This window comes from Mya arenaria, chromosome 12 (genome assembly GCF_026914265.1).
Source record: "Mya arenaria isolate MELC-2E11 chromosome 12, ASM2691426v1".
Taxonomy (NCBI): Eukaryota; Metazoa; Mollusca; class Bivalvia; order Myida; family Myidae; genus Mya; species Mya arenaria.
In genome coordinates, this window is record NC_069133.1 from 33617827 (window position 1) to 33689915 (window position 72089).

Genomic DNA, 72089 nt, shown 5'->3' on the forward strand with positions numbered 1-72089 from the left:
ATACTTGGTATAAGCGAATAATGGCACCCAAAGGCACCGTGTCCTGGCTTATTCGCTCAAAGTATTGGTTAAACATTTACCAGTTGAAACAATCGCATTTGTGCAAATGTGAAGAACTAGAAATGCCTCTTAAACTAGTTAGAAGATGGTTGTTATTAGTATGATAAAATATGGAGGAAACGCCATAATTGTAGTATATTATAACCTCCAGTACGCCTGGTGTGATTTTGACGTCCGTATAGGAAGTAATTATTAAACAGAGACCCCTTATGAGTACGCTCTGCTATATTTGGTTACCCACTTCGTTTTAGAAAATGTTAACATTGTTATGCGGACGATCTAATTTTATTTTATTTAAACAGCATTTTATAGCGCCTATAGTGGGTTCAATCTAAATAAGCTTGAAACATTTAAATGCAAATAAATAAAGATATATTTGAAGCGTTCATACATTGAAATTCTTATTATTAGGTTAATGATTAAGTCAAATGTATTAGACAAAGAATAGGGAAACCATATCTTTTATTCACCAGAAAAAGCAAAAAAAAATAATTCAAGTTATATTTCAAAATACATATACATTTATAAAGATACATATAACAGCAAATTCACTTTTATAAGCAAAAGAAAAAAAAATGATTTCGAATGCCATAAAGCATATAAAGTGAACTTGCATAATATAACTTTCATACTTATCTTCAGTGCATTTTTATGGTGATGTATATTGATTTATCGGTTAAGACTTTATACCTCTCGGGGTGTTTACATAGATTTCTTTATAAGAAGATGCATACCGCATTAGCGGATACGGTTGTTGATTAGTCAGTCCTGTTATCTCGACTCCACCTACCGTCTGGTGATCGGCATTTTCACAATCAGCTGGGTTTAATCGTTTATTGCTCAAATATTTCACATTGTTTATAATTGAAGCCTTGATGAAAGCATAACAGTTAGATGGCAGTATTTTGTATTGGTTAATTCATTTTTGATTGTGATCGTTTCTGACCGAAAAGGTTTGGGAAGTCAAATTTATATGATTTAAAGAAAAAATGCACTGCCTCTTCCTAACAAGATGTCACAGAGAACACTGACTATTATTAAAAAGAACAGAAAACATGAATGTACCAACAACCAGCCATAAAGCATAAGTCTAAGACGGAAAAATTACACAAACCTTCAAAGAATTGGCTGGCTCCAGTTGTTTTGCGCAGTCACATAAAATGTTCCTTAAAAATGTCGGGCAGCAAAAACAAAACAATGGTAGGGAAGGTGTGTGTTTTTATGAATATCTCATATTGAAATAAGAAATTGTCAGTAATATAATGAAATATAATGAAATAAATAAGACTTATGTGTGATACAGGGCAGTATTATTACGTTACTAAAATGCAGATTTTGCCTTGATGTATTTTTAGGCAACATGCAGAAACCCTCCCAAAGCAGGGAATGTAGTTAGTGAGAAGTATGCCACAAAACACGTTTTGCATATTTCTTTATAAGACTTATTGCTATGTTTCTTAAATGTTGTATGAAAAATGATTTTAGCAAGAGATAAATCAGAAGTGATCGTAAAGCTTTAACGTCACTAAAAGCCAGAACACAAGAAGAGACGCCACAAAAAAGGTGGAAATATATTGACACCTAAGACTACATATACATCGTAACCAAAATAAAATTGATGTTGTTTTAATCTTATACAGACTAAACGAATTATATCTGTATTTTTCATGTACTTTGAATAGCATTTTTGTAATATTTTGTTCGAAATTATCCTTTTTTATACGCCATAGCGTTTTTTTGTACGCATTTATACTGGACTTACTTGTACTGCTGTAATAAATAACTTGTTGATTAAAGTGTGATTTATCATTTTTAAAAGAATCATATGTCTATGGTGTTTAAGCTATTCAAGATCTTTGCATAAATAAACTTATTTCAGCACTTATGTACGTGATAAATAATAAAGACCTTTTATCTAATCGAGCTACTATTTTCTTTTTGTCTTATAATTATGTTAATGTGTTGAGATATATATTTCTTGTTAAACCAAAATAATTATCAGTCATCGCTATTTCTAGAAATGTTCATTATTATAAAGCTAAGACTATAATCTTGACACTCGTTATCCTCCTTGCATGTTCAACTTATAGTGTTAATAAGCCGAACGGACGCACTTACGCAAACACTGACGCACCCACGCACGTACGCATCTACACGGACCCGCCTGTTTGGTTTACTCATATCTTAGGCCAGATTTTTTTTATTTTTCGTTTTACGGGAGCGCCGTATCTAAATATTGCAAAACCCAAATAAGAAAAAGATTCAAATTCCTAACTTTATTTTTTTTTTCCGCCGCCCGTTTTTTGATCTCCGATAGAAAATAAAATTTAGTGTGTTTTTAACTTATTGCTAATTTCACAACAACAACAAATTATCGCGCACAATTTCCAAGATGGCGGAAGCCGGCGCTTCTTGCTTTTGATGTTAACTGAAATGTGTTTCATTGTTTTGTGATATCACATGCATATTATATGTGATGATGAAAATAAAACTTGAAACTTGCTTATTATCATCATCTAAGCGATTGCAAGGAAAGTGGCCACCTTTACGAAATTTTAATGTGGATTTAGTTTGAAGACTGTTGTTTATAAAATCAGTGCGTTTGTCATTTTGTAATATTTATACCAAAGCATAAGATCTCTAAAATATTTCTGTGTGTAGACCTGTTTACACGGGGATACACTGAGAATTGTAATTTGCTGTACATGTTCCGACTACAGAAAAAGACGAGAATGTGACATTGGATTTGGCTTGTTTGTCTAAAGACAATTAAGTTATACCGACATATCGCATACCATTTTAATGGGCATTGGCTCCTCTTTTCATGTCACTCATTTTAAAATGGTTTGTTTGTATGTTGATTAAGAAACTGAAATAAATGGACTCTACTGTGAAATCTGGAAAGTATGAGTTACATACCTTGTTTCTTTTCTTGTATATCAAAGACATTAAATTTGTTCAGGTGTGTTGTTTATCTCAATATACGATGTACCCACAATGATATTAATCAACATTTTAGACACAAACAATATGCCAGATGCCTTATGTTTTGCCGGTGCAGTTTCAGTGACTATAAAAAGCACGACAAAAGTATATATGCTCATATTAAAATCATTCATATATAATAATTTATGTGTAATTTTACTAATTTTTATTTAATAGTGCAGTGTTAAATACTGTGGAGTTACAGTTGAAGAATATTTTTACATGTGGTGTGAATCAGTTGCCTTGTGGCGTTTAGGGAGTAAAATGAATAACAAAATTAATGTTGAAATAAGTTCCTTAAACGTGCATTATGCACCAGGTTATGTACCAGTCAATTGTAACCACGGCCCCTAGGTCCGGGGGTATAAAGGAGATAACGAGAGAAACGAGCGGTTATTTACCTTCCAGGTGGCCCCGCAGTGCTGAGAGAATGCGGTTTTGATTTTGCGCCGAAAATAGTGGGGAATGGGCCTTACCTCAGGGTGCAGGGGAATTGGCGTGGATTTGACCAGTAGACTGTCGTCTGTCTCTACGCAGGACAGGGTTTTACCAAGGATTAGCTGGACTGAAAGTCAAAGTCTCCGCTATTCTCAAGACCTGGGTTGGGGGAGGGGCTGGTTACAATTCAATGGTGCATGATTGAGGCTACTGGTGAAAACGACTTCTTGTTTTGACATTATTATACAGATCTATTATTCATCAATCGATGCCTCTGTATATACCTTCTTTAATCATAAGTTTATGTTTAGAACACCTGAATCGTGGTAATGCTATTCTATACTTCATAATATTAATATGGTTAAGATTGGGTTCATATATATAACTTTTCCTCATAACTGCATACGATTTTAACTTTCTGCTATTATTAGCATCTTCAAACCAACATAATACGCATTGATCATGAGTACGTTGGATTAACATCTCCAATTCAACTTTCGTAACATTTGCATTATGCTACATATATGTATGTCAAACTCATCTAATAAGCGTTTTACTTGTATGGACAGGTATAAATCTGAAGGTATTTTGATAAGGCGTATTGATGATCAGATAAAAATATTTCGCTGAATGTTTCTCCAAATAAAAGAATTAATACAAATGTCAAATGGTGAGCAATCTCGAGAGTACTCGGTACAACCTAAGATATTCGTACTAAATTAGTATCAAGATTGCTTGTTTATTGTTTTCATCTGGATGGGTTTATACTTTTATTACGTGAATATTTTGCATGTATGAGAAACGAAATATCACCCACATGGCACTTTCAATCGCAGATGTAGAGCCACAGTAAGAAAATACTAAAAATGCTTGTAAATAGTGTCCAAAGTATTTGGTCAAATCCGACCTTTGGGTAACATCTTGCGACCTTTGGGAGACATTGAAAATTTTCACCAGAAGGTCATATCTTCTTTCGACCAATAGTCATTGTGCGTTATGTGTATGCTTATTCAAGATTACTTTACGTCGTAAGTTAATTATTGATTTGCAAAACATTTATTATCTGCACAGTTTCAAAGGTCAAGTGATAATTTCAATTTTTTTTTTATATAATTACGACTTAATGATTATCCGTAATTGTTAATATAACAAAACATAGCTCCCAATTTAGTAGTACTTGTAATTTGCAGTCAATCGTGAAATACAAATGGACTTCGTAGAAAACTTGGCGATACTAAATTTGTGAACATTATATGTGAATATGATATAGTAATTTTAACAGAGACATGCCTATCAGAAAAAACATACTATAAATTTAGACATAAGAAATTTTCATTATGAGCCTTTCTTTGGTACTAAATATAAAAATACAAGAAAATCGTTATAATGGGAGGTATCTCCAATTATTTTAAGGATAGTTTTAGAGAAAATATTACAATTATTGAAATACATAAAAATGTTGTTTTGTAGACTAAAATATGTTTAGGTGTCCTTTCAGCATTCGAAGATTTATATATATGCAGTCTATATTTACCACCAAGTAATTCCACTATTTTAAAACAATTTTTTGAATATATTTATTCGATCTTATTGAACAGGGAATCGAAATATATAGCACTGCTGGCATAGTTGCATTAAATGGCTATTTTAACGGCCGCATGGCGGATGAAATTTCTTAAATTGTGTTAATTATATAAACAACGAGCAATTTGAACAAATGTTGACAAATATTATTTTTACACCAATCGTGTATAACATGGAATAAACAAACTATTACATTCAATAAAGTGAATACAGTTTCGTGAAGTCAAACGGCATTATTCTTAAAAATATATACGAATACTTATGCCTATGGTTTCTTACTAAATGAAGCCGAATGTATTATAATTACAGGCAATCGCACATTAAGATCAACATAGTATAGAGATTCGGGATTTATTTAACATAATTTCGTATCATGATAGTAAGCACATAGTTATATTAGATTCAGTAGTCAGTACATCATTTCAAAGTTTTGTAGAAACCATTGGTTACCTGTAAGACATCTAGGATCTAGTCAACTATTATTATTATTATTATTATTATTATTATTATTATTATTATTATTCTTATTATTATACCTGATTTATATTGCACTCTTGTCATATGGCAATATACGTCCAAATGTGTTTTACAATACATATACACAAAATATGAAAACAAACAATTAGGCTACAAATTAAGTTAGCTAAGTCTAGCTAATGCAGAACTAGCTTTAAGACCGACCGCCCGGTAGTGTTCTTGATTTGTATATATGTTGGCTGAAATTTTATCATCAAAGGAATCAAAATAATGGTAAAAAACACAAAATGTTGCGTTTCTTAAAACATTGTTTTGAAATCCGTATATTTCAGTTCCAACGTGACACGCCTTCACTGTTTAATATATGCGTCTTACTTATTTTACAATGATTGCGAAAACTGTTAATTTACTTATCAGTAAACTTTACTTTCTTCACAATGGACCATTCAACACGGGTTCAGCAAAACGTCGAGGACTATAAGTTTTGGTATTTCAAGCTCCTTGAATATATCCTAAATATTGCACCAATTAAAGATAGTTTGACAAAATATACTTTAGTTTTCCATTGCAAAAAGACTGCAAACAGTTGCACACTTGGTGTTTTATTATTCGTTTTTCATTATCTCAATCAATATACATTTTTAAAGATTGATTTTTTGAAGTTTTACTATGATTTTAGGCTATTATTTCTGCTCAATATACAACATCCGTTCCTGAATGACAATACGTTTAGTATGAGGAACATTTTAATTAACTTATATTTAATTCAAAGCATCATCTGATACGAGTAGTATATATAAAATTGGTTCTGCCATAGTGAGCTCAACTTGTGCAGTTCTAAAAAATAGATATAACGTCACACTGATACTTGATTTTGTTGCATATGCAGTCCATTGTGACCGCAAAATCAGAATTATCAATACTATCGGTCAATAACGCAGCTTTCCCGGCTACTTCTAGCATCACATAACAAACAAACAAACGCAAGTCAATTAGTCCAATAAAACATTTTCAATTAAACAAATCAATCATTTATAAGAATTATGAATGCCCGCGTGTATCACACGCTCGCACACGCGCACATGCACACTCACAGATTACACCATTCTGTATCGATCCATCGATACCATCATGTTATCACATAAAATGTTTATAAACTATTTACAGTAAATTAAGGAACACATACAATGTATTTAAGACAGTATATTGATCAATTAAAACAACTATAATATCGTAAATACAATTAAAGGTTATCTGTTAATATGTATCTAACAGAATTTACACAAAAAATCCAATTTTTTATTTGCATCTGATGTTGTAAAGCAATTCTTACATGTTTTTAGATTTATGTTTATCTATTCGTAAAAGTTCTAAACGTTTATTCTACAAGCATGTGTTTCTTCTATTGTTTTGTATGCCTAAAATGAGCGATATCTTCTTCGTTTAGAGACAATGTCCTATGCTGCAGTATAAGATATAGTTATGATTTCTCAAAAATAGCTAGTGTGACGATTTAGTAAGGATTAATATTCAAATGCAGCTGTTTGATACTACCAATCGTTTATATATTGAATCCGTTTTATTTTTTCAAACAATTTTTATTCGCGTTTTAAAGCTGTTATTTCACAGATTTAACGTTGTGACGACTGTTTTAGAACGAGCCAAATTATGTGAAAATGCAGTGTAAACAAGGCATATAAGAATTCAGACAGAAATTGGTCCCAGATATTTTTTTATTTAAGTTCGAAATATGATGTTTTATGCATTTGTTGTAAACAGTTAGTAACACTTTTAGCTTAAATATAAATTTAAGAACGGAACTATGAAAATCTGCGGTCTTTTATCAGCAGTCTTTTATCGCTGGTTTGCAGATATTTAGTACTACGAAAAATTCTGCTCATTTCTGTACAAAAAATAAAAAAGGTTGTAAAAAACGTTAAATATGTGCTGCTAAGCAATATACTTGTTTGGAACCTGTTAGTTAAAGTCTATTATTTTCTTCACACGTGATAGCTTTTATTTCCGATACGCACCACTCTGATATGCTGTGCAAGAATAGTTATCTACGTACATTTATTTTTTGTGCATTTACTTTAATTATTTTGATAAGGTAAGACACAATCCATATACAAGACAATCAGATTTTGTATTTCAAAGGGAATGCCTATGATGTATATATATTTATATATATAAAACATGAGGTGTCCCAGAATGGACCCTTGGTCAACTAAAGAGTTTATAAATTTTCCTGAATATGAAATATCAATTTGATAAATGTCGTTCAAAAACAAAATCAATGTTTAAAGGGATTATAGCAAAAATTCTATAATTTTAATTGATGTTTATGAGTTTCGTGATTAAGAGTTTCAAGAGTTTATTGGCGAATCGGCATGTTTGCCTTTGACCATTTACAAACTATCTTATTATGGCCAAGACACAAAAGTATATTGATTTATAAAGCAATTATGTGATAACATTACATATATATTCAGTGATCAACAAAATCAATTTCTTGGCGTATGATATTTTTCCTGCGATAATTTGAATGGATTATCGGATTTGTTTTGGTCATGTAATTAGAAATTTGGGTTGCATTTATTCTCATCCATCAAAGGTTTAACAATTAATATCTTACGCATAAAACCATCACTCCGTTCTAATAGATAAGGTTGTTTTAAGCTTATTAAGAATGTTTCGTTCTCAAGGGGATACACGTGTTCTGCAAAGTAGATAAACAAATATCTGCTATTTATATATGCAGTGTAAACAGTAACTTCGCCATATCTCCTCAATCCTTAGATGCTGGTACAAATAAGTTTACATATAACATGTCGTTTACTGCTTCAAGTTCCCTGCCTATTTATAACTGACCAACATTTAAAATTTAAGAGAAGTCATCTATCATTAGTTGATAATGAATTTCAGATAATGATATAGAATTGTTTTAATGTTTTATTTGTATTGATTAACATATATATTGATGCATTGATTACATTTTAGAATAACATCAAAATGACGAATCCACTATGAGTTCATATATTAAAGTAAGGTACATGTTTTCCATAACAACAAGACGTTTTCTTCATGTCTAGATAAAAATGCTCTGGGTTACTACTAGATAAAAATTTCAGACGAAACACTTTATATAAAACATAACCCGAACAAACGTCTTGTAATCAATTATTCCGACATAAAAGCGGAACTCTGTTAAGCAAATATAATCTATTGTTCAAATGGACGGCAAAAATCATAAAATACGTCGAAATGTGTTATCATGTACTGATAAACCAAAATCAGTTCAGGGTTAAACCTCCTCACCAAAAACAAACATTTTAATCAGATGGTGTATGGTTTACAAGCGGCATATCTAACTAGTTTTCCCCAAATCCTCAAGATCAAATATTGTATCCCAAAATAATATTTTAACATGTAAATGTTCATTCGAAGACAATAAACGTAGTTACTCATACTTAATACCTAATACACGTACATGTGCAATAACCTGAGTCGACTATACTTAAAAAACAGTTATAATTAATATCTTCTTTCCATCGACTGAGTGCTTAGTTGCTAAATTCAAATTCATTCTGCGATATCAGTAATGACTAATGTGTATCGCATGACTGTGAGCATCTACAGAAACTTTTAAAAATGCAGTCAATTTATAAATCACTGTAACTGAGGTTCACTCCATGTGTGATTGACATGAACCTTATATAGGCTCTATTTTAACCAACCAAGGATAACGGATAAAAAATGAAAACAATAAATAACGCAGCTTAAAACAAATAACTATGCGGGTTACGTCGAAATATAACAAATATCCAAGGTATTAATAAATAATATTACCGTAACAGCAAATTAGGAAATATTTCATGAAGGCTGATGAATGGTGAATTACTTAACATTCGTTATTAATATAATATAATAGTATATGTTATGAATAATATGGTTCAAAATACTAGAACGATGTGGTTTGACTTTTTAAGACCGGATACTGGTACGAAGGGGACAACTTGAACTACCATCTTATATCAGCAAACAAGGGCCAGCTTAGAGAACCACGTATTTTTCTATTATAAGCCAGTTTGTTGACACTGGATGGGTTTCATGCTATTATAAAGACGCGATGTGGCACCCGAAGACCGGACAAAGGCACGTAGCGGAAATCTAGTGCTCAAACCTAATCCCAACTAATGAAGGCGCTTTGGGTAGATTTACTTTTTGAATAAAAATACATAAATGGTCTTGTACCGCAGATGTTTCTATACCAGTGTGGGGAATTTTGTTGGGAGCTTAAACTACTAGATAGAGGTGATGTTGACGCCCGTAAAACGTTAGCTGGATTTACCAGTCAGAGATTTTAGGGTTTGTGCATATGCTAACATGTATAAAAGCCTCTAACACTTAATATTGATGGCCACTATTATGATGAAATATAAAGAAAAGTACGTTATATTATATTATAACTTAAGTACACCGCGTAATTTTGACGTCTTATTAATACGCTCTGCTAACCTTGGTTCCCGTCTTTATTTTAGAAAACGTAAACATTGTATTGTAGACCACATTTTGTGAATTTGAGAATCATTTCAGTGCGCAAACTTTGTCATTTTTAAAGTGCTTAAGGACTAGTTTAAAAATGTTTATCATTATTAACCCATCCTGTGGTTCATGCGTTAATCGCACTGGTGTCACAGTAGGGGCCATTTTCTGTGTACTCGTGTATCGTGTTCAGAGCCATTTAGAGTAGACGCTTTGCTATTAGAAATTGGCATTGTCTTACTAACACATTTAAACAATGTGCTTAGCCAATGTATTTATAAATTAAACCACCTGGAAATAATAATTATTTTTAAATAGTTATATGACATGTATTTAAATCCATTTTGATTGAATGGTCACCATTGTTCTATCCAAATTGTGACGCATTCCGGTTAAATTGTATAAACGGACTATCTACATAATTATTTTCCTTATTTAAAGGCATTATGATACAATCACCATTTGAAAGCACTATAAACTAAAAGACAAGATGTATTGGTGCATTTCTATAGCTTCACAGCTCGCCACCTAGATCGGAGATAAAATAAGCTAAACAAGCGCCTTGGCAATAGTGCATGGTCAAGAGAAGTCATAATTAAGGTTTATATCACGGAATATCAATAGTCTTTCAATAACAAAAGTAATATAACAGCCTTTTAGACATTATTAATAAGTTTGATATCATTTTTTCAACAGACACATTGACTTCTAAACATACTTATATTTTTTATTTAAGCATTTAAATTGAAATAAGCGGTGGCATACCAATGTCTTTGTTATACTTCGTTTTTACCCTAAAACAACAACACAAAGGTGCAATACCAGACGAGTTGTTTATTAGATGATGACGTGAAGCCAGGTTGAGTAAGTATAAAACGAGCACATGTATTTATGTAGAGCACAACACAATGAAATTCACTGGCGAAGTCCTATGCAGTGCAACCGACCGGCCAGGCAAAACCAAAGACGGTTAACTCTGGAAACCTGTGTTTGTTTGCCAAGTGTCGATCCACAACGTATGAATGTCGAACCTCATTCATTTGTCTTGTTTCAAATATGGATATAAAACAGTGAAACAAAATCACTAAAAATATTGAAGTGAAAATTTAGGTTACGAAGTGAACTGAGTGAAGTCGACTGGTAGAATGACTCTTCACGCTAATATACCAATATAGCACGAAATCCTCGTGCAAGACTGACCACTACTGTATTCAAATACTATCATTTCGCCAAGACAAATATTTAACGCTATACTAACGAAACGCGTGAAATGAATATTATCATCACAAATCATTTAGCAAATATTTTGAAATTGCTGAGAAAAACCGATAAAGTGACTGTGAACTATTACGATATGATCAATTTGATTGTTTTCGGTTTTGAAAAGGATTACCAACTTAATAAATGTTTGGTTACAGCGGATCTTTATGGCAGTAGCTCTAAATCATAGATTACCTAACATTCGACGGGTAATCAGCTGTCTGATTGTGCTTACATTTCACCACGTGATTCAAAAGATTATGTGCTAGTTACACAAGTTAAACGCTTCATCGAGTTATGTCAATCCAAATTTGATATATTTTGTTAAAAGACGACTGCACACCGATCAGGTATGGGCGAATATACATTTTTTTAAAAGAATCAATCAGGCGTATTGGATTATTAAATACTTCAGCTTCAAAATATATTTTCTGTTTCAGACTTTCAAATACAAGATCCAAACGAATTTTCGAATCAATCATAAATTGTTTTCGCTTGTAATAAGCAGGTAGGAAAAAATAATGCCAAAAATAATAGTAAGTGTAATAATATCAATAATGATAATAAAATTAAATGGAATCCATCCAGAATTGATGAACTTAAAAGTAATTCGTCATTCAAATATAACCAATTGTCTTGATTTGTAGAAAATTAGATTCTATTTAAAAATTGATGGTTCAACGATTTCGTTCATACATATAATTCAATATTCGTCTTTGTGTCGGTCTGCCAAAAAAAAGAAACAACTTCTAGAAAATCGCTACCCAAAAAGCCGTGAGAGCCTGAGCAAATCAAACCCTAACGATATTTAGAAATAAAATAAAAACGAATATAAAAAGTCAACCAAAATCTGAGAATCAAAATGCGTCCGAGTTATATGATCATTACAAAACACTATATAGTACTTCTGATTATACTTACAACTCAAAATTAAGATAAACATTTGCGATGAGAATCTTGATAAAATGGTAATATTGGCAGATTAATGAAGCTGTAATGCTGAAATCTATAAAACCATATTCACAGATATATCACCGTTTCTATTGAAACTATTAAATCGTATCTTTACCACAGGAGAATATCCAAGATCCTTTTAGGGGGGATTATTAATACCTGCATTTAAAGGGGGAAATGAAGACGAGCCAAAGAAATATAGAGAAATAACTCTCATTGGTAATTTTCGAACTTTAATTCTCAAATATTTCTTAAAAGACTGATGTGGAGCAGTCTTAATAAAAATATTTAAAATCAATTTCAAAAAGGCAAGTCTACGATTTATTGATATTTTACATTCAATTATGATTGTGATCGAAATAATAACTAATAAGACAAAGAATAATTGACATATATGGAATGCAGATATTAATGAATCGAACAGACTAGAAACATATCGCTGGTGTAAAAATGAACTCAAGCATGAAAATATCTAGACAGTATGCACATGAATAAATATAGAACGGTCGTTACAACATTTCCTCACATGACCTTTTAATCGAAACAGGAAGGCATCATCTCTTTCCAAGAAAATATAGAATATGTAGCTATTGTAACATGAATGCAATCGAGATGAATATCATTTTGTATGTCAAAAACATCATAATCTACGAAATCATTTCTGTAAACCATATGTTTGCTTTTGGCCAACAAAACAAAATGTATTACCCTTTTCCTCAGACAGCGGAAAAAACTATGCCAAGTTAATAGTAAATATTTATAGTATGCATCTTTGTAACGATCGAGAACATTATTAAGTTAAGAATTTGATACTATGATGTATAGTATATTTCTCTATTGATAGAAAAAATCAGAACAGAAAGTTTATTTTTGACGTAAACATAAAAAGCTCATCGTCATTTTATATGAATAGAAAACAAGAATATAGAAAACACACATAAACAATCAAACTATATATAGTTTCATGTATAACACGTTTTAAATGATTTTTTTTATCATTGACAGAATTTTTAGAAATTACTCAGAAATCGAAAGAATAAAAGAGTAAAAGAATATATCAACCAAGTTACACACAATTCAGTGTGCATGATGGTTGAAATGATATCACGATGATTTGTTTCATATGTTTTTGCATTTTGTCTTTGAACGTTATATATCATTGAACAGAACAGAACATTTATTGTTATCTTTAACATTTACAGTTTATCGTTGTTACAATAACATAACACATAACATGGCAATAGTTGATAAATGCGAGATTGTATTAGATATATATACAAATATAAACTATCAATGATTTCAACATGTTAAAAGTAAAGCATTATCATTCAAAGCAGTATATCGTAGCTTAAAAGTATGTTTGCAATACAAAGCTAGTTTTCGTATAGACGTGCAGCATTTTCCGAGTTTAGTAATTGAATGAATTCAAACATGCTTGGTCTTGCATAGTAAAATTTAGTTATGTATTTTTTCCTATTGTCATTATATTTCGGACAAATCAAAACAAAGTGATATTCATCTTCGATATCATTATGAACACATTTACGTTGATTTCTTTCAATATTAACATATCAGCCTCTTTCAGAATTTAACACTATTGAACTTAATGAGTTTATATCATTTTTCCACTGTCCAATAAATGAGTCGATTAATCTTCTTCTAAAAAAGGAATAAAATAATCAATATTAATCGACTCCGGATATAACCATACTTCATTGAATCCTGCATTTTGTAATACAGTGCGTACATTAGAACACCAATTGTTTGAATTTGCGTTATTTTCCGCATCGTATCGAAGGCTTTGCAATGTATTGTATAAAATGCAATTGTCTGTTTTAAATTGATACAGTTATAGAACATATTTTACAATTCGTACAGGTCAAGTAACATACAGAGGGTGCCGTTCTAGTTCAACATATATTGCTACTGGTGCTTATTTTTACACTATTTAATGCTGAATAAATGTTATGTAAAAAAGGAACACAGGACAATTGAAAGAAAGATCAATACCCAGAAGTTATTCACACGAGTTTCGGGCCGGGGATCATTTATCACTAAAAGAAGGTTTGAAATAGGTCTTGAGACATTACAATGATATTAAATAACACATACTTGTTTTGTAGCGTTCATTAAATGAATGCCTCATTGGTAATGTTTTATGATTAAATCATATGTATAAGACCTACATTAACGGAAACCATATCAATTTTCAGAATCAAAAACAAAAACGTGTGCAGAAATGACTTTAATATCGTTTAAGGATTTTATTTTAAATTATGTCTATATTTATAAAAATACCATATGCCCTAAGTATCTAAAATATAACATCAAATTCACTTTAGCAATTGAAAAAAAAATCATACTAATAACTTGCTTATAATTCCTCTCCAAACGTATACGCAAATGCATTTGTAGTATGTGGTTGTGTATTTGTTTATCAGATAAGACCATTAATCCCCGTGGGTGTTTACAGAGGCCACGCGTCCAGTACATTTTTCGATACAGGGTGCTTATCTCTGTAGCGGATTCGGATCGTTGATTGGTCGGTCTTGTTAGTTCGACTCCGCCTACCGTCTTGTGATGGGTATTTTAAGTCAGCTTGGTTTAGGCGTTTATAATGGAAGGTTTGCAGTTTTTCAAGAGTGTTTTGATGTTTTCGTTAATAAAAAATGAATCTTATTGTTTTCTGACCGGAAACGTTTAGAAGTATAATTCAAATTATTAATTAAAAACGCACTGCAATGCATATGATTAAAACGAACAACATTAAATCAGTCTTATTTTTAATTTTTACATGTTTATCTGTTGCTGTTTTATCACAAACGGTGTATCTCCAATCTATATGTATCAGGTGCCTTTATATACGGAAATATTGCTTCTGTTTTCTTATTTCATTTTATCTATTTCTGTAATATTCAAGGTTCATGTGTTAAATGATATATTTCGAACATTCTAACTTTCATAGCAACCATCCTGCACACTGATTTGTGTGCAACGTGGTTGATGTTTTTCATTTTCTTTCCATTTTTGAGAAATTTCTAAAAAATCAGTTGTTGATACAAAAATCATTCAAAACGATGTCTAATGTAAATATATAAGTTTTGATTGCTTGTGTTGTGTGGCGGGGGTGTGCGCGCGTTTGTGCGTGTGTGCGTTCGTGCGTGAGTGTGTGTGTGTATGTGTGCGAGCGCGCGTGCGTGCTTGTTCTTGTGTGCGTGCGTACGTGCATGCGTGCGTTTTTTTTTTATATATTTTTGTTTTATATTTGTGTAATGTGACGATGACCCGTTATGCTTAAGTCACAAAAATCTGTTCTGTTCATAACTGTTCCAACAGCCAAAACATCTAGCTCTAAGACAGAAAATCACACAAACTTTCAAAACGTTTGACTGTCTCGTTTTATTTTTTTTCAAAACTTTACATCGGCACCAAAGTACTATTGATGCAAATTGAATCTTATACAGTCTGTATTCATTAAATCTTTATTGTGCATGTACTTTAAAGGTACTTTTGTTATAATATGTTCGTCATAATCTTGTTCTTCTTTCGCCATGGCTGTTATTAAACTCTATTGTTTTAATATTTGTATATAATTTAAATTATATTGATTTGCATATTAAATTTACCTGATATTTGTTTTCAGAAAAAACATTCACATCAAAAAAATCATAAATTAAAGAAAAACAGATGTACGTGAAGTTAGCGGCCTAGCGGCGTGAAGTTAGCGGCCTAGCGGCGTGAAGTTAGCGGCCTGGCGGCCTAGCGGCGTGAAGTTGGCGGCCTAGCGGCCTAGTGGCCTGGCGGCATAATTATTTTTTCTATTTCCAAGCAATTGTTAATGCGTTTTTTTTAAAACAATGATAAATCAAGGTTTTTTATTCATATAGTTACATAGCGGTCTTAAATTTTTATCTATGCAGAATATTTTTCTTTACCATTTTATTCTAAAACAATTTTAAATTAACTGTTTTATGCAAAAATTATCACTCTGAAGCGTTTTTTCAACTTTTTTTCAAAAAGGTCGATCGAGCACTTCAGCGGCCTAGCGGCCTAGCGGCGTGAAGTTAGCGGCCTGGCGGCCTAGCGGCCTGGCGGCTTAGCGGCCTAGCGGCCTAAAATGGTATCTTATTTCAAACCATGTATACATGCATTTTCTTCTAAAACAATGACATATTAACTGTTTGAATGCACAAGTTAACACTTTGAAGTTATTAGCGATAATCAACATACTTATTTTCAAAAAAGTCGATTGAGCAGTCAGCTATTTCAAAGCATTAAACATGGCTGATCTTCTAAAACAATGATGTATTTACTGTTTTTATGCACAAATTATCACTCTAAAGCGTTGTTTAATTTTTTTTCAAAAAAGTTGATCGAGCACTTCAGCGGCCTAGCGGCCTAGCGGTGTGAAGTTAGCGGCCTGGCGGCCTAGCGGCCTAGCGGCCTAAAATGGATTCCTATTTCAAACCATGTATACATGCATTTTCTTCTAAAACAATGACATATTAACTGTTTTTATGCACAAATTAACACTTTGAAGCTATTAGCGATTATCAACAGTTTTTTTTCAAAAGCGTCGATAAAGCAGTCAGCTATTTTAAAGCATTAAACATGCATGTTATTATGCACAAATTATCACTCTGAACCGTATTTCAACTTTTTAAAAAAAGTCGATCAAGCACTTCAGCGGCCTAGCGGCCTAGCGGCCTAAAATGCTATCCTATTTCAAAGCATGTATACATGCATTTTCTTCTAAAAAATGATATGTTAACTGTTTTATGCACAGACTATCACTCTGAGGCGATTATCAACATATTTTTGAGAAGGATTGGCATGTTCACATGCTTTGAAAAGCTGACTGCTTGTTCGACTTTCTGAAAAAAAGGTTGATAATCGCCTCAGAGTGATAGTGTGTGCTTAAAACAGTTAATATATCATTGTTTTAGAAAACAATGCATGTATACATGCTTTGAAATAGGATAGCATTTTAGGTCGCCAGGCCGCCAGGCCGCCAGGCCGCTAACTTCACGCCGCTAGGCCGCTGAAGTGCTCGATCGACTTTTTTGAAAAAAAAATAAAAAAAACGCTTCAGAGTGATAATTTGTGCATAAAACAGTAAATATATCATTGTTTAAGAAGATCAGGCACGTTTAATGCTTTGAAATAGCTGACTGCTTAATCGACGCTCTTAAAAAAAGACTGTTGATAATCGCTAATAGCTTCAAAGTGTTAATTTGTGCATAAAAACAGTTAATATGTCATTGTTTTAGAAGAAAATGCATGTATACATGGTTTGAAATAGGAAACCTTTTTAGGCCGCTAGGCCGCTAGGCCGCCAGGCCGCTAACTTCACGCCGCTAGGCCGTTATGCCGCTGAAGTGCTCGATCGACTTTTTTGAAAAAAAAAGTTGAAAAAACGCTTCAGAGTGATAATTTGTGCATATAAACAGTAAATATATCATTGATTAAGAAGATCAGGCATGTTTAATGCTTTGAAATAGCTGACTGCTTAATCGACTTTTTAGGAAAAAAATATGTTGATTATCGCTAATAGCTTCAAAGTGTTAATTTGTGCACTCAAACAGTTAATATGTCATTGTTTTAGAAGAAAATGCATGTATACATGGTTTGAAATAGGAAACCATTTTAGGCCGCTAGGCCGCTAGGCCGCTAGGCCGCCAGGCCGCTAACTTCATGCCGCTAGGCCGCTGAAGTGCTCCATCGACTTTTTTGAAAAAAGTTGAAAAACGCTTCAGAGTGATAATTTGTGCGCATAAACAGTAAATATATCATTGATTAAGAAGATCCGGCATGTTTAATGCTTTGAAATAGCTGACTGCTCAATCGACTTTTTTGGAAAAAAAAATGTTGATTATCGCTAATTGCTTCAAAGTGTTAATTTGTGCATTCAAACAGTTAATATGTCATTGTTTTAGAAGAAAATGCATGTATACATGCTTTGAAATAGGAAACCATTATAGGCCGCTAGGCCACTAGGCCGCCAGGCCGCTAACTTCACGCCGCTAGGCCGCTAGGCCGCTAGCCCGCTGAAGTGCTCGATCGACTATTTTGGAAAAAAATGAAAAACGCTTCAGAATGATAATTTGTGCATAAAAACAGTAAATACATCATTGTTTTAGATGAACAGGCATGTTTAATGCTTTGAATAGCTGACTGCTTTATCGACGTTTTTGGAAAAAAAAACTGTTGATAATCGCTTCAATGTGTTAATTCGTGCATAAAAACAGTTAAAATATCATTGTTTTAGAAGAAAATGCATGTATACATGCTTTGAAATAGGATTCAATTTAGGCCGCTAGGCTACTAGGCCGCTAATTCCACTGCCGCTATGCCGCTAGGTCGCTGAAGTGCTCGATCGACTTTTTGGAAAAAAAAAGTTGAAAAACGCTTCAGAATGATAATTTGTGCATAAAACCGTTAATTTAAAATTGTTTTAGAATAAGAGCCATTGTACAGTTTAAGTTTTTATACAATATATCAAATAGTTACTGAGATATTGACTTGTACAAGCTTACATGAAACACCTGACCTAAACATTTCTGAGTCGAATAAGAGGACCATAATTGGCATTTTTCAAAGTAGAACTATTTATTTGACTACGTAAGACAAAGGCAAAGCCAGAAGTTCAAAGTCAAATGATAATGGGCAATAATTTACATTATACAAAGATAAGAGTAATCTTACCTGAATGAATAAGTAGTTTGGATGTTTGAAAAACGTTTTATGAAGTTCCAATGTAATACGTCATGAAGTTGCTGAGATATTGACTTATTTGTGCTTATATGCAAAACCTAAACAAGAATTGCTCAGTCAAATAATAAAGGGCCATAGTTTTCATTATAGGAATGATAAATCTATCTTACTTGATCAATTCAGTAGGTGGGATGAATGGAATAATGGGTCTCAAGTTTCAATGCAATACCTGATTTATGTGGTGAGAAATTGACTCAAATGTGCTAACATGCATAACTTAACCAAGGTGTGAGGCCGCTGTCTGGGTGAGGAGTAAAGCTGCCATTTACTTAGAATAGTCAAGATATAAAGCTTGTTTTTAAACGACAACAGCTGTAGAATTGTGCTAATGCAGAGGCGACACCTTTTAACTAGAGTTCAGCATATTTGAGCTTAAATATTGTCAAAAAATATCATAAATAAGGTATGCAAATCCATATTGATGCTGACCTACCTTCTTGGACGTGTAATGGGTGAACGTGAAATCGTTCTAATTGATATCGATTTGGAAGCACCTTTAAATGTTAAATTTTTCCTTTCACATTGAAAGAAACCCCGGAACAAAAAACAACAATTAACGTTGTGTACTTGCTCGACAAGTTTTAAATTAAAGAAATATGTGTACCCGCCTAAACGCCAAACCTCCCATTTTCCTTAGAAAGTCTGAAATGAAAAGAGGTTCCTAAATTCGCAAACGTCCAACAAAAACCTGTTTAACTGACGGGTTTTATCTTGGTGACCCAAATGTTTACTGATCAAAATATGTTGTTGCATGTGTGGTCTGTCTGTCTGTGTTCTTGGTACATTGGGTAAAGCCAAGTCCAAGTGTATTTGTTACTCAGCTTGTCCCTGTATCTTTGCTAGAATATAAACACGGTTTCAACTGTAGATGGTTGTTGCTGTGATGTTTGTCTTTTAAATAAAAATGTAGACTAACATCTCAAATTTTGGATGTCCTCTCATAGAGAAATAACAAGATATAATTCCCCATAAAATAATGCTTTCCTGAGAAAATGTTGTAGAAGAGACTTATTCCAACTACAAAAGTTGTACCTAGAATTTGCGAGTTGATGATGGAAGCGCAATTTCTTTGAAATGAAAACTTTAAAACAAATATTAAGTATGAGTAGAACTGATATAACTATCACAAAAATGTTTCAAATTTGAACTTGATGACGTAATCTAAAATAGGTAATGTTGTATATGAAGTGATGGTCTTCTTTACAAGGTCAATAATTGGGAACTGCGATTACTTTATATAAGTGTAAGTTCATATACTAGTACGCGGACATCGACTCAATATTGTTCAGTTTAACTGAATAAACTATCAAATACATTGAAAAATAAAAAAAGAAACACAGCTCAGACTTTTGACACATACATGTAGATCAAATAAGTTGTTATTTTAATTCCTTTAATCATACAACTCTACATTTCTTTTTTCGTTAAGTTGAAATAAATTGCTGTCATAAATCTCTTATACTTTACCCACCTATATCGAAGTATTCATATTGCAGCAGGTCTGTCCAATCCAAATGGTCAACAATGTATTCAAACCAAGACTCAAGGTAGAAACCAATGGTGTTCTCCTGTTGACATTCCTCCCCCAGGGGCACTGGTCTTGTTGCTCCTTCAGAAATCAGTTTTGGTGTTTTGCTTACACTTTATTGGCATTGATGGACATGCAAATCCGATAGAAGTCTGCCTGTACACAGTCTGTAGCAATTTGGAATATGCTGTTATAACACATGGTCACGTCAATGTCATTATAGAAATAATTAATATATGCCAAAATGAAACATTGTTCCTATAACACCCATTACTTGCATTATGTGCAAAATAGAGTTGTCAGATTAATTAAGTATGATTGGTGGTTGAAAAACCCTTGCAAAAAGTTTCAATGCAACAGCAGCAACACATTAAGTTGTTGACGGGATATTGACTTATATGTGACTTTTTATTTATTATTTATATATTATTTTATTTATTGACTTAAATGCAAAATCTTAACCAGAATTTCTATGTCAAAAGTATAGGGGAAAATATGCATAATATGCAAGATAGAGTTTAAGTTTACTTGAATGTTAAAAGTTTCTGTGAAATAAACCAAGAAGCTGCTGAGTAAAAACTTGCAAAGCCTCAATATCCAATTTCTAAGTCAAATACTAAATAAAGGGAAAAAATGCATAACATGCAATATACAGTTATCTCATTGATTAATTAAGTAGGTTGTATTGTCGGGAGACCTTGTATAAAGTTTGAAAGCAATACTTCAAGTAATTGCTGAGATATAAACTTCATCCAGATGTTTTAAGTCGAACAATAAAGTGCCATAATTTACATTACAAACGAAATGTATTTATCTTACTTGATTAATTACATAGGTTGCATAGTTGGAAACACCTGTCAAAATTTTTAAAATTCAACATGTTATAGCTTAGTTATTGTGCAGTAAAAATGAAGATTCATATAGTGACCGAGGTTCTTATAAAATTGTGTAATCATTATAGTTTATTATACGTATCAGAGTACCCACACATTATTTGTTTCAATATCAAAGGTAAAAAATACACCGCAATGCACCATTTCAGACTAATGCCCATAAATGGCTGTCAGCGAATCACATGACGATTTTATGACTATGGCAGACTCGCGAGAGGGATAAATAAGCAATGACAAATAATAATAAGTATACCTGAACGCTCAATATTGTAGCTACTTTTAAGGCTGAAAATAAAGTTAAAATGTTCTTGAGTGAGGACACCGTAAACGTTTTACCTACATTTAAACCATAAATTTTGTTCTTAGGTACAAAGTTGTGCTCCTAAGCACACTTACCTGAGTTTTGGCCAGTCGAGCTTTCCAATTCAAGCGAAGCCTATGCAAGTCCTGGGTTCGCTACTGCTGCTGGTACCAGCGTAAATATTATTGTTTGTCTTATAATTACAACGTATACTTGACTATTTCTTTAGGATAATAATAAGAAATGGTATGCATGAGCAATATGACATTACCAAGTCTTCAATTTTCTAAAAACCAAACGACGTAAGGCCAATATAATTATAAATCATATAAAAGGAGGAAAAAATTTACTTCAGAAGTCAAAAGAAGAATAAAGTGCGGAACTAGAATTTTCAATGGAATGTACCATTTAAATAAAAAAAAATTAAAATAGATACCTGTTGCATGCATGTTATCTTCTATAAACATTGTTACGCTTAAATGAATTAAAATTGAAAGCATATTCAACGGTTTTTCAGGAATTTTGAAACGATCTACTTTCGTTTTCGGTTAGCGGTGCATTGTATTTTGTTTACTTGGTATATGTACAGAGGCCACGTTGCACTATTATATGGTATTCCCGTATTTTCCGGTCTCATCCGGTCTACTTATTCATAAGCAATGGCTTCAGGCAACGTATGTGTTTCCGATGTTTGGTTTACAAATTTTACAATCTCAATTGCTTTTAATATGTAACAAAAATGAATAAAATATAAGCTTTATGTCTTAATTTATGCAATTTGTTAAAGATTTAAACTAAGATGCGATGGCAATAAAAATGCTCCATCTGTTTTTGGTTTTGTTTTATAAAAAGATAGTTTAAACTTATTTATTTTACAACGATTGTGAAACAAGTTATTACAACAGTTTCTTTCATGCTTTTCGATGAAATATGGGGTTTTACCAGTGAAATAACAACAGTGAAAATATCAATTTGATATTTTCACTGCAAAATAAGGAGTAAAAATATCAACTTTCAGAACTACTTTGAATTCCTTTGTTGTTACATGTACTTGCCTTGATCAAAACAGAACACTGGACCTCAATAAATTATGTCAAAAATGTTTAAAAAAATATAAAAGAAATGTTTTATAAATTCAAACAAATAAATATATAATTGGAAATTAACAACTTACCGTTTATTACCGGTTATCCCGTTTATCAAACATTTTACTGATCTTTGAAGCTGAATGTTCGAACATTTGCTTTCATACCAAACAAATTACAGACAAAAACAACTGTTCGAACATAAATAAAATTTTATATCATCGTTCAAATGTATTTTGAACTTTTAACCATTGTAGTACGTAAAATGAGCTTCCTGGAGAATTCACACAACAATTTACAGATAGATCCGATATTTTTTACCCCACCCACACCTCAAAACGTGTCAACAAACTAGCGTGGCATTTACTCTTTTAATATCTGGAAAACAAACATTTTAAAGCGAAACAGACTGGTCTCTGACAGTAAGATGACTGAATATTAACTTACTATAAAAACACGCGTACATGCAGCCTTAAACTAAGAAAAATGGTTAAAATCCAATGAGTATCCACATTTGTTTTGCTAACACATTTGACCTTCCAAATTTTCATTCTTTAAATAGCGGCGTAGTAATTTGGTTATGATTCATGTCCATCTTAAAATAAAAAAGTGTTTCCATTATTTTTGGAACATATGTGCACTAATAATACTTCATTGTTTACTGTTCATAAAGCTTTGCAATAAAAAACGAGCGAATATCAAGCTATAAGAATGAATAGCAGAGAACTATTTCTCAGCAAACCGAAAGTAGAAAAGTTGACAGCTATAATTATGCATGAGGGGCGCCCCACGGGTAGCGGCGTAAAGCCCACCCTTTTCAAAAAAAGGGGGTAATTCAGAAATAAATAAAAAATAAATAAAACTCCGAAAATAAGCATAAAAGAAACAGAATTTTTTTTTATTTCAGTGTAAGATCGTATTTAATTTCACTCGTGATCATAAAAAAAATACATTTTCACTCGTGGCTTCGCCACTCGTGAAAATATGTTTTTCTATGACACTCGTGAAATAAAATATGATCTTACACTGAAATAAACAAATATCCTCTATATATTAATTAATCTCGTTTACACGATGTTACGCGAGAGTGTGGTCTTGTGTTGTTGGTGAACAACGGGAGGACACCCACTTGTCCGGCTTGGTGACCACATACCAAACTCACATGCGCCCAGGCCGGGAATCGAACCGTCGGTTAGAAGCGAGTGCGCTACCCATTGCGCTAACCGGACGACCGTGTGTTATAAAAGATTGAGAAAGGCAAGTGTAAGTAGTAAATGAAAATGCATATTTTAAAATATGTGTCAAAGTTCGTCTATTCTTCTTTCTCTTTTTTTCTTTTTTATTATATATATCTATTTCTCTGATAGAGAAAAATCAAAGAGCGCATTTTGACGTTACTCTGAGTTTGGTATTTATTCGGAATTAAAATGTGAAAAGCAATTAGGAATATCGCCTATTTATTCATCGAGTCTTGAATACACCCCTTGTTCTTCCCGGAGTCAAGAATATTTCTGACCATGAGTTTAAAAACATAAATGAATACATAAAAATGAAATATAAGTTTAATTTGTGTATTTTACGTGCATCCATCAGCACACAGTCTCCACGGTTCAATTTGTTAATTTATATATTTTAGGGAGCCAAGAGGCGTAGCGTAGCAAAACGTTCATGTTTTCGATAGGGGCAGGTGGAGACGGGGTTTGGGATTTGTTCTAGTAAATGGTGCGTTCCAATCTGAAAACCACGCCATTTTTCATCGAAAATTACATCGGGTGTATGCCGGCACAGTTACCTGTTATTTGGACTGCAGTTTTGGCCAGTCGAAGAAACCGAATCGAGCGAATCGGTCCCTATGTGGATCTCTAAGTGTCAGAATTATAAAAAAAATGTGTTCTTGTACTCTTTGATGCTCAAAGTAAACAAAAAATCTACTTTTATTATCATCTTATATAAAAATATACGAACAGAAGTGGAATATTTGTGCATCATAGAAATGTTTTTCACGAAATGAAGACGAAACATAAAGCACGCTTTAGATTTAAATGGAACATGTACTTCTGATTGTAATTAAAACTTCACCATCAATGCAAAACAAGAAATAAATTAATTATTTGCTAGAATTTTGCCAATTGAGTAATATTTTTTGCCAACAAATTTGTTTACAAACATGTGGAGTGATATATTTTCTCCAATAGAAATAGAGAAACGTTAAATTACGCATGTGTAATAAAGAAAAATAACTGATGGCAATATATTATGGCTAGCGCGCTTCATGGATTTGCAACATCGCGGCCGAGCGTTCACACTGCATGAACGCACGAAATCAAGAATCAATCCTTAAAAACTTCATATGTCACTGTTATATTTAACTATATGTCTTACAATCTAAGAAACAACATAACCGAGAGATATATAGATTGTGATGACATAAAATAGAAATTTAATTCAAGTATGACGAACACATGATACATCAGAAAACTAGGTATATGAAATCTTCTTCACGTTTTATAATCATGGATCATTGGGACGTGGTTGACAGGCCCAGGCAAAAGTGAAATAAAGCCCCACTTGTGTGAACATTTGCCTATTTGTCTCCAGAATCACAGGAGTATCTTGTAACACAAGATGTTATTATCTCTCATAAGCTCCTTAACAGCAATTTACAGAACACGCATCAAATAATGTGATTTAAATGTAAAGGAATATCAACGTATCTACTGGAATCAAACAGTACAAAGAAATGAATTTGATTTGGAAATTCGATGTCACCACTACGAGAAACTCCCAAGAACTAAATTCGAACATTAATTATGATTTATTAATTCACTCGACCATACAACAAAGAAATTTAATATAATGACCATTCGACTTATACTGACACACACTATGCTGAACTACGACAACATAAGTAAACGAAATAGGTCCACATGCCAACTTTGGGTTTAATGCTTCTAGAAGAATGAGGTATGAAGCCCGAAGACATGGAAGTGGTATGTAGGGGACATCTAGGGATAACACTAAGTACCAGCGAATAAGGTACAGGTTGGGGTCAGGTTGACCAAAATGACTCAAATGGTCAAGAACCACATATTTTGTAATTACATGCCAGTATGTGGACTTTTTGGTGGGAGCTATAAGGACGCAATGTGACACACGAAGAACAAGTGGGGGACATCTAGGGCTAACACCTGGTACCAGTGAATAAGAGCCAGCTTTGGGTCAGGTTGAAAAAAAATGACTACAGGGGTCAAGGACCGCATATTTTGCTATTATAAGCCATTGTGTGGACTTTAGGTGAGAGTTTATACTACAAGAAGGAGGTGATGTGATGCCCGAAGACCCGGGTACTAGTACTTAGGTGACATCTAGGGCTAACACCTGGTACAAGCGTAAAACGGCCAGCTTTGAGTCAGGTTAACCATAAATGACACCGTTTCTTCGCTTTGTATTGTTTAAACATTTACAAGTCAGAGTACATCGGGTTTGTGTTTACATGAATGTCTAGAAATGCCTCTAAATCTAATTCGAAGATGGTACGGTTTGGGATAAAAATAATAAGCGGAAACCATGTATTATAACCTCCAGTACGCCTTAGGAGATTTTGACGTCGGTACCGTAAGGGATAAGTGAGTATTAAATAGCGGTCTCTGTCTTATGAAAACACTCTGCTAAATTTGGTTAAGCACTTTATTTTTTGAAAAATGTAAACATTGTTCATATTATAGCGCCAATAATGTTTTATTTGTTTATTTAGTGTTTAACATTTTAACACAAAAAGAGTTCATAAAGTGAATTCCTCTAGTTGATTTTAATGTTTTATGTTTACTTAAATGTACTAGACGAACTTTAAAGGGAAATAATATCAATTTTCACAATCGAATAACAAAAACGTGTGCAAAAATAAAAGTACCGTTTAAAAACGTAATATTTCAAGATAACTTTATATTTATAAAGATTCGAAATACACTTAGTCTTTAAAATAGCCAAAATCTAACATCAAATTCACTTAAGCAAATGTCTTGTACACAAGTGGTCGAACTTTCTCTGATATATGGTGTTTGGAGTCGTGATGCACTAAATATTAGTGCAAATTGTTCGATTTTCTATATAATATATAGGAAATTTACTAAGTAGTCTCTAAACTTTTCTAAACTACATATTTTTATTTACAATTAAAGATAATTTACATAAAATCTAAGCATATTATGTATTGAATATTGCGTAATAAGGCACAAATTTTAATTGCATGCCGTAAACTTCCATCTTGGGTCCCGATTACCACCTGTAAAGAGGACCAAAAGTGTGTGGGATGGGGGCGGTTTCTCCCACATTTAAAGAAGTAACCATACTAATTTATTTTGTATTACGTGGCTATTACCAGTTATCAATTGAAACTGCTGTTTTCAAACTAATATATTTCCTTGGGACTTGCAGCCTCGTTCTGGGATTGACCTTTACTAAATATATTAACTGAAAAACGAACCAAAAGTGGAATTCGACGGATCTTTTGTACTGCAATGCAGGAAATATATCCTTAAACGCCATTATATACAGTTATAGTTCAAAACCCGAGCGGAATATGTCAAGTCAAGTCAAATTTTATTTCTAAAGAAAGGCCTCCGGTCACCAGTTCAACATACACAATGCAAAAACATAAAATCATGCGAATTGTGTTTTCTTATTGACAACTTTTATTATTTATCTTTTTCATTATTATAACATTAAGAAAGAAATCAATATTTTTCATTCTGTATTCGTTTAGTCTTTGCATACGCTTAATGAAGTTTTGGAAATTTTGTCTACCCGTGTACCAGGAATAAATATGTAACTGCTTTCTTGTGTAAATTTGTTACTTTGAAATTCATGAAATTCATCTTCTACATATGTATCAAATTCATATATCAAAATGAATAAAGTAATATGTACACAATCGATCTTCCCTGGCGATACCGCAATGTCGACCAGTTTCAATTAATATTTTTTTCTAGAACATCTAAATCTCGACTTCCTCACATAAAATTGTAAATTAATACATATATTTTTTTCTGGATTTAACAAAGTTTTATAATTCTATTATATGTATCATATTACTTAGTCATACAAACCCAAAGCCATATCTGTATAACAAATTCTTTACAGATGTAACCCAATTATTTCTTCCATTGTCATCATGCCGTTTTAGCATTAAATGACAGTTTCTTGGATAACGTTCATTAGACATACATAGCAGTTTGCACCAGAACTTTATTCATTTTACATGATGATCAATACATAAAGGAAACCTTCCGCATTCTATCAGTGCAACACAGTCATCAACATAATTATTTACTTAAAGAAAATCTTGACAATATTGAAATTGGAATTGTTCAAGAATATCAGACACTTCCGTTTCGTATATTTTAGCTCCATAAGTAAGTATAGGCTTAACCATAAAATCAAATATTTTAAAATATTCAGTATGGAAAGTGTCCAAATGCCCTCTGGTAAGCTTTTTTGCCACAAATTGTCTTCCGGGTCTGTGCAGCAGGTTTTAATTCTGCCTTTGTCCAAGATAATGTAGGCTTGAATATAATTCCCATGTACTTATATACTGATGTAACATTTACCAGGACGTCATTATAAGACCAATGTTCGTATGACCCCAGAGGTCTATCATTTCTTAACACGATTATTTCTGTTTTCCTCGTGTTAATAGTCATACCACTATTAACACAGAATTCCGAAATATAATTTAAGTGTAATTGTAATTCAATTGCGGTATCCGCGCAATTTACCACGCCATTTGCAAAAAAGTATGCACACTATCTGGGATCAATAACAATCCTTCTTCCAGATAGTATGTTCGTGAACTGCTCTGTAATGAATATACTCGCTTGTCCCTTTGATCGTAGGAAGGAGGATAACTCATTGATATATTAATTAAAAATTATTGTACTGCTTACGTCCCCTTGTCTCTAACCAACGTTACAAAGGAAGGTTTGTGCAACTTGTGTCGTCGCCTACCTTTACGTACCCGCGTAGATTGGAGTACATAGACGTCAATACCCGGAAGTTTTCCCTGAACTCCTGTGTTATTCAAACTAGCAAACAATTTATGGCGAACAAATCCATCAAACGTTGTTGTTGTTGTTGTTTTAAATCGACATTATTTTTTTATAATACATCATATATATCTCCAGGCTTACTGGTGTATTTTTCATCCATGCTTTGCAAAGTAAATATCTGTTGTCGAATAGCCAGTCCGAAGACCAGCTTATGCTTAAAAATATTTTATACATCAGTAACATAACGCTAAAAATAAGAGAAATACCCGCATACTTTAGAGGCCGACTTGTGCACTGGGACAATACAATTATCCCTCCAAATATCAGTAAATATACCAGTATTCAAAACCCCATTAAATAAGTGACACAAACCTGGAGTGATGGCTTGCTTCGTATGCTACTAAATTCAGCCCCGAATCTATCAGGCCCCTAAGATTTCCTTTTTTTCAAGTTTGAAATGCTTTTAATAATCTCCCTGTAAGTAAAATCAGAATTTAACAGGCGATTGTATTATATATATTCCTACCAAAAGCGATATCATTCGATTTGGTTGCTCATTATTAAACAATAATCCTCCAAAATAGTTCCGCCATCTACAAGGGTCCCCGCGCGGAGGTTCTATTCTCTTTTCGGGCCAGATTACAGCTAGACAATACTAGCCCATTTCTTTTAATGTGCTGGTACAGTTGTCTTTTAATGGAACACGTTATTTTAAAATTTCTAGGGCAATTTCAAATAATCAACCCTGATGTGACCGGGAATGTGATGTTGCCAAACAGTTAAAGTACGCTGCATTTCGAAGATTTCGCTGGACATGCGGTTTGCTAGATTTCCCAAACTATATTTCACTAATCGCTATGAAGTTTTTCTCAAAACCCATTTACATTAATATCAAATCCTTTTTTTAGAGAAAAGATATGAAAATATTTCTTAGCCTATAAAAGACTATGCTATTATCTGCCTCTAGAAGTGTAAAATATTTAAGGTTTGCTTGTATTTAAACTTTGAACTCGATGGAATTTCGTAGAACGATGCAACGCTGTGTGCGCCGTGAGTCTTTGTTTTATATTTCTTAGTAATATTTAAGATGTCAGACATGTGTTAAAAGTTATTTCTTACATTAATCGAATTGTTCTCAAAATGTCTTTTAGTTCTTTTAATGAATATCGATACTTCAGGAAATGCTGTTGTCAACGTGAACTTTATATATGTTGTTGTTAACGTGAATTCCTTTCACCTAAATATAGCAAGTTATATTTAATCTGTAGACTTTACAAATTTATCATTAGAGGCTTATCTTATTCTACTTAATAGTTTAAATTACTCTCTCAACTGAGACGATAATGCATTCGACATTGAACTAGTAGTCTAAATGATCTTTCTCTCATGAAATTAATTTATGTTCTAGGTAGGCCGCCATGGGTATAAGTCCAAATTATTGATTGTCGCTCTGTAAGAGATGGAGTCGGTCTACTTATGTTTCAACAAATTTTAACATAATGTGGATAAATTTGATTGGTGGAGTGATGAATAGAATGTACATTCAAATGGAAGACAAGATATACTCCAGCCAACCCCGTTTTATGTGCATCCCCCAGTAAAAGAAATTCAACAGTCAAGAAATAAATGATTGAACATGCACTCGTCCAAACATTTAATTTGAATAACGTTGATGTTAATTTACGTGTTGCTGGTGGGGTCCATTTTATTTGTTTGTGACGTCATTTTAAACTTTTTTTCTTTGGAGTCAAAACCTTTTCGTGAAATAATTCAAAACTTCGTGCTCGCAATGTAAAATTTCAGCCTTTTACGTTATCGATGTAGTGGATGCAATAACAAATTCTTTGATATATTTTATGATTGCGTTATACATTAGTGCAGTAATGATGTTGTTTACATATATATAATCACACTCCCTGTCGTTTTGCATGGCCATGTACATTCAATTTTGAATACATAATACATTGGAAATTTGTATTCAAATGAAAAACCAATCTGGATTTTTTATAAAATAGCCGTAATTAATAAAGTATGTTTAAGCGTTTAAAGCGTGCTTGAAGTAAATAACATTTTTTTTTCATTTTTTGTTAGTGTTCTCTTTCAAATGAGATATGTATTTTAGGGCAGTCTATATATAAATTTAATAGAATCTGAAATTGAGATACAAAATGGACTGTTGTTGATAAAACATTTCTGTTATAGATAGAAACTTAGTACAAATGTAAATAAATCAAAGGTAATGCTTTTTAAAAAAAGGCGGAAACATAAGCAAAATTTAAAGTGACGCTCTTATTCAAAATCAATACATACACATCTGTAACAAACATAAATTTTGAGTGATAAACCGTTAACTACTTACTAAATAATGCATTTATGGAAAATATTAATTACTGATAACAAAATTGTAACCGTATATCAAATAGCAAAAAGCGCAAAAATATTAAATGATTGGTGAGTGCTAAAAGATTTAATGTGGCCTTTTATAGTCTCATAAGGTAAAAATACCGTGTTTATGCTCATTTTGTCATTTCTTTAAAATTAAACTCGGTATCGATCATTAGAACCATTGTTTTTAACATTTATTCATCCTTTTTGGAATACTAAAACAATATTATTAATTGTAGTAAATCTTATCTGGGAGTAAGAGTGCATCTTAAATATTTTTATATCAAGGGCATGAGTTGGAAATAGTGAATTAATTTACTTATCTAATAATATTCTTTACCACTGGTGGTTCATTTAGCACAACGTTCGACACTTTGTCAGGACAAGCTACGAAGGCTTTGTACAAGCTTAATTCAGACCTAGTAAAATTTCCTGGTATATCAACCAGCCATTATAATTTATCTTTGTTTGATTAACTAATATATCCCGTTTTAAACTATGGCTGTAAAGTATGGGTTCTACAGGATTAAGCATTAAGTATGAAATATTTCATTTTAAATTATGTAAAGAAATACTGGGTGTAAAAACCCAAACTCAGAACAAGTTTGTTAATGGAGAACTTGGTAGAACACCATTACATGCTAAACAATTGTAAATGTGATTAAGTATTGACTAAAAACATTATTATGTGATGTTATTACATTTAAAGCTGATTTTAGAATATTGTATAGAGATTTAGAAAGATTGCCAATTTGTAAGACATCATCAAAAACGATTAGAGAAATATTACAATCTCTATGATTTTATGATGCATGGTTATTTCAAAGTGTCGCTGATTTTAATATAATTATTTATATGTGAACTAAAACAGAGATTGAAAGATGTATATAAACAAAAATGGTTTACAAAACTTAATTCATCTAGAGCCAAAACGTATGTTCGCAGACTTGAAGTAACAACCATATTTGTGTGATGTTAATGAAGTTAAATTTAGGAAAGCACTGACGAGACTTAGACTTTCGTCACACAGGTTAGAAACTGAGGCCGGTAGATGGCACAAACCTACTCCTATATATGTTAATCAAAGGAAATGTCAAGTTTGCCATATGAATTTTATTTCTTGTTTGAATACACTTTATAAATTGATTTAAGAAGACTATACATACATAAATTCTTATAGAATATACCAGATATACCCAAATTTGTTGTACATACGGGCAGTTCTGTTAAAGCTGCTGGGCTTGTCTCTGTGATATTTAGCTGCCTTATTGTACTCTTTGAAGGCTGATGTGCAATAACTATTATTCGCAAAGTACATAGAATTTCCAGAGCCTGTTTGTATACACATTATACATGCATGAATTTTCTTCAATGGTTGCTTGGTCATTAAGTATAGTTTATAATATTGAAAAATCGTTCATTGTTGTTTTCGAAACCGTGTTTCGTTTCTTTTTCAAAATTGGTTTTAGCAAAGACGGGTTTCATTGAAAGTAGGTGCGCATTGCATTTTAACGGATGTTTGGATTTCCCAATGACCAGTTAAAGAGAAACAGGGCTAAAAGAAGAAACTAACCATTAATATTTTAAGGGCACGACATTGCCACCGCGTTTGTCCGACATTGTAAGAATTGACCCACGGAAACGGAAAACGCAGGACACAAGCTGAATACGTCACCGTCGACATTCCAGAGGTAGGTCCTTAATGCTTCTTAAACCTAGGTCTAAGTGTCATTGGTCCATGTAACCTATTTACGGTATAAGTAATAGTTACTGCACTTCCAACTAGGTTATTGAAACTGTATTAATTCAAGCATAAAGGAAGTGGGTGAATTGTAATTATTTTTATTTATTTTTTTAACTTCGAATGAGCTATTTTTTTAGTAAATGTCTTGAAACCATTGATACAAGACTGGTGGCAAAAGATTCGAATCAGTTTTTCATATTTACAATCAAAAATTGATGTTTCATGGCTAAGGGCGTTACTACCGCTTTAATAAAAATAAAAAAGCTGCAAATATGGTATGTTCTATTGCGAGTTATTTTATATGACGGTATTGAAGGCATTAATACAAATATTTAATGACTTTTGTGATGAAATAAAATCAGACTGATAATGTTCGCATTTTATTTGCCGTTTTGCGAGACGTTCGTGTTACATACAAGTGTATCTGTAAGGTACTTTTGCACGTCAAGGAAGTTCTTATTGGGTAACAGATTGGCTTTTGTTTAAAAAAATCAACATGTTTTACAGCTCGGGTCTTTAACACAATTATATCAACGCACGCTTATTCTGATTCTTCATCGAACAAACACGGCATAAAACTTCCACGCAAGACATAAAAGATGTCTAAACATACTAATATCGGCCATGTAGTGCCATTGTTAAGTGCACATGCCCTCGAAAAGAAAAGAGAAGAAACAAACTCAATACATAATAGCTAAAATATGTACAAAAATGGTACACTTTCAAGTCACGCAATTTTCTACTTTTACTTTGTAAACAAGCAATCGTTCAGCTTATTATAAAGTTTCAATAACTTTTTTATTAAGGCCTCTAGAAACATAGGTTTTAAAATGAGAAAAACTAACACGTCTGGCCTCCGAGTAGGCGTATTTATATTGCGATAAAATGAATATAAACTCACTTAGCAGGTCAAAATATCCTTCAAAAACACCAAACTACTTTCACAAACTGCCATTTTTTCCGCATATAACATTTCCCTCACTTAAATTTCCGCACAGACAAATAACGCTGGAGACCCTGAATATAATGGTTGGCATACTACGAGTGTTTTAATGCTTACCATCCAAATATCTTAGCCCAAACGAGTCATACTCGTCTATATGAGCGCGTGTTATACACTACCGTCTATGAAATGTTTGATGAAATGTAAAACAAGTTCCATCATTCTTGCTCTTTCTGCCAACTGTGTTATTGGCGGTGTTTGTTACAGGGAGGGAGTGAACAGAAACGGTGGCCGCTGCAGACATGCCAAGCTGATGCCAACAATAAACAATGGACTCAGAGTGAAGGTATTGACATTACTTTGACGCTTCGGCAATTCATTGTTCAATTTAGACCAAACGTATTCAAAGCCGTTATATTTGTCATAACATTGATCACAAATCGCACTAGTCTGCAGGTGAAATAGTTTATCAGCTTTAGGGCGCAAGTGACTTTAAATTTCCTAGTATATGTATTGACTCAGACATGGAAGGAATTTGGTATATGCTCTTCGGCCCCGGATTTTTTTTAAATGTATTTAAACAAATGATAGGCATGTTCATACAAACATATCGTACATTAAGGTATTCATGATACCACTGATTTTTTTTCAAATACCTCGTAAGAGTTAAAGCAGATGCATGTATTGGAATTGGTTCTTATGCTGACTTATTTTTGACCGCGTAACATCATGCGTATGAGACATTAGATGCGCTTACGAGAAATTCAAAAACATAACACATGGATTTGTTCTAGTGTTCAAAACTAGTATCTTGACCAGAGTTTTTATTCTTAAGTAATTGAAGAATAGGGAAGGATAGCAAGCACTTATATATCCTTACACACATTTAACTGTGACACAGTCGAGCAGCAAGATGGAATCGTATCCCTTTCACGCCTCTAAAGTTTTGGAGGTACGTTTGTGATAAACATTCAAGAGTTCTTAGGAAAAAATGCTTTATCGAAATATTGTTTAAAAAATTGAGTGTTCACAAGCGATAAGCTGATTACGTTATGAAATTTGGACCTCTTCCTTCTTGTAAACCTACCCGGAGTAGATTTAGCTAAGGTTTGTTATTCGGTTCCCCGCTTGTAATGTATACGCTGCAATACAGCAGGGGTACAAAACAAATCGATTAGCTTACGTGAGCGACTGTTAACGTTAACTGAACTCAGGGCAGATGAATGCCTTTATGTGAGCGGTGAAACAGTAGTGGTATGCCATGCATATTCCACAGGGCATAAACAAAAATTTACTCAAATTTTGGCTACTTGATAATAATGAATTTCATTTTACAGCTTATGGATTTAGTGACCAGAGATTAGTTAGTCAATATTTTGTTATTTTTTTCCTAATAAATCAACCATAAAACAGATTTGTTTATGTTTTATTTCTAACAAATATAAAGCGCTCAATTTAAATACTCAAATCATAAGTTTGATCAATAAAACAAAACAATTATTAAACATAATATTCTGCTAATGAAAATTACTTAAAAAATCAAAACAAATATATAATACTTGTATTGTATTTATAACAACAATATTTATCATCATGCATCGTTGTTAGTAACAGCTGAAACCAGAACGTGCATCAGGAATATAAACACAACGCCAAACATAATAAATCAAAATGGAAATACGAGATTACAAATAATTTGAATTACATGTGATTGAAATGATAAAGAAGCACAAAGTTCAAGACTAGACGTGAATTGTTATGACGGTATGGCTAGAGACAAGGAGAAGCAAGGCCGTGGAACTACAACAGGCAGAAATGTGTTTTATAGTAAATATGAAGTTCTTACTGAAATTAGAACAACGTTGTCCTGTCCATTGTAATATGTCTGCAAGGACACGGGAACATTAATGGTCATTTATCTTTCAGTTGTTATTAATCGTATTTAATGTGATGCACAAAGTGATTAATGATCAATAACTAAACAAAAATAAATACTATTTGACATCATATTACACAATAAAAATAAATATTCATCTTTTAATAATGATTGGATTTCATTTACTAATATACACATATTATTTCTAGGTTTTCAAAAGAAAAACTTCTGCACTTGGTATCACAAACAAGCATGCTTTTTTAAATACTAACATGATGTTTCAAAAACAAACATGATGTTTCCTTTACTAACATTTCAAAAACTAACATGATGTTTCAAATCAAACTCCACGTACAAAAGAAGTGGCACAACATGACACTAACACAAACACAGGTAGTTGGTGTTTCAAGATTCTACAAATCCCCTGTTGCTCCACGAGCTTCCAATATTTCCTTGAAATCCTCATTACTTAACTTTTCAACTACAAAAGGAGCACCCTTCCATTTCTTGCACGTGTTTTGCCTGCCATTTCTATCAACGACCAGAAAGTTCTCAATTTTTGGAACTGGAAATTCCAAATTGCGGTATATGCAAATGACTCCAAGATTTCCACCGCAACTTTTGCAAATGACTTTCCCACTGAATTGGATACTATCGTCCGCAAATCTCGTTGCCCCTCCTTTAACGAAATCCACTCGATCCGGCAACGTCTCATCGACAACAACGTGATGTGCCTCCTTTACTTTCTTAACGTTATCGGACATGCAAATGAAACTGTCACATCTCAAGCATTTCAATTCAAACTGGCCAATTCCGCTCATTCCCAGTTTTCGTCTTGTCCCTAACGTCTTCAACTTCCGGTCTAAATTGGCTTCTTCTTGGAACCTCTTCAATTCACTGTGAAAACGTTCAGGGAAGCGTTGAATATAGTCCTGGAATTTAGTAGACAAACTGATTTAATATTAACTCCAATTGTCACACGCACTGAAAAGTCTTTACAAAGGAGAATATAAAAAAGCGTTATGCCGTATGTATCATATATCATAATTTGAAAAATAAATAACATTGAGTGACGACTAAGGCCATACCATTCTCATAGATTTAGCGTCGTTTAAATATGGAACCTACGTACTAGACAGGAACAATAATGTCAAAAAATAATCAAAGGATATTTTACTGAACCTTTTTTCCGGTTACTCTTTTTATAGGTTATACTATACTTCTAAAACAACTAATTTCTTTTGCACGTTTTACATGCATGGAAGTATGTTCTCCTTTAGGGTGTAAAGCCTGGACGTCTACCGACCAGATGACATTGAAATTGAATGAATTTGGTTTTGACTCAAGTTTTGTGTTTGTGCAAATGCTGGTCCGTAAAACAAAGTAAACACACATGTTACATCTTGTTTAGTGGTTAATGGTTTGTTTTAAGCAATATTTTTACAACACACATTTTAATGATCTCTGTTGAAGTATTACAGTAATACACCGGTGTTGACGTCATTCCCCACCAACCACTTGAGTATTCGTACAAACTTGTATCAATGTTACCAGTAAATTTCTCCTTTTATTATTTGAAACGTCACGACCACAGATGCCGACTGTATATGTACATGTTACTCCTATTCTATGACATACCTGCAATGAGATAATGGCTTTCCTCATCATGACCTCCCTGATCATATTTAGTTCCTCTTTTTCTGCCATTCCCGTGCTTTCTTCCGCAATCAACACATACTTGCTATCTGCTGCTCTACCGCGACCTGAATGGATAAGGCATATTTATTTTATAAAGGGATTTTCAAAGCGGAAATGTGTAAAGTGGAGCCGAATCAGAATATTTTTCTTCCAGCCCTCGATATCATGATAATCTTAAAATGAGAATAATTTACCCTTTTGATTGACGAGTAACTGCAAAATCAGATAAAACAAGAGATGTTTGTCAAACATTATGCCCCCCATGAGCGCCATGTTGTCAGGATTATATGGACAATTGAATGAAATATGCATGGACCGAAATGACAGCTGATTTGTCGCTAACATTGTATGACGTTGAGGCAGATTTAAGATTATGACCATTCAAAGTTTGAGGATAGAGTGTGTTATGACCATGACCTTTGACTCTATGAACTCAAAATCCATAATAGTCATCAGCTGGTCACCAAAAATCTAAATGTTAAGTTTGAGGGCCATGGGTGCAGGCATTGACAAGTTATCACACAGACAAGCATTTTTCGTTCAAGGTCACTGTAAACTTGACCTTTGATCCAATGACCCCTTAAATCATAAGGGGTCATCTACAGGTCAGACACAACTCCAAGTCAAGTTTGAGGGCCATGGATGCAGGCATTGTCCAATTATCACTTGAAACATTTTCGCATTCAAGGTCACTGTGAACCTGACCCAATGACTCCTAAAATCAATAAGGGTCATCTCCTGGTCAGGCCCAACTTACATGTCAAGTTTGATGATCATAGATTCAGGCATTGTTGAGATATCACTGGGAGATTCAAGATTTGCTAACTTTTTTGCGTTAAAGGTTACAGACACCTTGACCTTGGCCTGATGACCCCCAAAGTCAAGAGGGGTCATCTACTGGTCAGGCCCAACCTTCATGTCAAGTTTGATGACCATAGGTCCAGGAATTGTCGAGTTTGCTTTCAAGGTCACTGTGACCTTGACCTCTGACCCCTTAAATCAATAGGGGTCATCTACTGGTCAGGCCCAACCTCCAAGTCAAGTTTGAGGGCCATGGGCGCAGGCATTGTTGAGTTATCACTCAGGCAACCTTTTATCGTTCAAAGTCACTGTTACCTTGACCTTTGGCCCAATGACCCCTAAAATCAATAGGGGTCATCTACTGGTCAGGCACAACCTCCAATTCAAGTTTGATGGCCGTGGGTGCAGGCATTGTCGTGTTATCACTCAGACAACCTTTTACCATTCAAGGTCACTGTGACCTTGACCTTTGGCCCGATGACCCCCAAAAATATTAGGGGTCATCTTCTCGTCAGGCCCAACCTCCAAGTCAAGTTTGAGGGCCATAGGTGAAGGCATTGTCGAGTAATGACACGGACAACCTTTTACTATTCAAGGTCACTGTGACCTTGACCTTTGGCCCGATGACCCCCAAAAACAGTAGGGGTCATCAACTGGTCAGGCCCAACCTCCAAGTAAAGTTTGAGGGCCATGAATGTAGGCATTGTCGAGTTATCACATGGACAAATTTTTACCATTCAAGGTCACTGTGACCTTGACCTTTGGCCCAATGACCTCAAAAAACAATAGGGTTCATCTACTGGTCAGGCCCAACCTCCAAGTCAATTATGAGGGTCATGGGTGCAGGCATTGTCGAGTTATCACTCGGACATCCTTTTACCATTCAAGGTAACTGTGACCTTGACCTTTGGCCCGATGACCCCCAAAACAATAGGGGTCATCTTATTGTCAGGCCCAACTTCCATATCAAGTTTGATGACCATAGGTCTAGGCATTGTTGAGTTATCACTCGGACAAGCTTTAAAATTATTTTACCATTAAAGGTCACTATGACCTTGACCTTTGACCCGATGAGCCCTAAAATCAATAGGGGTCATCTACTGGCCAGGCCCAACCTTCATGTCAAGTTTGATGACCATACGTCCAGGAATTATTGAGTTATCACTCGGACAAGCTTTGGTCTACCGACGGACCGACCGACCGACATACCGACATGCCTGTGCAAAGCAATATACCCCTCTTCTTCGAAGGGGGGCAAAAAAGATTATATTATACGCGAGATTGGGTGAACTTGCCATCAATTCAATATCACGAGTACCTACTCTGGTTTTAAAATTTTAAATTCGGACTTCACGGTTCATTTGATTTGAATTGTAATGACTTGCTTAAACCAGCCTTTATCACATATAAACATATGCCTCATTTACTTAACAATGTAAACCAGCCTATATCACATATAAACATATGCCTCATTTACTTAACAATGTAAAACTGTCTAGAGCCGCTTACCTCTCGACTGCACCTTGGAGATCTCGTTGGTAACATGGTCATATCGTATGACGAGGTTACATTTGGTTATATCCAAGCCCTCTTCCGCAACGGAAGTAGCTACAATGATCTTGTGTCTCCCTTCCCGAAAATACTTGAGAGCTTCGTCCTGCTCGACCTTTGTCATACCTTGTGATGTAAATGGAAAGTACTTTAAACGATATTTCGTCAATCAATCAGATCGAGATTGTTCAATCGAAAGGGACCACGGGAACATAAAACGACAAACCTATATTCACTACAGAAAGTAGTTCTTAAAGCTGCACTCTCACAGATTAACCACTTTTACAACTTTTTTTTTTGTCTTGGAAAGAGCAATTTTTGCGTAAATATCAGCAAACGAATTATATGATATAGCTGACAAAAAATCAGGTATCAGATTTTTATATTTCCGTTCGAAAATTAATGTTTTATGGCTCAAACCGTTACAAACGGTTTAAAAAATAGGCATAAAACATCAATTTTTGAACTTTATATATGAAAATATGCGTTCGAATTTTTTGTCAACAGTATTATATAACTGGCTTCCATGGATTTTCGCAAAAATTGGCTCGTTCCAAGACAAAAAATAAAAAAAAGTTGTCAAAACATTTAATCTGTGAGAGTGCAGCTTTAAGAATAAAAATACTTCATTAGTTTTGTACTCTTTTGAGATTTAATCCTTTATGTTAACAATGAAATGCCTAGAATTTAATAAATGATTCTACATATATATATACACTAACATTAAACAATAAATTACATGTGTAAGTGTGTAAATCCTGTCTTCTGATTTCAAGTATATTTACATACATTTTTAGATGTATTTGTTTAAAATAATTTCAATATCACAATCAGAAGATTTTGTACATTTTTCATTCAAGTCTATTATGTTATAATAAAGACTAACCTCCTTTGTCTGCGCTCATATTTTGACCAACAAACTGTATTGGGCCCAGCTCTCGTAAACCTGGCGTGTCTTTCATCCAGCTTACAATAGCTCGAGCAAGTTCCCGCGTTTTAACAAAAATTATACCCCTCGAGTCAGCACCCCTTTCGCCTTCGTAAGACTTAAGGATCATTTCTCGTAACTTGTCGAGTTTTGGGTTTTCACTGCATTTTACTCTGAAGTCGCATGATATGAGCTCTGAAAAAAATGAAAACTTCGATGATAAGAATGTGCAAACATTTATCTAAAATAAATTACATTGATTAGAAGTATTTTGAATCAGAATACACTAAGTGTGTTATATTCAAGCAGAGACTCGAGTAATTAAGTTTAGCACTAACAAATATTGAAAAAGCTTTAAACGTTAAATGACCTATATTCAACAAATACTGATTCTCAAATTTCATTCGCCTATGTCTTTATTTGTTCAACAATCGTTATTCTATTAACTCACTTTTGTAAGCCCTGTATATTAGCTTCTCGTTTTCATCCATGATAGCATTTTCTTTCCATTTTGTCATTTCTCCATCAAGGTAACGTAATGCGTCATCTACCCTCGCGTCGTTGTATATTATGAGGGCGTTATTGTAGCACTGAAAATGATATTGTGAGTATTCATTATCGCAAGAATATCAATTCTTGTTATTCGCAAAACAGCTTATTTTTGTCATTGTAGTTTCAATGTTCGTGTAAATTTATATCAGGGATATAGCCACAAGTAATTCTTAGATGACACCTGTCCTCGAATTTTCTAAGAGTAAACAACATACGTGATATTAGCGAGTTATCATTGGATATTATACATTACCTCAAGATGAGCTCTGATAGGATGAAGAAACTTTCTCGCCCTTGAGTCTTTCAACTTTGCCGTTTCTTGCCACAACTTGCTGACCCACTGAGTGTAAGCTGCATTTCCCTTTGTTGCCGGTGCCTTCAGAGCACCTTCAAATTTCTCTGCCTCGGACATTTCTTTCACCACTAAACATAAGTTGAATGAATACACACACCAACAAGTTTTTTATAACTTTACAAACATTAAACTTCACGAATCATTAATAAGGTACAAATGTATTACTAAATGAAAACCAAAGATACAGAAATTGATGCACAAGCAAGTCGATACAGTTGAAATGATAAAACGTTAAAATCAAAATACTGTATAAATGTATTTACATCCCCGAGTGTATTTGTATACGAAAAAACTGACATACATTTCTAGCTTATGGTAATCTTGACATCATAGCATCAATGAATTACAATATTGTAAGGTTACATACTGCATGAAGCTAAAGGAAAACGTAATAGATCCTGAGGAGATTAAATAAACATTACTTCTTCAATCAGTTATGAATTATATGTTCTCAACTTACACGAAGACGTTGCCATTCGCTGTTCTAGAGTTGACATCAATTTATCAACGGCAATTCCAAAGAAGTCTTTTTCCCTTTTTTGGACAGTCTTTATTTCTAAAACAAAGAAAAGGCATTATCATAATTATTCATACAACTTCGCCATATCATTCCGCTCTCGTCATGTTGTATACATAGAATGTAGTCACATTTGCACATAACAAGCCAGATCAATATAAAACTCATTGTCATGTACACCAAGGCAAACACAAGCAGCTGCATCGTACCGTATCACAGTTTAACAATTAATAATAAAAACAATCATCAAATCAGTCAGATATAGTAATTATGTTTTGTTTTGTATATTTGTAAGTAAGAAGGTCTCAAAGACAGTTTTCACCCCATGCTCAATAAATCTACAATGTTCTGGTATTTTAACAACAAATGGACACATACCCACATTATCGTTGAATAGCTTGGATTTACAAGCTCTTTCTTACCTTCATCTGGTAGACTAACATGTTCCCGAAGTTCGCCGATATTTCTCTCAACAGTGCAAATGACTTCAGCGTCCAAATTTGCCATCAAGTGTTTTATATGGTCAACGGCTTTTTCAGTGTCCCTTGATTTTCCAACACCGACTGAAGCTGTCAAGCCAACGATCTGTTGTTAAGAGGAAATATAAAAACATGTATCACCAAAGCACACATTTAGATTTAAAGGACCAACACAAAGAAGGTTCAAAGTGTTATTTTACTATAGAAATTATCTGACCTGAGGTAAGTTAACAACTTCTTTTTTGAACTTCATATCCAGATACAACCACATTATCTGGTTGAAGGTATGGTTGGACTGGGTATGGTGACACTCATCAAATATGATGAGCGAGAATCTGCATATATTCTCAATCTCCTTTCTAACCAAAGAATCCAGTAGAACTTGGGCAGTGACGATCAATATATCTCTCCTGCAAAAGAAAGAAATATTGTTGTAATAGACGACGTGTGTCTACAATGAAACCATACTATCTTGATTAAATACACACAGTACTCCAAATGCTCATCTGGGGGGGGGGGGAGTCTCTCAGTGATTATGGATTTTTTAGAAGTTGTGATGAGACTATAAAGCCTAATGTCACAGTTGACATGTGCAAAAACATTAAATTGTAAACATTATATCCAGGTACATAAATGAACACGACCAGTTGGTTTAGAAAATCACCAATGGTCATGTTTCACCAGAAACCAGAATCAAGGTCAATCAAACACTAACAAGGTTGATATTTAATTTTGATTAAAGCTATGCTAAAGAATTTTGCAACGGCAACACGGCCGCCGTCGACGACAGCAATGCTTTGACATTACCTTGACCTTTGCTTGGAGGAAAATACTATATAATTTATACTTATACAATTGTATCTACTTGTCTATGAAGTCCTTCAGAAACTCGTTTTTGGATCTCTGTGAATCGCCGGTGATCGTATGGGTTTTGTACTTGGGGAGAAGCTTTTTACATTCGGATCCCTGTTGATTTGCCAGAGCAACTTGATTAACAAGGAAAATAACTTTCGGAATACCATGACCAAGTTGTCGACGAATATGCTCCTGAAATATCAATCACTGGATGTGTTCTTTGTGTAATGCACAAATTAATTCTCTATATATGTAGTAAATACTGCTTTTTTCTTTAAATAAAATAAATTTGTATCGTTAAGATAAATCAAGACTATACAAACAACGTTGCAAGATGAGAAATATATATCTTTTTGCTCTTCATTTTGTCCATTGTTTAAGTACCATATTTCATTCAGTCAAATAACTTGTTGATACACAAACAGAGTTTTCAACATGATTAATTTCAAAATATCTTTAAAAGTTTCAAAACTAAAAAGCTGAAAATAACACAATTTATACTCAAACAAAAAACAGACAGCTACACTTAATCTCGTTATAAGAAACTTATATTACTTCAAGAACTTGGGGCCAAAATCATACTGATAAGAATTTAAAAATAATGTGTTATCAAATGCAGGTATAGAAAATGTCACAATGATTAAAACAATCTACTTCCTTCATGTTTTAATTGTCTGCCTTTTATACAATTAATCACCTGTATGATCTTGAAGGCAACTCTGGTTTTCCCCGAACCAGTTGGAGCAACAATGACGACATTTTTGCCTTCAATTGCTGGTGCAGCAAGTTCATTCTGGTAACCCCTTAGTTCAATGTCTTTATCCTCGACTAAATCGGTCTCAATGGAAAGATCATCAGGCGTATCTCCTGTAATAGACATCATGGTGCAGTCATATTCAACATATGCTTAATTTAAGATGCATGCACAAATTTGTCAAAGACCATGCCTTTTTTTCCAAATGTATTTTCAATTTAAGAGCGAATGAATTGGTTTATATATACTTAAATAACATTATTGTCTTATAAGCAACCAACATCTATATAATTTAGAATCAACAACAGACACTTGTATATAGCTTTGATAATGTGTCCGCAAGTTATCTCTTGGTCAGTTTGCACAATGAAATAATTTGATGTGTTTAATAGCAACTATTGGCAAAATATTGGCCAATCTGAATAGAAAGTCTTGCTAACTTTGACCGAAGAAATAACCAGTTTTATACGATTGGTTGCATGTTTTTATATACAGCATATAACAATTCTCGAAATGAAACAACCATATTGAACAAATTGGTAATGTCTTCTTCAAATAATTAACACAAGGACATACCAATTATAACGATGGTTCAATGTTTACCTGTGATATTCAAACCTTCGGGGGATCGCCGATAAAGTTCCCTCGTCTCGTTAATATTTTTCTCTGGTGGACTCCGAGACTTCTCACGAACCTTGTGTAGTTCAGCACATTTTTCACCAACTTCATTGTATTTTGGTTGTGTTAGTTTTTGATACGGTGATAAATCAATCTAAATAAAACGATGGAAACTACAGGAAAAGGCACAAAAGCCTCAACTAAACCAAAGTCATGTTTAAAGGCACTGTTAATGCTCAAGTCCAAGCAAACACTACACAAGAGAATCTGCGCTACACGTCAAATAACACTAAACAAAATACGTGATTAGTAAAACTCGGGGTAACCGCCTTAGCACGGTCAGTGACAAGTTATCAATAGGCCGATTGTTCAGATTTGTTTTAAAAGTAACACAGTTGTTAATGCAATTAGGTGTTTTTTTTAAAGCGTTACTACACCGGAAGTTTAATGAATGCACTTGTGATCTGCAGTATTTCCAACAAGAGTTCAGACAATTGTTTCAGGTGCATTTGTTTTATGCAAATATATGAGGATATCCTAAAACTTTCTGAACAATTGGCAAATTATTTACCATACATACATTTGTTTGTGTGTTCAAAACAAAATATATCATTTTTGAAAATTTCATATTTGACATTGACTAAACGAAATTGTATTTCGAACCTCCCCACAGCAATCTTTGTCTTTCATACTCTTTTCTGCTGAAACATTTGTTCTCTGAAAACAAGTATAATATTGTCTATAAGATCTATAAATGTAGGGGACGGTTCTACATTCCCATTACTTTGTAGACAATGGTTCATTGTAAATCTTTTATAATCAAATGGCCATAGGCAATGATTGAATACTCTGTGAAACTAACAGATTACATGGTTAACATAACCGCAAGAAATAATTCGGGTTCGTAACGTCCGTTAAGAAAATCGAACTACTTCCATTTAATTCAAGGGGCATTCTGCTTTGAAAGACGCAAACATGGTTGTGATCGACGCAGATCTGAGATTATGCTACTGACGAGCAAAGACATTGTAGGAGTCTGGCGTCACGACTTAGTTTCATCTTTGCTTCGGTAATGGAATTTTCTCTTCTATTGATCATAAATGTTCCAGAAGAAAGCACGATGCAATGTACTCCGATATCGGGATGCTTCAAACGGTCGCCCGAGTTTCTTGATGGATTATACGTGATATTTACATACTAATTAATCCAATTTGTCGATGACAAATCGATTTGGCGGTACATACGACGTTCGTGATTATAATTACCAGTTTGTATAGTCGTCTTGGTAACATATGTCGCATCTCAAACAAAGTCCGATGGCATGATCGTCATGAAACATGCACGACACAACACTACTAAATCCCGACCCTTCTAAGTTCCTACCCCCGGTATGAATTGTTTAAGCCGCTCGTATTTACTGGACCTCAAACACGACCTCTTCCTACATGCAAAACCTCCTCAATCGGTTTCCAATGCTGTCTTATATCTACGCACGAGTTACCGTCTTTCACGGTACAAACTACATTCCCATCCAAATGAGTCCTGTAACCGGTTCCGTTATTAACAGCTTCGTCTACCTTTTCTATATTGTCGAGCAAACACCTCCACCTCCTAAGCGTTCAAGATATTCTTTTTTCATAGCTGTATTATCAATCCACTCTCTTTGGTGCACGCGTTTCTCTAACCATCCAGTCACTTACCTTCGCGTATCTCTGATTGCCTTAAGAAAACCCCATGTCGTTCTCCATGAGGCTCTAGTGTAAGAATAGTGTAAAATTTTTTAGACTCCTATATACGAACTCATATGAATAGATCCTAGACTTTAGGTCATTTATTAACTAATGTTCTGTATGCGAAGGTCACACGTCAGGACAAATATCCACCGTGAATATTTATTTACTCTATTTACTCTATAAGGTACAGAGCTGTCAACTATTGACTTGGACCATTTCAGTATGACTCATTGGCTAAGAACCGTTGACTTCAAAGTAACGGGAATGTAGTGACGGTTTATAACATATAACAACCTTTATGTCCTTGCTTTAAATTTAGAGTAAAAAGAAGTAAAACCCGTTTTAACAATTCGTTAACTGGCACTTATTTTGCAAATAAATGAGTATATCTGCAACTAAAAACGCAATGAAATTACCTTGCCATCTTTGATCGCGTCAAATGAAAAACTCTTCTGAGTGTTTAGGTGAGATTTTTCGGGAACTTTCAGGTCATTAAGAGCGTTGTCTAGAGCTTCCTCACCGGATGAAGAATCTAAATGATCCCTTGCACGACCGCTGGTCTCTTGTGATCCAGACTCGCTAGTATTTTCTGTGTCAATCAGCAACGAGGAAAACGACAGGTCCATCGACTGCACGGACGAGTTGTCTTCTTGTTTCGTCAGTATACTTTTCTCTTCAGCTTCAAACTTTGCTGGGCTAAGGTTATTCTGCGATGGTTCACCAGAATCTAAAATATCAAATTAAGTTTGCATGAGGCATGTTTCATGCTTTTCGGTTGCACATTTAAAAAAAATAAGGTTGGTTAGAACTTGTTACATGAAAGCCACGCGTGAAATACAACTGTCGGTGCTCACTCATTGAAATATATATATTTCTTTCTATCTATTGAACGATATAGATATCTTCGAAATAATACAAAATTTAATAACAATTAAGGAAATGTACTTGTTTTGGCACACATCAGAATATAAACAATAGTCAGGTGGTCTATTACAGTATATGATATTGTTTTATCTAAATGTTACCAAAGGAAACTTGAAGGTCGTGCATCCTGGGTTCGGGAGCCTCTGTCGAACCGTTGGCGTGATCAGATGGAGGACATTGTCTCTGTTTTCCATCTTTAATACAGGAAAATCAACATATCATCGATAACCTAATGTATTGGAATTAATGCAAGCAGAATATCAGTCATCATTAATGCAGCATTCCTGGCAAATGGAAAATGTCAATAGTCAGGTGATCTATAGTATTACATGTTTAAGTTATTGTTTTATTTAAATGTTTCAATCTTATATTACCAAAGGAAACATGAAGCTCGTGCATCCTGGGTTCGGGCGCCTCTCCCGTGCCATCGGCGTGATTAGATGGAGGACATTGTCTACGTTTTCCATCTTAAATACAAGGAAATCAACATATAATCGATAACCTAATGAATTTGAAATAATGCCATATAAGTCACCTATAATGCAGCATTAATGGCGATTTGAAAATGACAATGAAGTAAGGTAATTGCTGAAGTTTGTGTTATGAAAAAACTAATTAATTATTTTCAGAAATACATTTAATATATCCTTACAGAAATCTAAATTACAAAGAAAGCCCGCATGAAAAGTTACCTTCTTCTCGAAATGAAAAAACAGAACTAAGTGAAGCCAGGCAAACTTCTCCTTTATACTTTAAGAAGTCCTTCCATTCAGGCTTGGGTTCTTTTAGTTTCAAATACTCGTCGGCAACTGCAAAACATATGTGAAAGAAAATGCAATTGACTGACGAAAACAAAAACATTATCAGCAGCATGTTTTAACTTCAATATCTTAAGAAACAAAATGAAATGATATAATGGTCAGCCATGTGTTTCTTCAAATTATGACTATCTGCACTTAATACAGACCACGAATAACCAGTACATAACCTTATTCGATCATATACAATCGTAAAGGGAAACCTAAGCATCAATTAACACAAATGACTAAAAACAAGGCAAATTCCTTATGTGGCTAAAAATAAATGTAAAACCATGCCCTTATTTCTAGAAACATCTCGCGTTTGGCAGGATTAAGCATGGCTCGCTATTTTAGTTGGTAAAATTGTAATTTTTACCTAATTAATATATTGGGTTCAAAAGGAAATAAACATGATGATAATCTAGATAAACTAAGTTTTATTTAGTAAACCCAAGATTAAGTAAGAACTATGACATAATAAAATGAACTACATAATCGGTTACGCTAAAGAACATTCGAGAAGTTAAGCCCATAGTATAACATACCTAGAACAAGATCATGGCTTATTGCATTAGCTATAGATCGATGATTATCCGCGTGGTCACTTTCAATCAAAGCCAGAATAAATGTCGCCAGCCAGGAATCATGTCTGTTGGGAATCATAAGCGAAAGATCAAAAGCTGCCAGCGCTCTGCCACCAAGTTGAATTTGACCTAAAGCTTCTTCACACTCCCGTTGTGAAATAACACCGTGTGCACGGAGACAAGGTAGAATATCAACAACGTTGAGATTGTCCATGATCTTTTTAATATATTTGCCTATAATCTTATCTCCTTTGTTGGCGTTCTGTGGAATCGCCTGAGCCGTTAAGATTTTCAGTATTTTGGGGTTCTCTGAAAGGAAAAGAAATGTTTAAGTATAATTTGTATCACAGTTTGTGTTTTTAATTGTTTAGATTTCAAACAGGGGTTCTCACAGCTGATGCTTGAAAATCCTGAAATATAGCCGGGTATCTATTTATGTATGAGATATCCATGGCCAAAACAGGATTTAGGGGCTATGACTTTATAAACTGTCTCCAAATTCATTTATATTCATTTCAAGATACCTCCGACTGTTTTTGATACATATGTTCTAACAGTAGTTCAAATCCAAAAAGAACACTCTGTTGCATGAACCCAATAAAGGTAACAATACTTAAATAGGTGCATATTTGTGCTTCATTTTAGTACCTTATAAATATCTAGGATGTGTTTCATAATAAAGTTTTTGAAGATATCTCAAATATGCAACACACTGGTAAATTAATTTTAATAACAAGAGCTGTAACAGAGACTGTGAGCGAGCTCCACTATTTCACAGCTTTCATATTACTTGATAAGTTTGGTAGGATTAATGGTTGTCAGCCCTTGTATAAAGTTCCAATGCAATACGTCAAAAAGTTGCTGAGATACAGAAAATCTTAACCAGAATTTCTAAATCGAATAATAAAGGGCCATAGCTTACATTACATTCAAGATAGTTATTTTACTTGATCAATTTAGAAGGAAGGATGGTGAAAAAATCCTTAATAAAGTTTTAGTGCAATATTTCAAGAAATTGCCAAGACATTAACTTATGTGTGCTTACATGCAAAACCTTAATGTTTAATAATAAAGGTCCATCATTTGCACAATGGAAAAACCTGTCTTAAGTTTCATCGCAAAACATGAATTAATTCAATTTGTTTGCCAAAATTTAATTTAAAAGTCCCTAAATGCAAAGCCTTAACCAGAATTTCCAAGTTGAATACAAAAGAGCCATAATGAGCAGTATATGCAAAATAAAAAAAATAAAAAGAATTATCATATTTGAATAATTATATAGGTTTCATGGCTGAAAAAACCTTGTATAAAGTTCAAATGTAATATTTCAAGAAGATGCTGAGATATTGAATTATGTAAGCACAGGCAAAATACATGCATGGACCGAAATGACAGCGAATTTGTCATTGACATTGGATGCCTTTGAGGCAGTTTTAAGGTAATGACCATTTAAAGTGTGAGGATAGTAAGTACAGTTTTTAATCATGTTTAGATGATGACTGATATTTGCAGTTAAACGTGTATCCTCAAGCAGCCAGGAGTAAGTAAATATAACGTAATTTTTAATGACCAATATGTGTTGTGGCCTTGACCCTTGACCTCAAAATACATAGGGTTCATGTACTGCAGACAATGCGAATGTCCGTCGGACAGTCGGACATGTCCGGTATATTTCCATTTTGACCGACGAAACAAAAGTTTTGGTCGGTCACAATGTCCGGTGAAAAACTAAAGTCAACACCGTTTAATTTTCGGAAAATTAACTTTCAGTTTCTAAATAAATGTTCAGAGTTATTTTTAACTATTATATCATGATTATTCAGCGTGTTAATCCGTGTATCACTATTTGTAAACCCCGTTTCGACATGTTTCCGTAAAAGCCGATAAAACGCGTAAGGTTCCGATTTCAGCTCGTACTCTAATACTTTTATTTTACGGAAATGATCGGAAATTACAAAATTCCGTATGTATTTATTTTCGGCGAAGTGGTTCCCGGCAATCGTGTTAATTTAAATATGATGAATAATATACCGAGCTGACTTTCTTGCCGCTCTGTTTAACATTACCAATAACAAGAACTCTACTTTCGTTTTTGCATAAATGTTGTGCCTGAGTTTGACTTGTAGTCCAATCGTTACATTTTATAACCGTACTGTACTGTATCTTTAATTTAAAGATGAATTAACAGAGTAAGATCTAGCTGTTCCATGGGTAGACAAACCAGATATGAGTTCTTTTTGGGAGGCAAGGGAAGAAAAAAATTATGACATTTATAAGATCCGAATATTGATTTTTTTACAAGATGTTTGGCTTTTTTGTAATTTATTATAGTACTGTAGGACAAATCTAACCAAAAAGATCTAAACCGGTTATAATGGGGAATTACAAAACTTAGTTAAAAAAGAGGCTTAAAATCAAGGTTTAGGCTGATGTAACTGAATACTGTTTGTACATTGCGACAGGTTAAAATTTGGTGCGACAGGTAAACTTTCAGTGTTTACCTGTCGCAATGTCCTGTGAAGAAGAAAAAGTTTTCGCGTTGTCTGAGTACTGGTCAACCCAAACCTAAAGGTCAAGTTTGTGGACCATGGATGCAAGCATTGTCAAGTTATCACACAGAAAAGCTTTTTGTGTCCAAGGTCACTGTGACCTTGACCTTTAACCCGATGCCCCTAAAATCTATAGGTCTCATCTGCTGGTAAGGCCAAACCTCAAGTCAAGTTTGAGGTCTATTGGTGCAGGCATTGTCGAGTGCAACCTTTTCGCATTCAATGTCACTGTGACCTTGACCTTTGATCCGATGACCCCTAAATCCAAAAGGGGTCATCTACTGGTCATGCCCAGCCTCCATGTAAGGTTTGGTGACCATAGGTCCAGGCATTGTTGAGATATCACTTGGAGAAGCTTTGTCAACCTTTTCGCGTTAAAGGTCACAGTTACCTTGACCTTTGACCTGATTACCCCTAAAATCAATAGGGTTCATCTACTTGTCAGACCCAACCTTCATGTCAAGTTTGATGAACAAAGGTCCAGGAATGGTCGCGATTGCGTTCAAGGTCACTGTGGCCTTGACCTTTGATCCGATGACCCCTAAAATCAATAGCGGTCGTCTACTGGTAAGGCCTAACCTCCAAGTCAAGTTTGAGGGCCATGGGTGCAGGCATTGTTATCACTCGGACAACCTTTTAGCATTCAAGGTCACTAAAATCAACAGGGGTCATCTACTGGCCAGGCCCAGCCTCCATGTTTAGTAAGATGACCATAGGCCAGGCATAGTAGAGTTATCATCGGACAAGCTTTAACATCGTTTCCCGTTAAAGGCCACTGTGACCTTGACGTTTGACGCGATGACCCCTAAAACCCTACCGACCTACCGATCGACCGACCAACATGTGCAAAGCAAGGGAGTATAAAACATTTACCCGAATTTTTAAGTCGAGTAATAAAGGGCCATTATTTGCACTTTATGCAAAATAGAGTTATCTAACTTCATTCATTATTAAAAAAGTTTTTTTATAACTATTATATATCAAGATTCAATGCAAAACGTCAAGAAGTTGCTGAGATACTGACTTATTTGTGCTAACATGCAAAGCCTGAACAATAATTTACAAGTTGAATAACAAAGTGCCATCATTTAGTAGGTTTGATAGTTCTAAACACCTGTCTTAAGTCCCAACGTAATTCATAATGTATATGCTGAGATATTAACTTAAATGTGCTTACATGCAAAACCTTAACCAGAATGTCAAAGGTGAATAGTAAAGGACCACAATTTGCATTATAAGTAAAAAAGAGTTATCTTACTTCATTAAATAAGTAAAAAGGAACACATGTCTAATGTATCAATGCAATACATGATGAATTTCCTGAGATAATGAATTAGGTGCTAACATGCAAAATTTAACAAAGATGTAACGCCGATGTTAGGTTGAGTAGTATAGCTCTCCATAATCTTCAAATAGTATTCTATTGCTCATTGAAAAACTAGAGAAATCCATATGGATGCTGACTTACTTAGTTATGGATGAATGTTAAAACTTTGTATTTGACATGGATAAGGAAGCACTTTTAAGTGTTTCGTTTTAACTCTGTGAAAATTTTAATCAATGAAAATCTGGAAAGAAATACCTAAATATACAATAAGATTGAGATGATGTGTACTTTTGCTCAATTAAATATTAAATATCTGTACCCGCTTCTGTCCCCATCTTACCTGCTTCTTCAACAACCTCCAACAGCTTCGAAAATTTGTCAGGATGATTCATCTCAATAATAGTTTCCAACGAAAACTGGGTAACATCTCTTGGGTTGGAAGCTTTTTTCGACATACCTCTTATTTTCATTCTATCATCTGAAATAAAAAGACGTTCATAAACTAAATGTTTATTTATATATTAAAATTTAAATGATATTTCTACTTTTTGTCTGTTTTATATCAGCATGTATAGGTATGTTTTAATGCAATCTAAGGCTATTAAAATGCTTTAACCCCAGGAGCTTCAGGGGGCTTAAATGCCCCCTCTGAACTCCCACAAGGGCACTGCCCTAGAATCGTAAGGGGCCTATCGCCGCCCCTTAACCCCCGGGGGGAAGTGGCAACAAGGTTTCACAACCCAGAGGAAACCCTAACAAGTTCATAGTACGCAAAATCAAGTCAATATTGCTCAATTCAATTGAATGAATTAACAATTAAATTTTAAAAATGAAAAGAAACATTATATAAGCTCAGACTAAATTAATGTAGATCAAATAAATTGTATTACTACTTAAAATTAACATTTCTTCCTTGGTGAAATAGAGTTGAAATAAATTGTTGTTAAATTAAAACAGTGTTCTATTTTCTTTTTTAATTCACCCACCTCTATTGAAGTATTCATATGGCAGCAGGTCTTTCCAATCCAAATGATCCACAATGTATTCAAAACAGCATTCAAGGTAGAAACCAATGGTGTTCTCCTGTTGTGACATGTGATCATTCTGTTGACATTCCTCCCCAAGGGGCACTGGTCGTGTTGCTCCTCCAGACATTATTATTTTTGGAGTTTTGCTTTGGCGGCATCCATGGACATGCAGGTCAGAAAGTATTTAGCCTGCAACAGTTATAATGGAGAAATTTGAAATATACAAAACCTAAAAATTAACAAGAGCTGTCACTGTAAGTGATAAATGCCCCCGAAGTGGTTACATGGTACTCAAGTGTGATTAAAAGGTCAAAAGGGAAAAAAATAGCGATGAAAGGTTTGGATGATGAAAGCCTTAAGAAATGTTTATGAAAAAGTGGAATATATAAAATACACTAATTACCTCTCAGTTATGTTTTGAAACCCTACATGAGACCCATGCATGGTCACTGACACGGTAACATGAATGCATCACTGTAAAATTAGATTACATGCAAAACCTTAACCAGAATTTCTTAGGCAAATAATAAATGGCCTTAATTTGCATTATGTGCAAAAAGGAGTTATCTTACATGATTTCTTAAGTATGATGGATGGCTGAGAACTTGCTTGTATAAAGGTTCAATGCAATACATGAAATAGTTGCTGAGATATTGACTTAAATGAGTTTCCATGCAAAACCTTAACCAGTCTTTCTATGTCAAATAATAAAGGGGCAAAGTTAGCAGTAAATTCAAGAAAGAGTTTTCTAACTTGATTAATTTAGCAGCCCTTGAACAAAGTTTCAATGCAATACATCAATTACTTTCACAGATATTGACTAATGCACACTTACATGCTAAACCTCAACCAGATTTTCCGAGTGGAATAAAGGGCCAAAATTTACATAACATACAAAATAGAGTTATTTCAATTGAATAATTATGTATATGATATATTTGATAGATGGAAACACTGTTCAAAATTCCATTGCAATACATGAAGTATTTGCTGAAAATTGACTTATATGTGGTTACATGCAAAACCTTAACCAGATTTTCTAAAGCAAATAATAAAGTACCATATTTTGCTTTATATGCAAAATAGATTTATCTTACTTTAATTATTAATAAAGTAGGATGGATGGTTGCTACCACTGTTTAAGTCTAGATGCAATGCATCAAGTAGTATCTGGCATATTTACATGATTTAAACCTAAAGTCTGTTCTGCCACAGTTCTGTTATATTAAAACACATATTTTGTGAAAATATTTTGTTTATGCAAGCGTGGGGAAATACTTTAAATGAATTGTAACTAAATTACTGTGGTACTGTATTTAAAAGCTGTTTTCTTTTATATTTTCAAATTTAAAGGTAGTTAACCTCTTCTCATTTCTAATGTCATCTTGGACGTCATTCTATACATTCATGCATGTACTGTACTTAGAAAATAAATAATTGAAAAAAAATAGTTTGTGGTAATTTTGTTTGACTTAAGTTATGTTTTGAAGCTGATCTGAGTAAACAAGATTTATAATGGCTAAGAAAGCTTAAATATAGTCATAAGGCTATTTCATCCTAAACTGGCCTTTTAAAGAAACATGAAATGAGAAAGAGCCGGAACATTGACACAGTCAAATTAACTCATAGTCAGTATATTAAAGCTTAATTATTGGAATCTTGTGCATTGAAAAATAGGCAAATTCATATTGTGACTGAGATTCTCATAAAAATTTGAAATCATACTAACATTCTAGAATATGTATCTATAAGAGTACCCATAATGCACTGGAAGATAATAAGGGTGTATGTGTTAGGGTGGGGCTCCCTCCTCCTGCTTTAAATTGTTAAAGTAATGCATCAGTCAATTCTAACCATGGCCCCCCCAGCTCCAGGAAAGAGCGGGTACTTTGACTTTCTGTCATGCCAAGCCTGGGTAAAATCCCCGCCCTGCAAGAACGAACTGCTGGTCAAATCCCCGCAAAATGACCCCGCTACCCAGGGACCCTAGGTAAGGCCCATTCCCCGAAGACAAAACCATGGCCTTCACCCATTTTGAAGGTAAAAACACAGCCCATTTCCCCGGCTATCATCAGTATACCCTAGTCTAAAATAATAGATGTGTAATGCGGGATTCTTCCAATCCCTAACGTCTAAACTGGTTTGTGCAAAATCACGGGTGTTTTGAAAAATATTAAAATTGTATTTAGAAAATTATTTTATGCTTGAAATTGATGATGAGGGTTTATATTCATATTTTACCATGTAAGTCCAAAGCTATTTTGCACAAAACAAGCGTTAAAACACATGATTTACCTTTCCAAATGAAACTTGACTGACACAGACAACAATTATGCCAAGCAGAACAACTCGCCATGATTGTAATATCTCGGCCACCTCCAACAAGCTTCGAGATAGACCTCGTACATACAATACAATCGTAACAATTCTGCCATGCCCGAAGTGTTCCGATTGTTGTAAAACTGTGAACTGCAGCCTTTCAGGTACCCTTCATGTATATATGTATATGTTTTGACAGAATAAAATGAAGAAAAACCGATCAAACTCGTTGAATTTTTATTTTTTGTGTACAAAACTAATATAAAATAACATTATCTGGAAATACGTGAATGATTTGCCATATCAAAAATCGTAAAAAAGATCTGTCAATGTACAATTATTTGGACTACAGTATAACCCCCCCCCCCCCCCGGACCCAGGAGTGTGGGGGGGAGATGGCTGGTTACAATTGACTGGTGCATAAACCTTATTTATGAATTAACGTTACATACATGAATATGTAGGTAAAATTTACTGAATACATCACTATTTCTTTAGCATAATAATAACTAATATTTGGCATAACCAAAATGAGCTTCCCCAATCATCAATTTTCTAAAAACCTAAGGCTATGCACAACAGCTTATTATAAGTTATATAAAATCATAAACACAACATCAGGAAAAAACTGAAGAAGTTTTGTTACAATTACAAAAAATATACAGCGAACTGAGAATTTCAATTAAATATAATGTAATAATTATTCCTTTTTAATAATAAGATATATACCTGTCAACTATATGCTGTCTTGTTCCTTGTCATTGTTAGGCATAAAATTATCAAAATTGAACGTTTTTCCCGAAGCGACACTTTCACTTTCGTTTTTTGTAAGCGGTGCATTGTAATTTCTGTACATGGGAGATTTAGTACTGGTATATTATATTTGAGGCTACGTTGTACTATTTTATTGTCTCGGATAGGGATGTACGAATACATTAAAAACAAAAACAAAACTATGATTCACTTCGAAGTGCACTAGCGCACCAATTCGCCCCTCCCCTTAACTCGTCCTAGTTTACTTTCTAAAACAATATAGAAGAGAGAAAAAAACGCCCATATTGCCACATTTCGGACAAGAAAATGTTATTTTTTTAAGGGGAGTACCCAAAGACCCCCATGCCAACGCTGTAAGCAAAATTAATTTCGGTTCTGAGGGAGAGGTGCAAGTCAAAAGGGTACGCCCCCTTACAAATGTAGTTACGCCCCATTAACGCCAAATCCTGGACCGCCTCAGATAAGTAGATCCATTAATTTAACCATGCAAGAAATTCTTATCTTGCCCACGGGCGAAGATAAATTGCCCGTATGGAACTTCTTTTAATGGTCACCACATTGTAATTACCTCCCTTGTTGAAGACTGTCGTCTGTAGCGCATCATGGAAACCTTGTCTTGTGGCAATATTTAGAACGCTAGTTAATTATTTCTAGCTTCAAATGTCACCAGAAAACAGTTTTCACGCACCTTTCAAGAAATAATGCTTCACTCTTCTTAGAACTATTTAAAGACCGATCAGACCATTTACATACTCTGAATCACTGCGCGAATATCCATGACAACCACGAATTATCGCATATCCGTACGCAATTATTTTCACTAAGCACAAAAGAGTTTCAGCAGAAATATACATTTTTACTTAATTTTGTTTAACTGAGGTGGGAGAAAAAGCATCTACCATAACCGCTCGTGTAAGAAACCTCGTTTCCGCAAAACACCCTACGCTCGGGTCGGAATGAACCTATCTTACACTCTCGGCCATGGACGATACTTATAATCTAGCAATGAATAAGAAAAAGTGATAATCAAGTGATTGTGCTCAAATAAGGAATTCAAGATAATGCCACTTATGCATTTATGTAAGCAGGCCATGATTTTCCTAATTTAATGCAATTGCGTAATTAATAATGGAGTTGAGCGTAGGAGGGTGGAGGGGGAGGGGGTATGAGCCCCTTTCCACGTTGTTATTTTTTAGGTTTTGAAACTGGTGAATGGTACGTTCATAAACTACCATAACCAGTGAAGGAATTACAACAAACAATTCTATTGTACTCATTTGTACATTTCCGCACGTTAATTAGTGATGAATCTTACGAAGGGTCGTTCTTGATTTATATACACTCTTTCATGTTAACAACGAGCTCTTTTATGTCTGAAACAGAATGATTATGTAAAATGAATTTTGCGCACTTAGTCCAAAATATGTTTTAACTGCGTGCCGTGAACCTCCAACTTGAGAGGTAAGGGTAAGGGGCCCATTTGTCTCAATCCCGAAACAAACGAAATCGAGCCGACCGTGAATCAAATTATTCGGACTGTACTGTGCCCTCACCATTTGCTTTACTCTCGATATTTCATCGAGCTTTTTTAGCTTAAAGAAATCAAACTGAACACATTCAAAACTGTTAACAGGTGGAAAGTGGCATTTGCGGTAAGACTCACACTAACATTTATTTGCACGGGATGCAACTCTTTCAAACGTATTACTCATATGTTTATATGCACTCGATGTGTTAAAAGTGTGGACGGTGGGCAGTCCTTGTGGTCTCGCAGTGAGGATCTAACCTGTTGAGAGGTGTGAACGCAACAAGCGATGGTTTGAGACCACCGTCACCAACGATAGCCAACAACGACGGACTAACAAATAATATTTTATTGCACTATAAAGCATTGCATTGAACAACAGCAACAAAAACAACATCAACAACAAAATATTAGCGATATTTTGGCGCATTTTAACGGGAAATTATGGCCACGTGGCTATAAATATTTTTAATAAAGGCTGATATCTAGTGTCCATCAATTTCAGTGATTATGATCAAAACTGAGCAGTGTAAATGCATGTAATTCTCAACTTGACTGCAGTAGTATTTGAAATTGCAAATCACTCGTATGTGAAATTGCAAATTAGCGGTGGTTATTCTTTCTCCAGTTTGTTGTTATACTGTTAATTTACTTTCTGTACATTAAAAAAATACCACCAAAGCAATCATTAGGGCATACATATCATTAAACAAAAGTACTAGTTAAACAAAACAGATAAAACACGTAATGTCATTAACATTTTATTTTGATTTGAAGGGTTTAAATGATCATAGAAGCATCTTCTGAATGAATGTAATCAAAATAATGTTTACACAATACGAAGTGTCAACGTGTTTTTGGAAGGGCCTCAAAAAGGCGAAAAAGAAAGGCTTGTGATAATGCTAACATGCAGAATTTTGTGTGACATTAATCTCTGTTACTCAGAAGCATGTTGTTTTTTTACCTAATGCTATTTTTCTTTGCTACATTAAGAAACTAAACAACGGTATTGTGAACTTAAACACATTTCTGAACAAACGAAAACACTAAAATGCACCAATTTGTATCATTAAAACTGTTTGTCAACATATTTATTACTGGTATGTATCAACTTATTAGAACTGTACTGTGTGTATTACTCATATGTTAATATACACTCATTGTGTTAAAAGTGTGGACGGTGGGCAGACACAATGGCTTTGTGGTCTCGCAGTGAGGATCTAACCTTGTTGTCGAACGAGAGGTGTGAACGCAACAAACGATGGTTCGAGACCACCCGTCACCAACGATAGCTAACAACGACGGACTAACAAATAATATTTTATTGCACTATAAATCATTGCATTGAACAACAGCAACCAACAACAACAACAACACAACAAAATATTAACGATATTTTGTCGCATTTTAACGGGAAAGTATGGCCACATGGCTATAAATATTTTTAATAGAGGCTGATATCTATCTAGTGTCCATCAATTGCAGTTATTATGGTATGCTTACACGCATATTTTTGTGTGACATTAATCTCCGTTATCCAGAAGCATGTTGCTACATTAACTAAACAACGGTGTTTTGAACTTAAACACATTTCTGAACAAACGAAAAAAACTTTCAATTTGTATCATTAAAACTCTTTGTCATCACTCCTAATTTTTACTGCGGATTTCGACTGAATTTTTAGGTATTTTTTTACCGGTTATCAACTTTAACTGCTGTTCTTCAGTAATGTTCACTTAGAATTTACAACATTATGGATACATTTATAGTCGGTAGCGTTGTACAAACCCATAAATGGCAGAAAAATAACTTATTTTAACAGTTAATTCATTCTCAGTCTTTCCCACCATATTTGGTATACAGTACTCAGGGGCATTTTAAGATCACTCCGAACTTCTGATGGTAGTATTTGGTACGCAAACCAGAAAAGTAGCGTATTACGCACAATTCAGGAAGGAAACGAAGTTCAAGTATTGAATAAGTCACAAGGGCATAAGGGAGGCGGTTGTACACCCTCAATTTTTTTTTATCAGATACTAGTACGAACGTAATTGGAATAGTTGACTTTATTTCCATTTCATTGCATATGTTTGAAGTCTTAAACTCAATAACTGTAAATTAAATAGCACATATTATAACTATGACTGATAAATTATGCTTGACGTAAAAAGTTTGCACAAATTACGTAGAGTGCATCATTCACCATATATCTTTATTCTGATACATCAATTAAGTAGGTGCGTAGCTAGGGTCAATCTGGGATTACGCTTATCGATGACAAAAACTTTGACCTTTCAAAATTTTATTACGCATCTGCGTATTGGCGTACAGTCAGCTACGCGCCTGAATTAAATAATATTGAAAATCCTATGAAAATAATTGTCCAATCTGAGTTTCCTGAAAAAGGACCCTTAATTAGATCATTAGGGACATTTCTTAGGTCCATTCAAATGAATAACGAAAAATTGTAAACAGTGTCATTAAATAGCAAGTTTGATGCTTGGATGGATGAAAGAAACAAATGCACTGGTTAATTTCACCAAACAGTATGTTAATATGACTGGATAACAAAATATAAGAGGGATCAGCACAGCAAAAGCTTTAAAAAGATGAAACACCGACACAAATAAATGACCAAATTCCAACGCAGTGATCTCCCATGTATTACGGTCTTTTATTTCATTAGTATGTTTTGTTTACATAGGTACATGTAGTATAATATAGTATTAGTATAATATATAATACACATACCCGATTATTATTAGTAGTAATAGTATTAGTAGTTGTTGTTTAAGTAGAAGTAGTAGTAGTAGTAGTAGTAGTAGTAGTGGCGGTGGCCTTAGCGGTAGTGGTAGCAGCAGCAGTAGCAGTAGCAGTAGTAATAGTAGTTGTTGTAGTAGTAGTTGTTGTTGTTGTTGTAGTAGTAGTAGTAGTAGTAGTAGTAGTAGTAGTAGTAGTAGTAGTAGTAGTAGTAGTAGTAGTAGTAGTAGTAGTAGTAGTAGTAGTAGTAGTAGTAGTAGTAGTAGTTGTTGTAGTAGTAGTAGAAGTAGTAGTAGTAGTAGTAGTAGTAGTAGCGGTAGCAGTAATTGTAGTAGAAGTAGTTGTAGTAGAAGTAGTAGTAGTAGTAGTAGTAGTAGTTGTTGTTGTTGTTGTTGTTGTTGTTGTAGTAGTAGTAGTAGTAGTAGTAGTAGTAGTAGTAGTAGTAGTAGTAGTAGTAGTAGTAGTAGTAGTAGTAGTAGTAGTAGTGGTAGTGGTAGTGGTAGTGGCGGTGACCTAAGCGGTAGTGGTAGCAACAGCAGTAGCAGTAGCAGTAGGAACGATTTGGTATGGCCTAATGAATTTCCACAATCAAAGAGACAACTCTGGAAATGATTTCTACTAGTATGGCAGAACATTTACGAAATCAGCCAAATTCTACCCATACACAAATTGGAGCTAGGATCGAACTGAGGTGTCTTTAGATATAGTTGATATTAGTGAATATAGTTTATACATTTCTTGGCCCCCTTTAAGTGATTCAACTGGCCTCAATATCACAAAAATGTTCAAGTCAAATCTCAATCTCAACTTATTTTACCACATAAAATGATAATGTGATTCAGAATTATTTGTTTGTTGTTTTTTTAAACAAATTATCTCATATGATAAAAATGTTGTCAATATTTCAAAGAAAATTAATTCTAGAACCAAAAATATATTTGAGTATTTCTTTTAAAAAACAATGAATTGTACTCAAATACATTGTTTGGCTGTAGAATATTTTTTCCTTGGAATCTTGTCCAAAGTTTTTAATCAGCAATTTCCATGATAGAATACGTTTTTATGCTATATGGTAAAATGAGTTGAGACTGAGAATGAGATCTAGGCTGGTATTTAATATTGCTCTTAATCGGATCTAAGAACGATGTAACTAATCGGATTAGTTCTTATTGATAACTGATCAATATAGTGAATGAAGTCAATGATGTAAGACCATAAGATAGACTAAAGTCGGTTATTGAATACCACCCCATCTGACTTTAGTATTTTCGTGATATCTAACACTGTTCTAGGGAATCGTAGTTCAAGCCCGGGCAAAGCCAGTCCACCCCTTATTTTGAGTGTTTTCTGGAATGCTGTCGCAGCAAAGAATAGTCATATATGGAAGTTTGAATGAGACACATTGCAGGTGCGTAGGAAGCAAATTGACATTGGGGCCGCGGAAGGTGTGGGCTCGATATGTTTTTCAATTTTAAGCATTGTAAGACTCGATTGACAAATATCAAAAATATGTATAAATGAGGCCATAAATGCTTTATTTTGAGAAAAAAAATCTATGGCAGGCGATTAAAAATCATATATTTCAGCTTTAAAGCATAACTAGCTGTCGGTTGCTGATTTCTGATAATTCAACTTTAAAAGAAATGATCTGAGTTTGAAAAAAAAATGTTGAAATGCATATTTAAGGAAATCTGTGAATGATAGTCCCTGTGAAAAAAAAACGACTGTGAAGTTTTGAAAATTATACCTGTTTATGGCAAAAAATAGTTTTGTCAATAAGTATTTACTTTATAGATATGTACATTCTTTTATTTTCTCATCGTTCATAATCAAACTAGTTAATTAAATTTACGTGTTTCAAAAATCGAGATGTTTATCAATATCGAAATTCGTTGACCAATTATTGTTTTTCTATGGTAAATAAATTATAGAACAATCCAATTAAAATGGCAATACACAATTACGTCGCCAAGTAATTGAAAATTGAAAGTCCTAAGGGCATATTTAATATTGACTTCATCGCATTCTTCAAAACAAACACTCGAAAAATAGTTATTCTTTAAAAAAGTTTTAAAATGGATCAAAAGGGTAAGCATATTTTTCTCTCTAAAATTCGTACTTAGCTTTAACTAATGTATTGTCGTTGATTATTCACATAGTATTAAATATTAAGCTATGTTCTTTGTATATAACGTTTGAACATTGATTCAAATACGCGTCAGGCGATTTAATTTTATTCTTCACCTTATTGACAGAATAAACCAAATTTCATCGAGTGATATTTATATACTTTCCAATTACGAATAAGTATATTGAATCAACGAAATAGAATAACATATGTATAATCATTAATCGTAAGAACATTTATAGATCCATGACATATGTTTTAAGAATTTCTTCGTAAATGACATGGCTTAGATCAAACTCCTATATAAACTCTCTATATATAAAAATACTTTTTAAAGCGAACGTTGTATTGCTTTTATAGCATTTTTTTATTTAACAATATAAAATATAACAATAATTTGGCTATGTTAAACGATATAAAATATATCCATAATTTGGCACTGTTTAACAGTATAAACTATAGCCATATTTTGACTGTGTTATGTTGGTTAAAACTGCAATATAAAGTTTAACACAGCTGACATTAGTCAATGGTATTATACCTTGATAATACTACGCAGAAACATTAAATACTGCTATCAATTTTCTTTTTCTTTTTTTTTGTCGAGTTTTATTGTATTAGTTTTCCTCAATATTTGCTAATGCCGTGTTACATTGTGACTATGTTAATATTTAGTAGTATGATACATATCATGTTTAAGTAAAATAAACTGTTTTATACATGTGTACGACTATAAACGATTATGTTTGCCTGTGTGTGTGTCTGTCTGTTCGAGCACAATTGAAGAACAAAAACCCTTCAAATTCCTTAACGGCAATATAATGGCAATGCTGAAAAAAACATTGAAAAACATTTAAAGGGAAATGATTAAAACAATGTTGCAATGTCAAAAAAGTTCATGCGGTATTGCTTTAACAAATACCAAACTTATCTTTTTATCATCAATTTAATTTTAACAGTTGCTGTGTTTTACCTCGTACTTGGTACGTTAATCGGAGCGGGATACTGCCAAAACATTGGTAAGAATCTTTGTGTTTTTTGTAGTTTGATCGTCTTGTTGTTGTTGTTGTTGTTGTTGTTGTTGTTGTTGTTGTTGTTGCTGTTCTTGTTGTTGTTCTTGTTTATATTATGCATTTGTGTGCAACTCATTCCTCTTCTGTAGTAAGCGTACTTTTGAGTTAAATTTCTTTCAGAATTACTTTTCAACTTAAGAAAATAAATATGTATCTTGTTATTAATAACTAGAATATTACTTTAATACAGTTGATTATTCATTACATTTCCAAGTACACAGTGCCGTTTTGACTAGCAACTGTTTAAGAAACCGGAATTATGCTTTTGAAAAATATACTTACCTGTTTCCCATTAATTATTAGCTTTGTTTACTCTGATGATTTCTTCTTACTTTCATGTATTGCATGACTTTTGTATAAACGTTGAAAGGAATTCTTTTTGAAGCACATTAGTGTAATACCAGGGATGAATATGTCGATTTCCAACGTAATTTTACTTTAAAGCTGGACTCTCACAGATTGACCGTTTTGACATTTTTTTTATTTTTTTTGTCTTGGAACGAGCTTTTTTTTACGAAAATCCATGGAAACCAGTCAAATAAGATTGCTGACAAAAATTAGTCCGCAGATTTATATATATAAGTTCAAAAATTGATGTTTTATGCATTTTATTTAAACCGTTAGTAACCGTTTTAGTCATAAAACATTAATTTTCGAACAGAAATATGAATATCTGCGATCTGATCTTTTGTCAGCAGTCTTTTATCATTGGTTTGCAGATATTTAAGCAAAAATTTGCTTTTTCCAAGACGAAAGATAAAAAAAGTTGTAAAAAAGGTATATCTGTGAGAGTGCAGCTTTAATTAATACCATAAAGAAAACAAATGAAAGTTATTATGTATAAGGAAATGTAGTTGTATTTTATGACTATATATATATATATATATATATATATATATATATATAAACAATTGCTATTTTGTACGTATTTCTTCCCTTTATATTGTTTAGTAGTTGACATTGATTACTTGTGAGGAAAGAAAAACTCGTCGATGACTGATTTACATATCAGTTTTCACCTGAACACAAATATATATGATGTGCTTAATTTGTAAACAAACAAATACCAATTATTCTACAGTCGTAGCTCAATTATTAAAATATTTAATCACATTTTACTTTTTCCAGGAACAACTGCTTTTCCAGAAATATGTCGCGTTATGGCTTTGTACAGAAACTGTTCAGACATAATATACCGCATAGCGTGTCCGGGAGAATGTAGCGGCTCTATCAGTGAGTATATAACTTGCGTGGAGAAAGAATAAAGACAACTAGCGGGCCTTTTTAAAAGTCGCTAGCCAATCTGCCCTATCATAAGCACTCATTCGGAACTCCTCGGCCATTTTCCGTCGAAAACAACTTCGGATGTATAAGTCGAAATAGTCGTAAAATTTAAGATAATAGTTCCAATGAGTTGTAGTATTTTAACGTGTATTTTGTCTTATCAGGTTAAAGTTGATTGCCAATGAAGTATATTTTTTGCATAAAAGTTGAGATCGCCAATAGTGAACTCCTAAAGTTTTATTTCTAAATTGAAATTACTACGCGAACTACTTGCAGCGTAGTTAAATGTAAAGATCTCTGTCATTGCTAGCCGCCCATATAAATCCGAGGCTGTTTTCGATGGAAAATGGCGGAGGTGTTCCGAATGCATATACCCTGAGTTCAGTCGCGCAACTATTTTATTTGGTATCTCTCAGAGCATACACTGCAAACGGGGAACCAGATCTGAACCCCAATCACTAGCGGCTCTAGGTGTGTGTATGTGGGGGCCGCACTCGGCACCCTCCCACCATATCAGTTATACATTATCATTTAATTAGTATAATTATGTCATTAAATTCTTATTACAAGCGGAATAATAATGACTTTCATCATGTGCATTTATCATTGTTAAAACTAAGAAGCAATTACTGTAACATGCGTTTGTGCATTTAGACGTTGCTGGAAATGACATCGATTGATAATACAAAATAGTGCGTCATAAAAAAATACATTTATCATGATACCATGTGTCTTTTTAGTGATTTAAACAAGTAATGTATATAATTAAAGGATTATTATAACTTCGTTTTTGATTCGGGTGTAATAATCGACGCTCGTGACTTTTCGCAGATTTTGATTTCCCAAACACAGATGTAAAAACCCTATTATCTTGGTCTGTTGATGTTATGTTGTGAGTTTTATGAATATGTAAGCACTGCCCTTCTGTCCACATTATTTCTGCGACTCTTCCGCTGTAGTCTTTGCCAGTTTTTTTTCATAAATTTTGGAATAAGTATAGACGACAGTTACCTTAACGAATTATTATTGTGATATTTCAGCTATAGACTTCCCCGGATTCACGTACATTCCAGCGACAGGAAAGGCGTACGGAATCGCGAAAACTAACAAGCAGATATGGGCCTATGCGCAGGTATACACATTTGTAATATTCTCATCAAATTATTATGCTTAACCGTGTCAATACCGTTTAAGGGCAACAATAATCAATACTGTGTTTAAGACAATATTCACTTAAATTTTGCATTCACATCGCTTAATGCTAATATCGTTTGTAATATATCGTAGCTTGCTTGGCTTCCTTTTATAGACTTGAGCGCTAGATTTAGACTTTTGTTACAGACCACAAAATTAGACTGAGTTCATGTGGAGTTGAAAATCTTACTAGAATGAACCAAATTGTATGAAAAAACAATTCTTGAAACATACCTGGAAAAATGTTGGTTTACAAAATAAGTTTTGTTAAAAGTCAGAGTGTGGACTAACACTGATATGAAAGGGAGACTCCTATAAACTGGAAAACTCCTGGCAGTTCACGGTTTGATCTCATTTGGATAAGATTGCATAATAAATCTAAAAAAAGGAACTACAGGGGAGGGAACTCGGATATACAGTACATAATTCAATATGATTTTCTCCCCTTTGTACTGCTCTAGCAGTGAAATAAGCTAAATGATGAGTGAGTGAGTGAATTTTGCGGGAGCGCGATGAGCGAGTATACAATAGAAGGAATTGTCGCTCAAGCCGTTCAGCACTGTCAGTGCTTTCATTCAATATGTCGTACGAGGTCAATTTGGTGTATGCATTTTTGTGTAATCCAATGGCAATCGATAATAATATTTTCAGTTCATTGATTTTAACATATTATTGCAATCATTCTTGATTGTCTACTTACTTATATTTATGGGATTGCTGCAAAAATGAATTACATTGTATAAAAAACATAAATATATTAACAACATGACGTTGGTTTTCAGCAAACAAATTTTGCCATCATTATCTACCTTTTTTAAAACAAAACAAACTGGGCGTTCAGCAGAATTATCTAACTACAGTGCAATGTCGAAGTCGTTAAGACCTCGGGGAAAACTTCGAGATAACGAACATTTGATATAACCAAAAAACAAACATGTCTGACGAAACAGAACACATTCGAAAATTCGAAAAAAAGTTCGACATAACCAGAACATCGAGATAACTGAGTCCGACATAAAGAGTTTCGACTGTATTTTAAACACTGTGAAATGGCACTATTTATCTTTTAATTGAAACGAACTGCGATTTCAGGAGATATGTTTTGCCTACAATGGACGGATAGCCGACATGGGCAACCAAGTGGAAGCTGACGTCATACGATACATGGAGGAGACCGTGAGCGCAGGTAGGCTTGACCGTACAGCACAATGTTCTTGAATATTCTAGAAACACTGAACACATAAATTTTACAATTAAAACTAACTCAAACCTTTTTTTTGCAAGTTCATGGCTGTTTAAAATTCAACTACGATAAAGCAACGTAAACGAAATCAGGTACAGTCGAACCCCGTTGACTCGAACTCGCTTTGCTCGAGTTCCTCATTGGCTATTACTTTATGTAAAGGAGCGATTTCTTTAAACTGAAGGTAAGCATTTTTGCTTGGCTCGAATTCCCCGATGCTCACCTGTCCCTGGGAGTTCGAGCCAACGGGGTTCGACTGTACATTGTTACTCGACGTACGTGTATGAATGATATTTTGGGATATGTATTTTGTGATCATATTATGCATTAGGTAATAGTTATATCAAATGAACCCAATATCCGTTTTTGAAAGTAGAGTTTAAAGAAAAAACCTTTATCACATGCATACATCTTGTTAGTCTTTTTTTAAGTATTGGCAAATTTTGATTTCCAAAATGACGCATTCTGCCAAAAGAGAAAGGTACCTGTCCCGTTCCGAGAGTGGTGGAAAAACACACGATTATATAACGATGTTACATTGCAATGTTTTTGGTTCTCTATTTCAACTGATTATATAATGTTTATGGTCATGCAATTAAGTATTAATTTAGTTCAGCACTTCAAACTGGCCAATCAGAGCCCAATATTTTTGTTGTTGATGTGTATGACGTATTGGCCATATGACGTATTGGCCATATGACGTCATACTAAATGATATATTGGCGTATGATTCAACAATAAAATATAAATCGTTTTATTGCATTCAATTCAAATGAACGTATTATCTTTTATTTTCGTCTTTTTAAAGGGACTGTACACCAGATTGGCACCAAAAAAGTTTTTTTCTGTAACGAATCTCAGGACAATTATCTAAAAGTATGTGTTACGCTTTGATATTCGAACCCGTATCGCCAAAATTGTAGTCCAGCGTCGCATCCACTGAGCTACGACGCCTAAGTTTATTGGGTGACATAATTAAGCTATTCACCTATCTCGGTAATATCACGTGAGAACAACGACTAGCCAATTACGCATACGAAATGAATTATACCTGGTAGACATACCCAGTTATCTTTTTTAATGAAAAAATACGAAATAACGGCTAAACTTAAATAAAGGGTAAACTATGTGGTACTTCAGCTAGTAAGTTTCAATGCATTGTACACATCGATGCCAAGTTTATGTCAGTTTTCGACAATGTTCTTTTTTCTTTTGCTATTTTATCATACGGAGTACAGCCCCTTTAATCCCTAGTCATCCGATTGTTTAGTTTGTGACACCAACTTGACCTATCATAAATCGTTTTATGTTTAGATGTGAATCATGACGATATCTACATCGGATGTAATAGCTGGGGCTTGGACCAGGCAATCTATTACGACAGCGAGTTAAATCAGGTATGATCAGTTTTAAGTTCTGTACTTTTCATGGATATTTACATTCAGTGTATAGAAACCGAACATTAACATGTTGTTCGAGCCATCGAGGAATTCGAGTCAAGCGATTTCGAGCTAGAGTGGTTCAACTGAATACTAAATAATACCTTCCAAATGATTAAAAACAACATTTTAAACAGAACAATCTCCAATATTATTTTTTTCATTTTTCATCACCTCAGAATTTGGACTAGGAATGAGTAAACCTTGTGTTTGAATGATTGAATGACAGATTGTGGCTTCGGTATTAGCCAACATTTGATGGAAATAAGATAATGTCAATGGGTTGAGCACGATGGACAAGAAGCAATTGAGGAGGACGATGGTCAAGAAGCAATTGAGAAGCACGATGTTCAAGAAGCATTTGAGGAGCACGATGGTCAAAAAGCAATTGAGGGGCACGATGGACAAGAAGCAGTTGAGGAGCACGATGGTCAAGAAGCAATTGAGGTGCACGATGGACAAGAAGCAATTGAGGGGCAAGATGGACACGAAGCAACTGAGGAGCACGATGGGTCAAGAGGCAAATCAGAAGCAAGTTGGGCCAAGAATGATCTGAGGGGCATGATGGGTCAGGATGCAGTTCAGGAACACGGTGGGTCAATTAGCAACTGAGGGTCACGGTGAGTCAAGAGGACACGATGGATCAAGAAGCATCTGAGGGGCACGATGCGTCAAGAAGCAACTGGGGGTCACTTGGTCAAGAAGCAAATCATTAGCAAGTTCGGCCAAAAGCCTACTGAATGGCACGATGGGTCAAGAAGCAAATCAGGAGCACGATAGGTCAAGAAGCATATCTGGAGCAAGTAGCATTGTTCAAACGCCAATGAGAAGCACTATGTGTCAACAAGTATTATTTTAAATGTCAGTGCAAAGCACGATGAGTCAACATGAATTGTTTTAAATGTCAGTGAGAAACTCCATTAGTCAACAAGCATTATCTTAAATGTCAGCGAGAAACTCCATTAGTCAACACGCATTATTTTAAATGTCAGCGAGAAACTCGATGAGTCAACACGAATTATTTTAAATGTCAGCGAGAAACTCCATTAGTCAACACGCATTATTTTAAATGTCAGCGAGAAACTCGATTAGTCAACACGCATTATCTTAAATGTCAGCGAGAAACTCCATTAGTCAACACGCATTATTTTAAATGTCAGCGAGAAACTCGATTAGTCAACACGCATTATTTTAAATGTCAGCGAGAAACTCTATGAGTCAACACGAATTATTTTAAATGTCAGCGAGAAACTCGATTATTCAACATGCATTATCTTAAATGTCAGCGAGAAACTCGATTAGTCAACATGCATTATCTTAAATGTCAGCGAGAAACTCCATTAGTCAACAAGCATTATCTTAATGTCAGCGAGAAACTCGATTAGTCAACATGCATTATCTTAAATGTCAGCGAGAAACTCGATTAGTCAACATGCATTATCTTAAATGTCAGCGAGAAACTTGATTAGTCAACAAGCATTATCTTAATGTCAGCGAGAAATTCGATTAGTCAACATGCATTATCTTAATGTCAGCGAGAAACTCGATTAGTCAACAAGCATTATCTTAATGTCAGCGAGAAACTCGATTAGTCAACAAGCATTATCTTAATGTCAGCGAGAAACTCGATTAGTCAATACGCATTATTTAAATGTCAGCGAGAAAATCGATTAGTCAACACGCATTATTTAAATGTTGTTTAAATGAGTCATCGCGCATTATCTTAAATGTCAAAATGAAGCAAAATGGGTCGAAAAGCAAATTAGGAGCACGATGGGTGAAAAATTATTGTTTCTTATGCAATGTTTTTCATAAAAGCATTGATAATTATAAGTAACATCTTCTCATGGAGTTAGTGTTACTTCTTTTTCGAAAACCGACCCACACATACACTAAATCATTTTCATGAACCCCAGTGTTAACTGTTGCTGCCTGTTATCTAACATGATTTAGGAAAGGTTTTTGCTTTTTGGTATAACTATTATATCATTTGCTGTTGATTTTTCAATTGAAATCTGACATAAAATGAGTTATTTTGCAATGATTAAAGGCTACAGCAGTTTTCGTAACAACAGGTCTGTAACAATACAGCAATTGTTCATTCTACCCATAAACCCCTTTTATTAAGTTATACAGAAAGTACTTTGGAGTCACCAGGCGTCCAAATTTCACATATATGTAGGTCGGATTCATAAAGGTCTACCAGCACAATTTGGCTGCATTATTGCTTGACCCCAACGCACCCCCCCCCCCATGCATTTTAAGAGGAGTTGATAAGCCTAAATTGGGTATTTACCATCACCATTGAATAAGGTATAAAGCTGGAGATGATAATTAAGTACCTCAAAAGTAGTTTTGAAACAAAGATGAATAACATCTAATACGTTAGGGGAAGAGAAGACAGAAGGGTCAGCTCGAATT

The 72089-nt window shown here is 34.0% G+C and overlaps 1 protein-coding gene and 1 long non-coding RNA gene across 4 annotated transcripts; both read right to left on the reverse strand.

Annotated features, from left to right (window-relative positions):
* Positions 1-18773: 18773 nt before the first annotated feature.
* Positions 18774-22362, reverse strand: LOC128211309 (uncharacterized). Of its 2 annotated transcripts, none has more exons than XR_008257267.1 (4): positions 22236-22362; positions 21895-21963; positions 20549-20772; positions 18774-19719 (listed from the first exon to the last, which is right to left on the reverse strand). It is a non-coding gene; the product is annotated as an uncharacterized LOC128211309 (long non-coding RNA). The 2 variants fall into 2 exon arrangements; XR_008257266.1 differs by having other exon boundaries at positions 18774-19916.
* A 13058-nt stretch (positions 22363-35420) lies between these two features.
* LOC128212298 (ATP-dependent RNA helicase DHX58-like) lies at positions 35421-57099 on the reverse strand. Of its 2 annotated transcripts, none has more exons than XM_052917684.1 (21): positions 56978-57099; positions 53888-54118; positions 53242-53379; positions 48987-49334; positions 48334-48450; positions 48016-48108; positions 47743-47835; positions 47134-47444; positions 45648-45701; positions 44970-45060; positions 44310-44479; positions 43623-43804; positions 42975-43167; positions 42701-42863; positions 42222-42317; positions 41660-41829; positions 41306-41444; positions 40813-41049; positions 39885-40052; positions 37515-37639; positions 35421-36808 (listed from the first exon to the last, which is right to left on the reverse strand). In XM_052917684.1, the coding sequence occupies exons 2-21, from the start codon at positions 54054-54056 to the stop codon at positions 36290-36292; spliced, it is 3576 nt and encodes a 1191-aa protein (XP_052773644.1). In that variant the 5' UTR covers positions 54057-54118; positions 56978-57099; the 3' UTR covers positions 35421-36289. The 2 variants fall into 2 exon arrangements, with proteins under 2 accessions (XP_052773644.1, XP_052773643.1); XM_052917683.1 differs by having other exon boundaries at positions 44970-45138.
* Between the last annotated feature and the right edge of the window lie 14990 nt (positions 57100-72089).

What these genes read in the sequence shown, in the direction of transcription:
- LOC128212298 (XM_052917683.1), bottom strand. Translation starts at nt 54,056, where the DNA reads ATGTCTGGAGGAGCAACACGACCAGTGCCCCTTGGGGAGGAATGTCAA. An exon ending in GGAGGTTGTTGAAGAAGCAG is followed by an intron (nt 49,335 to 53,241) that starts GTAAGATGGGGA and finishes TTTTCCTTTCAG; the next exon opens with AGAACCCCAAAATACTGAAA. An exon ending in CGACCTTCAAGTTTCCTTTG is followed by an intron (nt 47,445 to 47,742) that starts GTAACATTTAGA and finishes TTGATATTTTAG; the next exon opens with ATTCTGGTGAACCATCGCAG.